Consider the following 72,089-nt stretch of genomic DNA (forward strand, 5'->3'; position numbering starts at 1 on the left):
AGTATTGTGATGAATACATGCCGGTCTGTTTTTCGGTGGAGTAGCAGACATGCAGGGGATCGAAAGAAACGGCAAAGTAGCCAGAAATCAGGGGTCAAATATAAATTCGAGAAAGGAAACGTTTATTCAACAGTCAGGCTGACATGTGGGACGTATCTTGCAGCCGCGGCCTCAACATTTATCATTCAGAGAGGATGACATGTGGGACCCATGAACCAGCATCGTTCTCGAAGTTTCTCAAAGGGGGCAGGAGATCGAAAGAAAAAGGCAAGTAGCTCGAAATCAGGTGTCCAAAAAATCCAAGAAAGGAAAGGTTTATCGCACAAAGAGGCTGACATATTGTACCCGCTTGCAAATGGCGTCATCAACGTTTCAAAGGCGGTGGAGTTCGAAAGAAAAAGGCAAATAGCCAGAAATTAGGGGTCAAAAATAAATCCAGCAAAGAAAACTTTTATCGTACAAAGAGGCTGACATGTGGGACCCAGCCAGCAGCGTCCTCAACGTTTCTAAGGTGGCAGGCAATGGAAAAAAAGCAAATAGCCAGAAATTAGGGGTCAAAAATAAATGCAACAATAGAAACTCTTATTGTTCATAGAAGCTGACATGTTGGACCCATGAGCCAGCAGGGCCCTCAACGTTTCAAAGGCATCACGGGATCAAAAGAAAAGAACCAAGTAGTCATTAATTAGGTGTCAAAAATAAATCCAAGAAAGTAAATGTTTTACTTTTCATAGAGGCTGTCATATGGGACCCATGAGCCAAGAAATGTCCTCAACGTTTCTAAGGCGGCTGGGGATCGAAAAAAAAGCGAAGTAGCCATTAATTAGGGGTCAACAATAAATCCAAGAAAAGAAATGTTTATTGTTCTTAGAGGCTGACATGTGGGAGCTATGCGCCAGCAGTGTCCTCATCGTTTCAAAGGCGGCCGGGGATCCAAAGAAAAAGGCAAATAGCCAGAAATCAGGGGTAAAAAAAATCCAAGAAAAGAAATATTATTGTTCATAGAGGCTGGCATGTGGGACCCATGAGCCAGCAGCGTCCACAATTTCAAAGGCGGCACAGGATCGAAAGAAAAAGGCAAGTGACCAAAAATCAGGGGGTAAAAAATCCAAGAAAAAAACTTTATTGTACATAGAGGATGACATGCGGGTCCCATGAGCCAACAACTTACTCGACGTTTCAGAGGGCCGAGGCGGCATGAGATCGAAAGAAAAAGGAAAGTGACCAAATATCAGGAGCAAAAAATAATCCGTGAAAAGAAACTTTCATTGTACATAGAGGATGACATAGGGTCCCATGTTGTAGCAGCGGTCTGAACGTTTCAAAGACGGCATGAGATCGAAAGAAAAAGGCAAGTGACCAAATATTAGGAGCCAAAAACAATCCAAGAAAAGAAACTTTTATTGTACCTTTGAGAGTCGGCATGAGATTGAAAGAAAAAGGCAAGTGACCAAATATCAGGAGCCAAAAACCTAGAAAAGAAACTTTTATTGTACATAGAGTATGACATGCGGGTCCCATGACGCTGCAGCATCCTCAACATTTCCAAGGCGGCAGGGGATCAAAAGAAAAAGGAAATAGCCAAAAAGCAGAGGGTGAAAAAATCGAAGAAAAGAAACTTTTATTTTACATAGAGGATGACATGTGGGTCCCATTTTGCAGCAGCGGTCTCAACGTTTCAAATGCGGCTTGAGATCAAAAGAAAACGAAAGTAGCCCGAAATTAGGGGGAATAAAACTCCAAGAAAAGAAAGTTTATTGTACATAGAGGATGACATACGGGTCTGATACGCGTACAACACGCGTCCGTTGGGAACCCCAAGAGGAAGGTGTGATGCATACAGCGGCAAGTTTTCCCTCAGTATGAAACCAAGGTTTATCGAACCAGTAGGAGCCAAGAAGCACGTTGAAGGTTGATGGCGGCGGGATGTAGTGCGGCGCAACACCGTAGATTCCGCGCCAACGTGGAACCTGCACAACACAACCAAAGTACTTTGCCCCAACGAAACAAATGAGGTTGTCAATCTCACCGGCTTGCTGTAACAAAGGATTAGATGTATAGTGTGGATGATGATTGTTTGCAAAAACAAGAGAACAAGATTGCAGATGATTGTATTTCAGTATAGAGAATTGGACCGGGGTCCACAGTTCACTAGAGGTGTCTCTCCCATAAGATAAACAGCATGTTGGGTGAACAAATTACAGTTGGGAAATTGACAAATAAAGAGGGCATGACCATGCACATACATATTATGATGAGTATAGTGAGATTTAATTGGGCATTACGACAAAGTACATAGACCGCTATCCAGCATGCATCTATGCCTAAAAAGTCCACCTTCAGGTTATCATCCGAACCCCCTCCAGTATTAAGTTGCTAACAACAGACAATTGCATTAAGTATTGCGCGTAATGTAATCAGTAACTACATCCTTGAACATAGCACCAATGTTTTATCCCTAGTGGCAACAGCACATCCATAATCTTAGAGATTTCTGTCACTTCCCCAGATTCACGGAGACATGAACCCACTATCGAGCATAAATACTCCCTCTTGGAGTTACAAGCATCAACTTGGCCAGAGCATCTCTATTCATCGGATCCCAACAAACGCAACATATAGAATTACAGATAGATGATCTTGATCATGTTAGGCAGCTCACAAGATCCGACAATTAAGCACAATGGGGAGAAGACAACCATCTAGCTACTGCTATGGACCCATAGTCCAGGGGTAGACTACTCACACATCACTCCAGAGGCGACCATGGCGGCGTAGAGTCCTCCGGGAGATGATTCCCCTCTCCGGCAGGGTGCCGGAGGCGATCTCCTGAATCCCCCGAGACGGGATTGGCGGCGGCAGCGTCTCAGTAAGGTTTTCCGTATCGTGGCTCTTGGTACTGGGGGTTTCGCGACGGAGGCTTTAAGTAGGCGGAAAGGCAGGTCAGGAGGCGGCACGAGGGGCCCACACCATAGGGCCGCGCGGCCAGGGCAGGGGCCGCGCCGCCCTAGGCTTTGGCTGCCTCGTGGCCCCACTTCGTCTCCTCTTCGGTCTTCTGGAAGCTTCGTGGCAAAATAGGACCCTGGGCGTTGATTTCGTCCAATTCCGAGAATATTTCGTTACTAGGATTTCTGAAACCAAAAACAGCAGAAAACAGCAACTGGCACTTCGGCATCTTGTTAATAGGTTAGTTCCAGAAAATGCACAAATATGACATAAAGTGTGCATAAAACATGTAGATATCATCAATAATGTGGCATGGAACACAAGAAATTATCGATACGTCGGAGACGTATCAGCATCCCCAAGCTTAGTTCTGCTCGTCCCGAGCAGGTAAAACGAAAACAAAGATAATTTCTGGAGTGACATGCCATCATAACCTTGATCATACTATTTGTAAAGCATATGTAGTGAATGCAGCGATCAAAACAATGTATATGACATGAGTAAACAAGTGAATCATATAGCAAAGACTTTTCATGAATAGTACTTCAAGACAAGCATCAATAAGTCTTGCATAAGAGTTAACTCATAAAGCAATAAATCAAAGTAAAGGTATTGAAGCAACACAAAGGAAGATTAAGTTTCAGCGGTTGCTTTCAACTTGTAACATGTATATCTCATGGATATTGTCAACATAGAGTAATATAATAAGTGCAATATGCAAGTATGTAGGAATCAATGCACAGTTCACACAAGTGTTTGCTTCTTGAGGTGGAGAGAAATAGGTGAACTGACTCAACAATGAAAGTAAAAGAATGGTCCTCCATAGAGGAAAAGCATCGATTGCTATATTTGTGCTAGATCTTTGATTTTGAAAACATGAAACAATTTTGTCAACGGTAGTAATAAAGCATATGTATCATGTAAATTATATCTTACAAGTTGCAAGCCTCATGCATAGTATACTAATAGTGCCCGCACCTTGTCCTAATTAGCTTGGACTACCGGATCATCGCAATGCACATGTTTTAACCAAGTGTCACAAAGGGGTACCTCTATGCCGCCTGTACAAAGGTCTAAGGAGAAAGCTCGCATTGGATTTCTCGCTATTGATTATTCTCAACTTAGACATCCATACCGGGACAACATAGACAACAGATAATGGACTCATCTTTTATGCATAAGCATGTGGCAACAATTAATAATTTTCTCATATGAGATTGAGGATATATGTCCAAAACTGAAACTTCCACCATGGATCATGGCTTTAGTTAGCGGCCCAATGTTCTTCTCTAACAATATGCATGCTTAACCATAAGGTGGTAGATCTCCCTTACTTCATACAAGACGAACATGCATAGCAACTCACATGAAATTCAACAAAGAATAGTTGATGGCGTCCCCAGTGAACATGGTTATCGCACAACAAGCAACTTAATAAGAGATAAAGTGCATAAGTACATATTCAATACCACAATAGTTTTTTAAGCTATTTGTCCCATGAGCTATATATTGCAAAGTGAATGATGGAATTTTAAAGGTAGCACTCAAGCAATTTACTTTGGAATGGCGGAGAAATACCATGTAGTAGGTAGGTATGGTGGACACAAATGGCATAGTGGTTGGCTCAAGGATTTTGGATGCATGAGAAGTAATCCCTCTCGATACAAGGTTTAGGCTAGCAAGGCTATTTGAAACAAACACAAGGATGAACCGGTGCAGCAAAACTCACATAAAAGACATATTGTTGTTCAAACTCAATACTAGAAATTATCTAGACCTTAGAGAGACCAAATATGCAAACCAAATTTTAGCATGCTCTATGTATTTCTTCATTAATGGGTGCAAAGTATATGATGCAAGAGCTTAAACATGAGCACAACAATTGCCAAGTATCACATTATCCAAGACATTTTAGCAATTTACTACATGTATCATTTTCCAATTCCAACCATATAACAATTTAACGAAGAAGAAACTTCGCCATGAATACTATGAGTAGAGCCTAAGGACATACTTGTCCATATGCTACAGCGGAGCGTGTCTCTCTCCCACAAAGTGAATGCTAGGATACATTTTATTCAAACAAAACAAAAAAACAAAAACAAACCGACGCTCCAAGAAAAGCACATAAGATGTGATGGAATAAAAATATAGTTTCAGGGGAGGAACCTGATAATGTTGTCGATGAAGAAGGGGATGCCTTGGGCATCCCCAAGCTTAGACGCTTGAGTCTTCTTAGAATATGCAGGGGTGAACCACCGGGGCATCCCCAAGCTTAGAGCTTTCACTCTCCTTGATCATGTTGCATCATACTCCTCTCTTGATCCTTGAAAACGTCCTCCACACCAAACTTAGAACAACTCATTAGAGGGTTAGTGGACAATAAAAATTAACATGCTCAGAGGTGACACAATCCTTCTTAACACTTCTGGACATTGCATAAAGCTACTGGACATTAATGGATCAAAGAAATTCATCCAACATAGCAAAAGAGGCAATGCGAAATAAAAGGCAGAATCTGTCAAAACAGAACAGTTCGTATTGACAAATTTTATCGAGGCACCAGACTTGCTCAAATGAAAATGCTCAAATTGAATAAAAGTTGCGTACATATCTGAGGATCACTCACGTAAATTGGCATAATTTTCTGAGTTACCTACAGAGAAAATAGCCCAGATTCGTGACAGCAAAGAAATCTGTTTCTGCGCAGTAATCCAAATCTAGTATGAACTTTACTATCAACGACTTTACTTGGCACAATAAAACACTAAACTAAGATAAGGAGAGGTTGCTACAGTAGTAAACAACTTCCAAGACACAAAATAAAAACAAAGTACTGTAGTAAAAACCATGGGTTATCTCCCATAAGCGCTTTTCTTTAACGCCTTTCAGCTAGGCGCAGAAAGTGTGTATCAAGTATTATCAAGAGACGAAGTGTCAACATCATAATTTGTTCTAATAATAGAATCAAAAGGTAACTTCATTCTCTTTCTAGGGAAGTGTTCCATACCTTTCTTGAGAGGAAATTGATATTTTATATTACCTTCCTTCATATCAATGATAGCACCAACAGTTCGAAGAAAAGGTCTTCCCAATATAATGGGACAAGATGCATTGCATTCAATATCCAAGACAACAAAATCAACGGGGACAAGGTTATTGTTAACGGTAATGCGAACATTATCAACTTTCCCCAAAGGTTTCTTTGTAGAATGATCAGCAAGATTAACATCCAAATAACAATTTTTCAAAGTGGCAAGTCAAGCATATTATAAATTTTCTTAGGCATAACGGAAATGCTTGCACCAAGATCACATAAAGCATTACAATCAAAATCTTTAACCTTCATCTTAATGATGGGCTCCCAACCATCCTCTAGCTTTCTAGGAATAGAGGCTTCGCGTTCTAGTTTCTCTTCTCTAGCTTTTATGAGAGCATTTGTAATATGTTTTGTGAAAGCCAAATTTATAGCACTAGCATTAGGACTTTTAGCAAGTTTTTGCAAGAACTTTATAACTTCAGAGATGTGGCAATCATCAAAATTCAAACCATTATAATCTAAAGCAATGGGATCATCATCCCCAATGTTGGAAAAAATTTCAGCAGTTTTATCACAAGCAATTTCAGCAGTTTTAGCAATTTCAGGCAGTTTCTCGCGCTTTGCATTAGAAGTGGAAACATTGCTAACACCAATTCTTATATTATTAATAGTAGGAGGTGCAGCAACATGTGTAGCATTAGCATTACTAGTCGTGGTAATAGTCCAAACTTTAGCTACATTTTTCTCTTTAGCTAGTTTTTCATTTTCTTCTCTATCCCACCTAGCACGCTTGAGCTTCGCCATTAATCTTATATTCTCATTAATTCTAACTTGGATGGCATTTGCTGTAGTAACAATTTTATTTTCAATATCCCTATTAGGCATAACTTTCGATTTCAAAAGATCAACATCAGAGGCAAGACTATCAACTTTAGAAGCAAGTATATCAATTTTCCCAAGCTTTTCTTCAACAGATTTGTTAAAGGCAGTTTGTGTACTAATAAATTCTTTAAGCATGGCTTCAAGTCCAGGGGGTGTGTTCCTATTATTGTTGTAAGAATTCCCATAAGAATTACCATAGCCGTTGCCATTATTATAAGGATATGGCCTATAGTTGTTACTAGAATTGTTTCGGTAAGCATTGTTGTTGAAATTATTATTTTTAATGAAGTTTACATCAACATGTTATTCTTGGGCAACCAATGAAGCTAATGGAACATTATTAGGATCAATATTAGTCCTATCATTCACAAGCATAGACATAATAGCATCAATCTTATCACTCAAGGAAGAGGTTTCTTCGACAGAATTTACCTTCTTACCTTGTGGAGCTCTTTCCGTGTGCCATTCAGAGTAATTGATCATCATATTATCAAGAAGCTTTGTTGCTTCACCAAGAGTGATGGACATAAAGGTACCTCCAGCAGGCTGAATCCAATAAATTCCGTGAAGAAAAATTTAGTCCTGCATAGAAGGTTTGGATGATCATCCAAGTAGTCAGTCCATGGGTTGGGCAATTTTTAACCAGAGATTTCATTCTTTCCCATGCTTGTGCAACATGCTCAGTATCTAATTGTTTAAAATTCATTATGCTACTCCTCAAAGATATAATTTTAGCAGGGGGATAATATCTACCAATAAAAGCATCCTTGCATTTAGTCCATGAATCAATACTATTCTTAGGCAGAGATAGCAACCAATCTTTAGCTCTTCCTCTTAATGAGAAAGGGAACAATTTTAATTTTATAATGTCACCATCTACATCTTTATATTTTTGCATTTCACATAGTTCAACAAAATTATTAAGATGGGCAGCAGCATCATCAGAACTAACACCAGAAAATTGCTCTCGCATAACAAGATTCAGTAAAGCAGGTTTAATTTCAAAGAATTCTGCTGTAGTAGCAGGTGGAGCAATAGGTGTACATAAGAAATCATTATTATTTGTGGTTGTGAAGTCACAAAACTTAGTATTTTCAGGGGTGGCCATTTTAGCAGTAGTAAATAAAGCAAACTAGATAAAGTAAATGCAAGTAACTAATTTTTTTGTGTTTTTTGATATAGCAAACAAGATAGCAAATAAAGTAAAACTAGCAACTAATTTTTTTGTATTTTGATTTAGTGCAGCAAACAAAGTAGTAAATAAAACTAAGCAAGACAAAAACAAAGTAAAGAGATTGGGAAGTGGAGACTCCCCTTGCAGCGTGTCTTGATCTCCCCGGCAGCGGCGCCAGAAAAAGAGCTTGATACGCGTACAACACGCGTCCGTTGGGAACCCCAAGAGGAAGGTGTGATGCGTACAGCGGCAAGTTTTCCCTCAGTATGAAACCAAGGTTTATCGAACTAGTAGGAGCCAAGAAGCACGTTGAAGGTTGATGGCGGCGGGATGTAGTGCGGCGCAACACCAGAGATTCCGGCGCCAACGTGGAACCTGCACAACACAACCAAAGTACTTTGCCCCAACGAAACAGCGAGGTTGTCAATCTCACCGGCTTGCTATAACAAAGGATTAGATGTATAGTGTGGATGATGATTGTTTGCAGAAAACAGTAGAACAGTATTGCAGTAGATTGTATTTCAGTATAGAGAATTGGACCGGGGTCCACAGTTCACTAGAGGTGTCTCTCCCATAAGATAAACAGCATGTTGGGTGAACAAATTACAGTTGGGCAATTGACAAATAAAGAGGGCATGACCATGCACATACATATTATGATGAGTATAGTGAGATTTAATTGGGCATTACGACAAAGTACATAGACCGCTATCCAAAGATGCATCTATGCCTAAAAAGTCCACCTTCAGGTTATCATCCGAACCCTCCGGTATTAAGTTGCTAACAACAGACAATTGCATTAAGTATTGCGCGTAATGTAATCAGTAACTACATCCTTGAACATAGCACCAATGTTTTATCCCTAGTGGCAACAGCACATCCATAATCTTAGAGATTTCTGTCACTTCCCCAGATTCACGGAGACATGAAACCACTTTCGAGCATAAATACTCCCTCTTGGAGTTACAAGCATCTACTTGGCCAGAGCATCTACTAGTAACGGAGAGCATGCAAGATCATAAACAACACATATACATAACTTTGATAATCAACATAACAAGTATTCTCTATTCATCGGATCCCAACAAACGCAACATATAGAATTACAGATAGATGGTCTTGATCATGTTAGGAAGCTCACAAGATCCGACAATTAAGCACAATGGGGAGAAGACAACCATCTAGCTACTGCTATGGACCCATAGTCCAGGGGTAGACTACTCACACATCACTTCGGAGGCGACCATGGCGGCGTAGAGTCCTCCGGGAGATGATTCCCCTCTCCGGCAGGGTGCCGGAGGCGATCTCCTGAATCCCCCGAGACGGGATTGGCGGCGGCGGCGTCTCAGTAAGGTTTTCCGTATCGTGGCTCTCGGTACTGGGGGTTTTGCGACGGAGGCTTTAAGTAGGCGGAAAGGCAGGTCAGGAGGCGGCACGAGGGGCCCACACCATAGGGCCGCGCGGCCAGGGCAGGGGCCGCACCGCCCTAGGGTTTGGCTGCCTCGTGGCCCCACTTCGTCTCCTCTTTGGTCTTCTGGAAGCTTCGTGGCAAAATAGGACCCTGGGCGTTGATTTCGTCCGATTCCGAGAATATTTCGTTACTAGGATTTCTGAAACCAAAAACAGCAGAAACAAAGAATCGGCACTTCGGCATCTTGTTAATAGGTTAGTTCCAGAAAATGCACGAATATGACATAAAATGTGCATAAAACATGTAGATATCATCAATAATGTGGCATGGAACACAAGAAATTATCGATACGTCGGAGACGTATCAGGGTCCCAAGGCGGCAGGGGAACAAAAGAAAAAGGAAATAGCCAAAAATCAGAGGGTGAAAAAAAATCCAAGAAAAAGAAACTTTTAGAGTTCATAGTTCATAGAGGATGACATGCGGGTCCCATGAGGCAGCAGCGTCCTCAACGTTTCCAAGGCGGCACACAGGACCAAAAGAAAAAGGATGTATCCCTGCTGGGCCTTTTGATCAAAAAATAATCCAAGATAAGGAAGATATAAATTGGGGCTGCCTGGCCATCTGGGCCTTCTAACCTGCTGGACGTCTTTTGACTCGTACAATTTCAGCCCACTCCAAAACAAGAAAGTCCTATGCTTCGCAAAAACAAAACAAAAACAAGGAGATTCATATTAGTTCAGAGCGAAATACACTTTTTATTGTCTGCAAAATAATCAAGATATCACATGTTTCTTGTACGGGGAGGCTGACATCGGGACCCATGAGCCAGCAGCGTCGTCAAAGTTTTAAAGGCGGAAGGGGATCGAAAGAAAAAAATAAATCAAAAATCAGTTGGTAAAAAAATCGAAGAAAAGAAACATTTATCGTTCTGAGAGGATGACATGCGGGACCCATGTGGCAGCAGCATCCTCAACGCTTCCAAGGCAGCACGGGATCCAAAAAAAAAGGCAAAATAGCCAGAAATTAGGGGTCAAAATAACTCCAAGAAAAGAAAGGTTTATCGTCCATAGAGGCTGACATGTGGGACCCATTAGCCAGCAGATTCTTCAACGTTCAAAGGCGCCAGGGGATCAAAAGAAAAAGGAAGTAGCCAGAAATTAGGGGTAAAAAATAACTCCAACAATGGAAACTTTTATTGTTCATAGAGGATGACATGCGGGACCCATGAGCCAGCAGCTTCCTCAACGTTTCAAAGGCGGCATGGGATCGAAAGAAAAAGGCAAGTGACCAAATATCAGGAGCCAAAAATAATCCAAGAAAAGAAACTTTATTGTACATAGAGGATGACATGCGGGTCCCATTTAGCAGCAGCGATATCACCTTTTGAGATGCGGCAGGAGGTCAAAAGAAAAAAGGCAAGTGACCAAATATCAGGAGCCAAAAAAATCCAAGAAAAGAAAGTTTTATAGTACATAGAGGATGACATGCGGGTCCCATTTTGCAGCAGCTGTATCACCGTTTGAGAGGCGGCAGGGGATCGAAAGAAAAAGGCAAGTGACCAAATATGAGGTGCCAAAAATAATCAAAGAAAAGAAAGTTTTCAACATTTCAAAGGCGGCAGGGGATCAAAAGAAAAAGGAAGTAGCCAGAAATTAGGGGTCAAAAATAACTCCAAGAAAGGAAACTTTTATTGTTCATAGAGGATGACATGCGGGACCCAAGCGCCAGCAGCTTCCTCAATGTTTCAAAGGCGGCATGAGATCGAAAGAAAAAGGCAGGTGACCAAATATCAGGACCCGAAAATAATCCAAGAAAAGAAATTTACTATACATAGAGGATGACATGTGGGACCCATTTTGCACAGGACCAAAAGAAAAATGAAGTAGCCAGAAATCAGGGGGTGAAAAAAATCCAAGATAAGAAAGATTTCAATTGGGCTGCATCTGGACATCTGGGCCTTCGAACTATCCTGCTGGGCCTTTTGACTCGTACAATTTCAGCCCACTCCAAAACAGGAAAGTTCGGTTTTTTCTCAAAAAAAAAACAGGAAAGTCCTATGCTTCGCAAAAACAAAAAACAAGGACACTCAACATATAAGTTTGTTTATGTAAAAATGAAGATTTAATTTATCCGTTTGCAATAGCTCAGAGCGAAATACACTGTTTATTGTCTGCAAAATAATCAAGATATCACATGTTTCTTGTACGGGGAGGCTGACATCGGGGACCCATGTGCCACCAGCTTCGTCACCGTTTCAAAGGCGGCAGGGGATCGAAAATAAAATAAAAAACTAAAAATCAGTTGGTAAAAAAATCCAAGAAAAGAAAACATTTATCGTTCTGAGAGGATGACATGCGGGACCCATGAGGCAGCAGCATCCTAACGTTTCCAAGGCGGCAGGGGATCAAAAGAAAAAAAAGGAAATAGCCAGAAATTAATTAGGGGTCAAAAATAAATCCACCAAAGGAAACTTTTATTGTTCATAGAGGATGACATGTGGGACCGACCTGCCAACAGCGTCCTCATCGTTTCAAAGGGGGCAGGGGATCAAAAGAAAAAGGCAAATAACCAGAAATTAGGGGTCAAAAATAACTCCAAGAAAGGAAACTTTTATTGTTCGTAGAGGATGACATGGGGGACCCATGAGCCAGCAGCTTACTCAACGTTTCAAAGGCGGCATGAGATCGAAAGAAAAAAACGCAAGTGACCAAATATGAGGTGCCAAAAATAATCCAAGATTTATTGTACATAGAGGATGACATGCGGGTCCCATTTTGCAGCAGCGGTCTCAATGTTTGAAATGCGGCTTGAGATCAAAAGAAAAAGAAAGTAGCTAGAAATTAGGGGGTCAAAAAAATCCAAGAAAAGAAAGTTGATGGACATAGAGGTTGACATGCGGGTCCCATGTGCCAGCAGCTTACTCAACGTTTCAAAGGGGCCAGGGGATCAAAAGTAAAAGGCAAATAGCCAAAAATCAGAGGGTGAAAAAATCCAAGAAAACAAACTTTTATAGCACATAGAGGATGACATGCGGGTCCCATGAGCCAGCAGGTTCCTCAACGTTTCAAATGTGGCATGAGATCGAAAGAAAAAGGCAAGTGACGAAATATCAGGAGCCAAAAATAATTAAAGAAAAGAAACTTGATTGTACATAGAGGATGACATGCGGGTCCCATGTGTAAGCAGCTTACTCAACGTTTCCAAGGCGGCAGGGCATCAAAAGAAAAATGAAATAGAAAAAAATCAGAGAGTGAAAAAAACCATAGAAAATAAACTTTTATAGCACATAGAGGATGACATGCGGGTCCCATGAGCCAGCAGGTTCCTCAAAGTTTCAAACGTGGCATGAGATCGAAAGAAAAAAACGCAAGTGACCAAATATCAGGAGCCAAAAATAATCCAAGAAAAGAAAGTTTTATAGTACATAGAGGATGACATGCGGGTCCCATTTAGCAGCAGCGGTATCACCGTTTGAGAGGCAGCAGGGGATCGAAAGAAAAAGTCAAGTGACCAAATATGAGGTGCCAAAAATAATCCAAGAAAAGAAAGTTTTATAGTACATAGAGTATGACATGCGGGTCCCATTTAGCAGCAGCGGTATCACTGTTTGAGAGGCAGCAGGGGATCGAAAGAAAAAGTCAAGTACCAAATATGAGGTGCCAAAAATAATCCAAGAAAAGAAAGTTTTATAGTACATAGAGGATGACATGCGGGTCCCATTTAGCAGCAGGTTCCTCAACGTTTCAAACGTGGCATGAGATTGAAAGAAAAAAAGGCAAGTGACCAAATATCAGGAGCCAAAAATAATCCAAGATTTATTGTACATAGAGGATGACACGTGGGTCCCATTTTGCAAAATGTCTCAATGTTTGAAATGCGGCTTGAGATCAAAAAGAAAAAGAAAGTAGCTAGTAATTAGGGGTCAAAAAAATCCAAGAAAAGAAAGTTGATGGACATAGAGGATGACATGCGGGTCCCTTGTGCCAGCAGCTTACTCAACGTTTCAAAGGGGGCAGGGGATCAAAAGAAAAAGGTAAGCCAAAAATCAGAGGGTGAAAAAAAATCCAACAAAGGAAACTTTTATAGCACATAGAGGATGACATGCGGGTCCCATGAGCCAGCAGGTTCCTCAACGTTTCAAACGTGGCATGAGATCGAAAGAAAAAGGCAAGTGACCAAATATGAGGTGCCAAAAAAAACTCCAAGAAAATAAAGTTGATTGCTCATAGAGGATGACATGCGGGTCCCATTTAGCTGCAGCGGTCTCACTGTTTGAGAGGCGGCAGGGGATCGAAAGAAAAAGGCAAGTGACCAAATATCAGGAGCCAAAAATAATTCAAGAAAAGAAAGTTTTATAGTACATAGAGGATGACATGCGGGTCCCATTTAGCAGCAGCGGTATCACCGTTTGAGAGGCGGCAGGGGATCGAAAGAAAAAGGCAAGTGACCAAATATGAGGTGCCAAAAAAATCCAAGAAAAGAAAGTTTTATAGTACATAGAGGATGACATGCGGGTCCCATTTAGCAGCAGCGGTATCATCGTTTGAGAGGCGGCAGGGGATCGAAAGAAAAAGGCAAGTGACCAAATATGAGGTGCCAAAAAAAATCCAAGAAAAGAAAGTTTTATAGTACATAGAGGATGACATGCGGGTCCCATTTAGCAGCAGCGGTATCACCGTTTGAGAGGCGGCAGGGGATCGAAAGAAAAAGGCAAGTGACCAAATATGAGGTGCCAAAAAAAACTCCAAGAAAAGAAAGTTGATTGCTCATAGAGGATGACATGCTGGTCCCATTTAGCTGCAGCGGTCTCAACGTTTCCAAGGCGGCATGGGATCAAAAGAAAAAGGAAGTAGCCAGAAATCAGGGGGTCAAAAAAAATCCAAGAAAAGAAAGAAATTTGGTTCATAGAGGATGACAAGCGGGACCCATGATCCTGCATCGTAAACGGCTCGATCGGAGAGCGTTGAACGAGATGGCGCGATCGAGAAAAAAACAATGCTAGAGAGGCTGCCATCTGGGCCCTACATCCCTGGGCGGTGCAGATTTGCGTTGACTCGGCCGGCGAACCCGAGAATTCGCGATGCACCACGTCCCGGGCCACCATACGCGACGTTTTGGCCGCTTTCGTCGGGCTAGGTGGCCTCAAAAACGAGAAAAAAAAGTTTTGACATGCACCACGGAGGGACCAAAAATCATCGGCCATGGTGCACCAGCAACCACGGCGCGACTTCAACTTCGTCGGCCATGGCAACTTTTCTTGTAGTGTATTGATGACTAGGAAATTTGAGATGTCCATGATGGGAGAGTTGAAGTTCTTCCTAGGCTTCCAAGTGAGGCAACTTGCAAAAGGCACCTTCATCTCTCAAGAAAAGTATGTGAAGGACATGCTCAAGAAATTCAACATGACCAATGCAAGCCCAATGAAGACACCCATGCCCGTAAAGGGGCAACTAGGCTCATGTGACGGTGAGAAGGATGTGGACATAAAGGTATACCGCTCCATGATAGGATCCTTGCTCTACCTTTGTGCCTCTAGGCCGGATATCATGCTAAGTGTAGGGATGTGTGCTCATTTTCAATCCGCTCCCAAGGAGAGCCATTTAATGGCGGTCAAACGGATTCTAAGATACCTTGTTCTCACTCCTACTCTCGGGCTATGGTATCCAAAGGGGTCAACCTTTGAACTCATTGGCTATTCGGATTCCGATTGGGCCGGTGATAAGGTTGATCGGAAGTCTACCTCTGGGGCTTGCCAATTTATTGGCCGGTCATTGGTGAGTTGGTCATCCAAGAAACAAAACTCCACCACTTTATCCACCGCCGAAGCCGAATACATATCCGCGGCATCTTGTTGCACTCAATTGTTATGGATGAAGCAAACCTTGAAAGACTATGGTGTGTCTCTTGGTACGGTGCCTCTTCTTTGTGACAATGAAAGTGCAATTAAGATCGCCAATAACCCGGTTCAACATTGTCGCACCAAACATATTGACATTCGCCATCACTTCCTACGTGATCATGTTGCCAATAAGGATATTGATCTCACTCATGTGGGAACAACCTACCAATTGGCGGATATTTTCACTAAGCCTTTGGATGATGCCCGCTTTGTTAACTTGAGAGGAGAACTTGGTATTCTTGATCCTAAAAACTTGGATTGATTAACTTCTTGCACTATATTCTTGCATTTATCTTGCTATCTAGCTTAGAGGCATAGCACATATGGGGATAGCCATCCTACCATGTCTTGGTAAGATGCATACCTATGTGTGCAACATAAATAGACCCAATGTCATCATATGGACCCAAGCATGTCTCTTCGAGGTCTCATGACATTTGCGCTTTCACATATGGGGAGTAATCCCCCGCCCCTCATTGAGCCTTCATTGCAACTTGATTTGACTATATAAGGCCAAATGATCTTATTGCAAAAATCATTTCAAAATGACTTATGATTCTTGATATATATCTCGACTCATACTCATTGTTGCTATTTACATCTTGTTTGGATTTTCTCTCCAACGGGTATGCCTAGAGAATCTTGTGTTTCCAACCCCATGTCTATGCTCATCTCATCATCATCTCTCTATCTATATGTACATGTCATCATCTGAGCATTCACACACATTTACACAAAGCATAGGGGCAAAACGAGGCGAAAAAGAGATAAAACTGGGTGGCCGGTCTCTGGCCCGGTTGGACCGGCCTCTGCGCCGGATCAGCCGGCGCCAGGTCCGGTTCGACCGGGTTCCCGACCGGGCGCGCGGCCTGTTATGTTGGGAAGAGGATACCCCTTGGGGTCTTCTTCCTCATTCTTCCCCAACTTCCACACCTCCATTGCCGCCGCCCCCATCACCTCCACCACGCCCTAGGGCCTTCCCACCACAAGAACCCCCCCCAAACTTTACCAAACCATAGATCGGGCCCCTTGGAACATCTCCACCAAAGGATTTGGTCCCTCTCAAGCTATTTTGGGAAATCTTGGAGTTCTTGGGTTTCAAGACCTACCTCGTGTTCTTCTTGCTCTCTTGATCAAGGAGGACCATGTCTTCGGGTAATGTGATCTATCTTCCTCCCTATCCTCTAGTCCCCCTCACACATTGCAAATTTTTGGACAAATTTTGGGGAAATTTTAGGGCTAGGGTTAGGGTTTGTAAGTCCTCATGCCTTTAGAGTGTCTCACAACACAATGCACTTCCTCCACTCTATTGCTATAGTCTATATCCAAGTTTATGAGTTTCTGCATGAAATTGTGGTAGAAAATCTGGGCAAAACTTCACAACTCGACAGATCCGGTCACCAGCCCGGTCGACAGGCTGCTCAACCGGCCGGCCCGGCGTACGGCCCGGTCAACCGGTCGCCAACCGGCTCGTCCGGTCTGCTGCCCGGTTGGACCGGCCTGTGCGCCGGGTTGCCCAGTTTTCGCACAAATCTCATCGATACACTTGGATATATGCTATGCTTTTTGGCTTTCCTCTTATTGATGACATGTACACTTATCCCACTGCTATTCTTGCTCTATTTTCTCATTCACAGGTAGTTGGAGTGGTGAGGGCCGTGGAAATGTTGCCAAGAGAGGAAGGACTGCTGATCCTCCCCGCCGTTCTAGTGGTCGCGTCCCTCCTCAAGCTCATCAGGGTACTGATATTGGCAGCTCAGCTGGGGGTAGATCCAAGTCCGTTGGTGGAAAGAAAAAGGATAAGCATGCCGCCCAAGAGGATGATGAAATAGTGCCAACTTTCAATGTTGGGAATGCAAACCGTGTGGAATGGCAGGAACTGAGGACGGTGAATCCGTATCGCTTTGAGCAACGGACTTACACTCGTGGGGACAAGTTCTTCTGGACCAAGACACACGCAGCCCTATGGGATGGTTACTATGATGCTCATGAGTTTATGAAGAATGGTGATATTGTCTTGCCCAAGGCCATCAATCCTGAAGAGCTTGCCTTGCATGAAGCCACAAAGTACCGCTTTGTGGTTGAAACCTTGAAGGGTATGGGTTTGTATGACCTTGTGTGCCTGAAGCCTGATGATCTTCAAGAGGAGCCTACCTTCTGTCCTCTCCTAGTTCGTCAGTTCCACTGCACCGTTTTCTTCCATGATGATGCGGACCGCACCATCACCTGGATGACTGGCAAGGAGAAGTACTCATGCACCTACTCTCAGTTCCGTGCAGCCATGGGTTGTGGTGGTGATCGTGCTCCAGGGTACAAGATTCATTCATGGTCCAAGCTCACTAAGGGTGACATCTCCTTTTGCTACCCTGCGAACCCTACACCTGGACCTCCCACTATCTCTGGGATGTATTACTCATACCTTGTCCTTGCTAAGATGTTCTGTGAAAGCCTCATCAGCAAGTCTGGCGACACAAGTGAAGTCAGGAACTATCACCTCAATCTGATGTATTATTGCCATCCTGACAGGGTAAGGAAGATTGATGGTTGTGATCTTATCCACTGTGAGCTGAAGCGTGCAGTTATGGACCGCATGACTCCCAACTATGCTCAGTATGTTCAGGGGCTCATCAACTACATTGTTCCCGCTCCTCTCAATGTTTTTGGTGAAAAAGTCATCATGGACCCATTCAGGATACCCATTCAGGAGGCTACTCGTCTGGATGTTCCCTCCATGATGCCCTCCACTGAGCGCCGTTCCAAGGAACGCCATGATCATGATGCTAGCTCCAGCTACTCTCAGCGCTCCAAGCATGGTGCTGCTCGCTTCTTCTCAAGCATGTGGCAAATGTGCAAGAACACCAATGATGTTGCACATCAGACCTTTACTATGACCCAGGAGACACGGAGGCGCCAGAATGAGTTCATGGCCTCACGGAACCACCCTGTTCCTCCTCCTGGACCTGAGATGGAGCCTGTGATAGCACCTCAGTGGGAGATGCCTCCCCTTACCGATGAGATGCTCCAGAACTTTGACTTCTCTGTATATGCTCATGGTGCCATCCCTCCTAGGACTGCTCGTGCCTCTACCCCTGCTGATGATGATGGTGATGAGGATGAGACTCATGCGGCTGCACGCGGCGATGGCGAGAGCTCCTGGTCCACCGGGGATGAGATCTACTGATGAGTGCGATAGCATCTCTCCTCTTTTCTTCGCCTTTTTGGTGTTCCGATGCCAAAGGGGGAGAAGAGAGTAGAGTCTAGGACCACGGGGTTCTTTGATTGCCACAAGCCATGGGAGTTGCTTTATTTGGATTTTATATGGTGATGACCCACAAGTATAGGGGATCGCAACAGTCTTCGAGGGAAGTAAAACCCAAATTTATTGATTCGACACAAGGGGAGGTAAAGAATACTTATAAGCCTTAACAACTGAGTTGTAAATTCAGCTGCACCTGGAAAAGCACTAGTAACAGGGGTGATGTGAAAGTAGCAGTGATATGAGAGCAATAGTAACAAGAATACAAAGCAAAGTAGCAGTAATATGAGAGCAATGGCACCAGAAAATAGTTGATACTACTTCCAATGTCATGTAGAACGAGTATATGATGATGAGAGATGGACCGGGGTTCCCAGCTATCTACACTAGTAGTAACTCTCCAATAACAAGTGTTGGGTGAACAAATTACAGTTGGGCAATTGATAGGATTGAAATAGCATTAAGACAGAATATCAAGATCATTAATCATGTAGGCATGTTTTCCATATATAGTCATACGTGCTCGCAATGAGAAACTTGTACAACATCTTTTGTCCTACTAGCCGGTGGCAGCCGGGCCTCTAGGGAATCTACTGGAAATTAAGGTACTCCTTTTAATAGAGCACCGGAGCAAAGCATTAACACTCCGTGAAAACATGTGATCCTCATATCTAAGCCTTCCCCTCCAGTTGTCCCAATTTCTATCACTTTGGGGCCTTTGGTTCCGGACATAGACATGTGCATACAACTTGTAGATACAATCTAAGCAATAAGTATAGAGCTTAAATCTAAGATCATGCCACTCGGGCCCTAGTGACAAGCATTAAACACAACAAGATTGCAGCAACAATAACTTCATAAACTTTGTAGATAGACAATCATAACGTAACAATCCATCGGATCCCGACAAACACAACACCGATTACATCAGATGAATCTCAATCATGTAAGGCAGCTCATGAGATCATTGTATTGAAGTACATGGGAGAGATGATACCAACTAGCTACAGCTAGAACCCGTAGTCCATGGGGGAACTACTCACGGAGCATGACGGAGGCGGTGGCGTTGATGGAGATGGCTTCCGGGGGCACTTCCCCGTCCCGGCAGGGTGCCGGAACAGAGACTTCTGTCCCCCGAATTGGAGTTTCGCGATGGCGGCGGCACCCCTGGAGTCTTTCTGGAGTTTCGTCAAAAGGTATCGAGTTTTTAGGTCGAAAGGGCTTATATAGGTGAAGAGGCGGCGCAGGAGGGGCAACAGGGTGCCCTCCCCATAGGCCGGTGCGGCCAGGGGCTGGCCCACACGGCCCTATGGTGTGGGGGCCCCAGGCCTCCCCTCTGGCTCCCCTTCGGTGTCCTGGTCCGTCTCGGTGAATTATGATGTTTGGTCTTCGTTTCGTCGAATTCCGAGAATATTGCCCGAACAGCCTTTCTGGAACCAAAAACAGCAGAAAATAGGAACTGGCACTGTGGCATCTTGTTAATAGGTTAGTTCCGGAAAACGCATAAAATCATCATAAAGTGCAAGCAAAAACATGTAAGTATTGTCATAAAACAAGCATGGAACATCAGAAATTATGGATACGTTGGAGACGTATCAGCATCCCCAAGCTTAGTTCCTACTCGTCCTCGAGTAGGTAAACGATAAAAAGAATAATTTCTTTAGTGACATGCTACTTACATAACCTTGATCATACTATTACAAAGCATATGAGATGAATGAAGTGACTCAAGGCAATGATCAATAGTTGCTAACAAATAGATAACATATAGCAAAATTTTCATGAAGAGTACTTTCAAGACAAGCATCAAAAGCCTTGCACAAGAGTTAACTCATAAAGCAATAAATTCAAAGTAAAGGCATTGAAGCAACACAGAGGAAGATTTAAGTTTCAGCAGTTGCTTTCAACTTTCAACATGCATATCTCATGGATAATTGTCAACATAAAGTAATATAATAAGTGCAAATAAGCAAGTATGTAAGAATCAATGCACAATTGACACAAGTGTTTGCTTCTAAGATGGAAGGAAGTAGGTAAACTGACTCAACATAAAGTAAAAGAATGGCCTTCGCAGAGGGAAGCATTGATTGCTATATTTGTGCTAGAGCTTTGGTTTTGAAAACATAAAGAGAGCATAAAAGTAAAGTTTTGAGAGGTGTTTGTTGTTGTCAACGAATGGTAGTGGGCACTCTAACCCCCTGATACGTCTCCGACGTATCGATAATTTCTTATGTTCCATGCCACATTATTGATGTTATCTACATGTTTTATGCACACTTTATGTCATATTCGTGCATTTTCTGGAACTAACCTATTAACAAGATGCCGAAGTGCCAGTTGTTGTTTTCTGCTGTTTTTGGTTTCAGAAATCCTAGTAACGAAATATTCTCGGAATTGGACGAAATCAACGCCCAGGGTCCTATTTTGCCACGAAGCTTCCAGAAGACCGGAGAGGAGACGAAGTGGGGCCACGAGGTGGCGACACCCTAGGGCGGCGCGGCCTGGCCCCTGGCCGCGCGGCCCTGTGGTGTGGGCCCCTCGTGCCGCCTCTTGACCTGCCCTTCCGCCTACTTAAAGCCTCCGTTGCGAAACCCCCAGTACCGAGAGCCACGATACGGAAAACCTTCCAGAGACGCCGCCGCCGCTGATCCCATCTCGGGGGATCCAGGAGATCACCTCCGGCACCCTGCCGGAGAGGGGAATCATCTCCCGGAGGACTCTACGCCGCCATGGTCGCCTCCGGAGTGATGTGTGAGTAGTCTACCCCTGGACTATGGGTCCATAGCAGTAGCTAGATGGTTGTCTTCTCCCCATTGTGCTTCATTGTCAGATCTTGTGAGCTGCCTAACATGATCAAGATCATCTATCTGTAATTCTATATGTTGCGTTTGTTGGGATCCGATGAATAGAGAATACTTGTTATGTTGATTATCAAAGTTATGTCTATGTGTTGTTTATGATCTTGCATGCTCTCCGTTATTAGTAGATGCTCTGGCCAAGTTGATGCTAGTAACTCCAAGAGGGAGTATTTATGCTCGATAGTGGGTTCATGTCTCCGTGAATCTGGAGGGGTGACAAGAACCTCTAAGGTTATGGATGTGCTGTTGCCACTAGGGATAAAACATTGGTGCTATGTTCAAGGATGTAGTCACTAATTACATTACACGCAATACTTAATGCAATTGTCTGTTGTTAGCAACTTAATACTGGAGGGGGTTCGGATGATAACCTGAAGGTGGACTTTTTAGGCATAGATGCATGCTGGATGGCGGTCTATGTACTTTGTCGTGATGCCCAATTAAATCTCACTATACTCATCATAATATGTATGTGCATGGTCATGCCCTCTTTATTTGTCAATTGCCCAACTGTAATTTGTTCACCCAACATGCTGTTTATCTTATGGGAGAGACACCTCTAGTGAACTATGGACCCCGGTCCAATTCTCTATACTGAAATACAATCTACTGCAATACTGTTCTACTGTTTTCTGCAAACAATCATCTTCCACACAATACGGTTAATCCTTTGTTACAGCAAGCCGGTGAGATTGACAACCTCACTGTTTCGTTGGGGCAAAGTACTTTGGTTGTGTTGTGCAGGTTCCACGTTGGCACCGGAATCTCTGGTGTTGCGCCGCACTACACCCCGCCGCCATCAACCTTCAACGTGCTTCTTGGCTCCTCCTGGTTCGATAAACCTTGGTTTCTTTCTGAGGGAAAACTTGCTGCTGTGCGCATCATACCTTCCTCTTGGGGTTCCCAACGAACGTGTGAGTTACACGCCATCAAGCTCTTTTTCTGGCGCCGTTGCCGGGGAGATCAAGACACGCTGCAAGGGGAGTCTCCACTTCTCAATCTCTTTACTTTGTTTTTGTCTTGCTTAGTTTTATTTACTACTTTGTTTGCTGCACTAAATCAAAATACAAAAAAATTAGTTGCTAGTTTTACTTTATTTGCTATCTTGTTTGCTATATCAAAAACACAAAAAAATTAGTTACTTGCATTTACTTTATCTAGTTTGCTTTATTTACTACTACTAAGATGAGTAATCCTGAAGTTGAAGTTCATACGTTTAAGCAACAAGGGGGAGAATGTTTAAGAGATGCTTGGTATAGAATTAGTAATGCCCATAATAGGTGCACTAAGAAACACTCCACCACTATTTTACTCAGGAATTTTTATGTTGGTATCTCTAGCTGGAATAGGTATGTTCTTGATTGTCTCGCAGGAGGCAACTTCTTAAGTACTCCTGCATTAGAAGCTAGCTGCATTATTGAGAGTCTATTTGGAATACCCCCTGTTGATGAAGTTAAAACTGAAATCTCTCTTGAAGATGTTATGAAAAAATTGGAAACCATAGAGAAAAATTTTCCAAGTGTTGAAACTAAATTGGAAATGTTACTTGATAAAACTGATGAACTTGATAAATCATTAGGAGGAATTGATGAAAGAATTAGTGTCCTAGGAACTTGTGTTGTCCATGATGATCAAATTAATAGGATTGACGAACTTGAAAAAGCTATGGGAACCTTGGGTTCAACATTTTCTTCTCTTAAATATAAGGAGAAAGCTTGTGTGGGTAAGGAGCAAAAGTTTATGTATGTCTCTAAAGTGCCGAAACCAAAGAAATATTACTATAGGCCTAAAATTGATAAATCCCTTAGTACCACCACGGATGGGGGAGCTTGTGATAACGATACACCATCTCTTGATAATACTTGATACACACTTTCTGCGCCTAGCTGAAAGGCGTTAAAGAAAAGCGCTTATGGGAGACAACCCATGGTTTTTACCTACAGTACTTTGTTTTTATTTTGAGTCTTGGAAGTTGTTTACTACTGTAGCAACCTCTCCTTATCTTAGTTTAGTGTTTTGTTGTGCCAAGTAAAGTCGTTGATAGAAAAGTTCATACTAGATTTGGATTACTGCGCAGAAACAGATTTCTTTGCTGTCACGAATCTGGGCTGTTTTACCTGTAGGTAACTCAGAAAATTATGCCAATTTACGTGAGTGATCCTAAGATATGTATGCAACTTTCATTCAATTTGAGCATTTTCATTTGAGCAAGTCTGGTGCCTCGATAAAATTCGTCAATACGAACTGTTCTGTTTTGACAGATTCTGCCTTTTATTTCGCATTGCCTCTTTTGCTATGTTGGATGAATTTCTTTGATCCATTAATGTCCAGTAGCTTTATGCAATGTCCAGAAGTGTTAAGAATGATTGTGTCACCTCTGAACATGTTAATTTTTATTGTCGCTAACCCTCTAATGAGTTGTTCTAAGTTTGGTGTGGAGGAAGTTTTCAAGGATCAAGAGAGGAGTATGATGCAACATGATCAAGGAGAGTGAAAGCTCTAAGCTTGGGGATGCCCCGGTGGTTCACCCCTGCATATATCAAGAAGACGCAAGCGTCTAAGCTTGGGGATGCCCAAGGCATCCCCTTCTTCATCGACAACATTATCAGGTTCCTCCCCTGAAACTATATTTTTATTCCATCACATCTTATGTGCTTTTCTTGGAGCGTCGGTTTGTTTTTGTTTTTGTTTTGTTTGAATAAAATGGATCCTAGCATTCACTTTGTGGGAGAGAGACACGCTCCGCTGTAGCATATGGACAAGTATGTCCTTGGTTTCTACTCATAGTATTCATGGCGAAGTTTCTTCTTCGTTAAATTGTTATATGGTTGGAATTGGAAAATGATACATGTAGTAATTGCTATAAATGTCTTGGGTAATGTGATACTTGGAAATTGTTGTGCTCATGTTTAAGCTCTTGCATCATATGCTTTGCACCCATTAATGAAGAAATACATAGAGCATGCTAAAATTTGGTTTTCATATTTGGTCTCTCTAAGGTCTAGATAATTTCTAGTATTGAGTTTGAACAACAAGGAAGACGGTGTAGAGTCTTATAATGTTTTCAATATGTCTTTTATGTGAGTTTTGCTGCACCGGTTCATCCTTGTGTTTGTTTCAAATAAGCCTTGCTAGCCTAAACCTTGTATCGAGAGGGAATACTTCTCATGCATCCAAAATACTTGAGCCAACCACTATGCCATTTGTGTCCACCATACCTACCTACTACATGGTATTTTCCGCCATTCCAAAGTAAATTGCTTGAGTGCTACCTTTAAAATTCCATCATTCACCTTTGCAATATATAGCTCATGGGACAAATAGCTTAAAAACTATTGTGGTATTGAATATGTAATTATGCACATTATCTCTTATTAAGTTGCTTGTTGTGCGATAACCATGTTTACTGGGGACGCCATCAACTACTCTTTGTTGAATTTCATGTGAGTTGCTATGCATGTTCGTCTTGTCTGAAGTAAGAGCGATCTACCACCTTATGGTTAAGCATGCATATTGTTAGAGAAGAACATTGGGCCGCTAACTAAAGCCATGATCCATGGTGGAAGTTTCAGTTTTGGACATGTATCCTCAATCTCATATGAGAAAATTATTAATTGTTGTTACATGCTTATGCATAAAAGAGGAGTCCATTATCTGTTGTCTATGTTGTCCCGGTATGGATGTCTAAGTTGAGAATAATCAATAGCGAGAAATCCAATGCGAGCTTTCTCCTTAGACCTTTGTACAGGCGGCATAGAGGTACCCCTTTGTGACACTTGGTTAAAACATGTGCATTGTGATGATCCGGTAGTCCAAGCTAATTAGGACAAGGTGCGGGCACTATTAGTACACTATGCATGAGGCTTGCAACTTGTAAGATATAATTTACATGATACATATGCTTTATTACTACCGTTGACAAAATTGTTTCATGTTTTCAAAATCAAAGCTCTAGCACAAATATAGCAATCGATGCTTTTCCTCTATGGAGGACAATTCTTTTACTTTCATTGTTGAGTCAGTTCACCTATTTCTCTCCACCTCAAGAAGCAAACACTTGTGTGAACTGTGCATTGATCCCTACATACTTGCTTATTGCACTTATTATACTACTCTATGTTGACAATATCCATGAGATATACATGTTACAAGTTGAAAGCAACTGATGACCCACAAGTATAGGGGATCGCGATAGTCTTCGAGGGTAGTATAACCCAAATTTATTGATTCGACACAAGGGGAGGTAAAGAATACTTATAAGCCTTAACAACTGAGTTGTCAATTCAGCTGCACCTGGAAAAGCACTAGCAACAGGGGTGATGTGAAAGTAGCAGTAATATGAGAGCAATAGTAACAGTAACACGGCAGCGGTAATAGCAATATGAGAGCAATGGCACCGGAAGATAGTTGATACTACTTCCAATGACATGTAGAACAAGTATATAATGATGAGAGATGGACCGGGGTTCCCAGCGATCTACACTAGTGGTAACTCTCCAATAACAAGTGACAAGTGTTGGGTGAACAAATTACAGTTGGGCAATTGACAGGATTGATAAAGCATTAAGATAGAACATCAGGCTTATTAATCATGTAGGCATGTTTTCCAATTATAGTCGTACGTGCTCGCAATGAGAAACTTGCACAACATCTTTTGTCCTACCAGCCGGTGGCAGCCGGGCCTCAAGGGAAACTACTGGATATTAAGGTACTCCTTTTAATAGAGTACCGGAGCAAAGCATTAACACACGGTGAAAACATGTGATCCTCACATCACTACCATCCCCTCCGGTTGTCCCGATTGGTCACTTGGGGCCATTGGTTCCGGACAGTGACATGTGCATACAACTTGTAGATACAATCTAAGCAACAATATAGAGCTCAAATCTAAGATCATGCCACTCGGGCCCTAGTGACAAGCATTAAGCATAACAAGATTGCAGCAACAATAACTTCACAAACTTTGTAGATAGACAATCATAATGTATCATCCATCGGATCCCAACAAACACAACACCGATTACATCAGATGAATCTCAATCATGTAGGGCAGCTCATGAGACCATTGTATTGAAGTACATGGGGGAGAGTATACCGACATAGCTACTGCTAGAACCCGTAGTCCATGGGGGAACTACTCACGGAGCATGGCGGAGGTGGTGGCGTTGATGGAGATGGCTTCCGGGGGCACTTCCCCGTTCCGGCAGGGTGCCGGAACAGAGTTCTGTCCCACGAATTGGAGTTTCGCGATGGCGGCGGCGCCCCTGGAGTCTTTCTAGAGTTTCGTCCTTTGGTACGGTGTTTTTAGGTCGAAAGGGCTTTTATAGGCGAAGAGGCGGCGCAGGGGGGCACCTGGGGGCGCCACACCCTAGGCCGGCGCGGCCAAGGCCTGGCCCGCGCCGCCATAGGGTGTGGTGGCCCCCTGGCCCCTCTCCGACTCTTCTTCGGTGTTCTGGAGCCTTCCGGGAAAAATAGGAGGTTTGGCGTTGATTTCGTCCAATTCCGAGAATATTGCCCGAACAGCCTTTCTGGAACCAAAAACAGCAGAAAACAGGAACTGGCACTGTGGCATCTTGTTAATAGGTTAGTTCCGGAAAACGCATAAAAACATCATAAAGTGCAAGCAAAACATGTAAGTATTGTCATAAAACAAGCATGGAACAACAGAAATTATGGATACGTCGGGGACGTATCAGCATCCCCAAGCTTAGTTCCTGCTCGTCCCAGGTGTAAACGATAAAAAGAATAATTTCTGTAGTGACATGCTACTTACATAACCTTGATCATACTATTACAAAGCATATGAAATGAATGAAGTGACTCAAGGCAATGATCTATAGTTGCTAACAAATAGATAACATATAGCAAAACTTTTCATGAATAGTACTTTCAAGACAAGCATCAAAAGATTGCACAAGAGTTAACTCATAAAGCAATAGATTCAAAGTAAAGGCATCAAAGCAACACAAAGGAAGATTTAAGTTTCAGCGGTTGCTTTCAACTTTCAACATGCATATCTCATGGATAATTGTCAACATAAAGTAATATGATGAATGCAAATATGCAAGTATGTAAGAATCAATGCACAGTTGACACAAGTGTTCGCTTCTAAGATGGAAGGAAGTAGGTAGACTGACTCAACATAAAGTAAAAGAATGGTCCTTCAAAGAGGAAAGCATCGATTGCTATATTTGTGCTAGAGCTTTGGTTTTGAAAACATAAAGAGAGCATAAAAAGTAAAATTTTGAGAGGTGTATGTTGTTGTCAACGAATGGTAATGGGTACACTAACTACCTCGCCAACCGGACTTTCAAGAGCGGCTCCCATGAATTTTTATTTTTGTTTGGCACTCCTTCCAACCTTTCTTTCACAAACCATGGCTAACCGAATCCTCGGGTGCCTGCCAACAATCTCATACCATGAAGGAGTGCCTTTTTATTTTAGTTTTATTATGATGATGACACTCCCCCCAACCTTTGCTTTCACAAGCCATGGCTAACCGAATCCTTTGGGTGCCTTCCAACAATCACATACCATGGAGGAGTGTCTATTTAAGTTAATTAATTCAGGACTGGGAATCCCATTGCCAGCTCTTTTTGCAAAATTATTGGATAAGCGGATGAAGCCACTAGTCCATGTGAGAGTCCGTCAAAAGTAAATGACAAGGTTGAAAGCTAAACACCACATACTTCCTCATGAGCTATAAAACATTAACACAAATTGAGAAACATTTTGAATTGTTTAAAGGTAGCACTCAAGCAATTTACTTTGGAATGGCAGGAAATACCACATAGTAGGTAGGTATGGTGGACACAAATGGCATAGGTTTTGGCTCAAGGTTTTGGATGCACGAGAAGCATTTCCTCTCAGTACAAGGCTTAGGCTAGCAAGGTTATTTGAAGCAAACACAAGTATGAACCTAAGCACAAAGAAAACTTACATAAGAACATATTGCAAGCATTATAATACTCTACACTGTCTTCCTTGTTGCTCAAACACTTTTACCAGAAAATATCTAGACCTTAAGAGAGATCAATTATGCAAACCAATTTTAACAAGCTCTACAGTAGTTCTCCACTAATAGGTTTAAACTACATGAAAAAAAACTTAATCATACTTGAGAGCTCAAAACAATTGCCAAGTGTCAAATTATCCAAGACATATGAGGCATTTTCTTTTCCCAACCAAATAAAGATAAATATTGTAGCTTCCAACTTTTATCATTGAACATTAAAAGTAAAACGAAGAACAAGTGTTCATATGAAAAAGCGGAGCGTGTCTCTCTCCCAAACAAGGATTGCTAGGATCCGAATTTATTCAAACACAAACAAAAATAAAAGCACACATACGCTCCAAGTAAAGCACATATGATGTGACCGAATAAAAATATAGTTTCAGGGGAGGAACCTGATAAGTTGATGAAGAAGGGGATGCCTTGGGCATCCCCAAGCTTAGACGCTTGAGTCTTCTTGAAATATGCAGGGATGAACCACGGGGGCATCCCCAAGCTTAGACTTTTCACTCTTCTTGATCATGTATCATCCTCCTCTCTTGACCCTTGAAAACTTCCTTCACACCAAACTTCTCATAAACTTCATTAGTGGGGTTAGTACTCAAAAAATTTGAATCCACCTTGGTCCTGTAGTGGCACATTGCAAGAACTCAATATAACATTAGCTACAGCCCTCTACGTCTAGAAAGCCTTGCTTAAAGTCCACAAGAGACAATGCAAAAAAACAGAGACAGAATCTACCAATACAGAACAGCCAGTAAAGACGAATTTTAAACAAACACTTCCGTTGCTCAAATCAGAAAACTCAAAACTAATGAAAGTTGCGTACATATCTGAGGAATACGCACGTAAATTGGCATATTTTTCTGATTTTTCTACAGAGAAAACAGCCCAGATTCGTGACAGATAGAAATCTGTTTCTGCGCAGAAATCCAAATCTAGTATCAACCTTCGATTAGAGGCTTCACTTGGCACAACAAGACACAAAACTATGATAAGGAGAGGTTGCTACAGTAGTAAACAACTTCCAAGACACAAATATAAAATAAAGTACTGTAGCAAAATAACACATGGGTTATCTCCCAAGAAGTTGCTTTCTTTATAGCCATTAAGATGGGCTCAGCAGTTTTAATGATGCACTCGCAAGAAATAGTATTTGAAGCAAAAGAGAGCATCAAGAGGCAAATCCAAAACACATTTAAGCCTAACATGCTTCCTATGCAAAGGAATCTTGTACATAAACAAGTTCATGAAAAGCAAAGTAACAAGCATAGGAAGATAGCACAAGTGTAATTTCAACAATTTCAGCACATAGAGAGGTGTTTTAGTAACATGAAAATTTCTACAACCATATTTTCCTCTCTCATAATAATTTTCAGTAGCTTCATTAACAAACTCAACAATATAACTATCACATGCAGCATACTTTTCATGATTTCCAAACACATAATTTTTATCAAGTTCAAGAATAGTGGAATTAAAACTTTCAAACTTTCTTTTATTAATAATATAACAAGGTAGTTGATCAATCTCAAGAGATATGGGACTCATAGAATAAGTCAAGAACTCTCCAATCCCATTTTCATTAGTAGTACAATTAATAGTATCAAGTAACATAGGACCATCATCTAGAGCTTTATCATAAACATTTGCTAAGCAAAATTCTTTAGTACCATGCATTTCGACATCAGGCACAAACAAAGCATTATCATAAGATTTATCAAAGTAGCATGGATTATCATATATAATAGTAGCATAATTATTCTCACAAGTATTACTCATAGGTACTATTTCAAGAGAATCCACAGGAACATAACATTCAACCTCTTTCGGTAAGCATGGAGGACAATCAAATAGTGTAAGAGATAAAGAGTTACTCTCATTAGAAGGTTGGCATGGGTAGCTAATCCATTCTTCCCCCTTTTGTTCGTCGCTCTCCTCTTCTTTTTCATCCAATGAGCTTTCAGGTTCATCAATTTCCTCCTCTTTTTCATCCAATGAGCTTTCAGGTTCATCAGTTTCTTCTTCCACCGGTTCCTGCAAATTGCGAGTGCATTCTTGTGCATTAATGTGTCTCTCTTTATAATCAATGATATAAGGATTATTACCGAAGCATTCTATGCAACAATTAAGGATAGAAGAGACATAATCTTTAAGGTCCTTACAAACAACACAAGTTTCATAATTCTCAACCATGAAGGATTCGATCTCAGAGGCTCCCATAAACACGACAAATTGTTCTACCTCTTCGAACCCATAATGAATATAGCAATTCCGATTATAGTTCTTAATTAAAAATTCCTCACTAAAGCCACATTGAAATTTAAGATGTTTAGTATCCTGTTGAGAGCAACAGTTTATATCATGGCATTTAAGCAAGATTTTAGCAATTGTATTCACTTTTTCTATCATAGCACTCATTACTTCACCAGCTCTTGATTTCCTAATATTATTATAACATTCTATGAGCTCCAAGTAGGTTGTTGGTTCTCCCATAACAGCAGTTTTTTAATTTTTTGGTTTTTCAAATTTTTATGGATTTTTGGGTATATGAGGAAAAGTAAAACAAGACAGAAATAAACTAGACAAAAGTAAACTACGCAAAATAATACTAGACAGAAATAAACTAAGCACAAATAAACTAGACAAAAGTAAACTAAGCAAAACAAAATAAAATAAAACAGAGAGAGAGGTAGAGTGTACTCCCCAGGTGAACTTATGAGTAGAGCTATGCCTCCCCGGCAACGGCGCCAGAAAACAGTCTTGATGACCCACAAGTATAGGGGATCACGATAGTCTTCGAGGGTAGTATAACCCAAATTTATTGATTCGACACAAGGGGAGGTAAAGAATACTTATAAGCCTTAACAACTGAGTTGTCAATTCAGCTGCACCTGAAAAAGCACTAGCAACAGGGGTGATGTGAAAGTAGCAGTAATATGAGAGCAATAGTAACAGTAGCACGGCAGCGGTAATAGCAATATGAGAGCAATGGCACCGGAAGATAGTTGATACTACTTCCAATGACATGTAGAACAAGTATATAATGATGAGAGATGGACCGGGGTTTCCAGCGATCTACACTAGTGGTAACTCTCCAATAACAAGTGACAAGTGTTGGGTGAACAAATTACAGTTGGGCAATTGACAGGATTGATAAAGCATTAAGATAGAACATCAGGCTTATTAATCATGTAGGCATGTTTTCCAATTATAGTCGTACGTGCTCGCAATGAGAAACTTGCACAACATCTTTTGTCCTACCAGCCGGTGGCAGCCGGGCCTCAAAGGAAACTACTGGATATTAAGGTACTCCTTTTAATAGAGTACCGGAGCAAAGCATTAACACACGGTGAAAACATGTGATCCTCACATCACTACCATCCCCTCCGGTTGTCCCGATTTCTGTCACTTCGGGGCCATTGGTTCCGGACAGTGACATGTGCATACAACTTGTAGATACAATCTAAGCAACAATATAGAGCTCAAATCTAAGATCATGCCACTCGGGCCCTAGTGACAAGCATTAAGTATAACAAGATTGCAGCAACAATAACTTCACAAACTTTGTAGATAGACAATCATAATGTATCATCCATCGGATCCCAACAAACACAACACCGATTACATTAGATGAATCTCAATCATGTAGGGCAGCTCATGAGACCATTGTATTGAAGTACATGGGGGAGAGTATACCGACATAGCTACTGCTAGAACCCGTAGTCCATGGGGGAACTACTCACGGAGCATGGCGGAGGCGGTGGCGTTGATGGAGATGGCTTCCGGGGGCACTTCCCCGTTCCGGCAGGGTGCCGGAACAGAGTTCTGTCCCCCGAATTGGAGTTTCGCGATGGCGGCGGCGCCCCTGGAGTCTTTCTAGAGTTTCATCCTTTGGTACGGTGTTTTTAGGTCGAAAGGGCTTTTATAGGCGAAGAGGCGGCGCAGGGGGGCACCTGGGGGCGCCACACCCTAGGCCGGCGCGGCCAAGGCCTGGCCCGCGCCGCCATAGGGTGTGGTGGCCCCCTGGCCCCTCTCCGACTCTTCTTCGGTGTTCTGGAGCCTTCCGGGAAAAATAGGAGGTTTGGCGTTGATTTCGTCCAATTCCGAGAATATTGCCCGAACAGCCTTTCTGGAACCAAAAACAGCAGAAAACAGGAACTGGCACTGTGGCATCTTGTTAATAGGTTAGTTCTGGAAAACGCATAAAAACATCATAAAGTGCAAGCAAAACATGTAAGTATTGTCATAAAACAAGCATGGAACAACAGAAATTATGGATACGTCGGGGACGTATCAGCAACCGCTGAAACTTAATCTTCCTTTGTGTTGCTTCAATGCTTTTACTTTGAATTATTGCTTTATGAGTTAACTCTTATGCAAGACTTATTGATGCTTGTCTTGAAGTGCTATTCATGAAAAGTCTTTGCTTTATGATTCACTTGTTTACTCATGTCATTTACATTGTTTTGATCGCTGCATTCACTACATATGCTTTACAAATAGTATGATCAAGGTTATGATGGCATGTCACTCCAGAAATTATCTGTGTTATCGTTTTACCTGCTCGGGACGAGCAGAACTAAGCTTGGGGATGCTGATACGTCTCCGACGTATCGATAATTTCTTATGTTCCATGCCACATTATTGATGTTATCTACATGTTTTATGCACACTTTATGTCATATTCGTGCATTTTCTGGAACTAACCTATTAACAAGATGCCGAAGTGCCGATTCTTTGTTTTCTGCTGTTTTTGGTTTCAGAAATCCTAGTAACGAAATATTCTCGGAATTGGACGAAATCAACGCCCAGGGTCCTATTTTGCCACGAAGCTTCCAGAAGACCGAAGAGGAGACGAAGTGGGGCCACAAGGTGGCGACACCCTAGGGCGGCGCGGCCTGGCCCCTGGCCGCGCGGCCCTGTGGTGTGGGCCCCTCGTGCCGCCTCTTGACCTGCCCTTCCGCCTACTTAAAGCCTCCGTTGCGAAACCCCCAGTACCGAGAGCCACGATACGGAAAACCTTCCAGAGATGCCGCCGCCGCCGATCCCATCTCGGGGGATCCAGGAGATCGCCTCCGGCACCCTGCCGGAGAGGGGAATCATCTCCCGGAGGACTCTATGCCGCCATGGTCACCTCCGGAGTGATGTGTGAGTAGTCTACCCCTGGACTATGGGTCCATAGCAGTAGCTAGATGGTTGTCTTCTCCCCATTGTGCTTCATTGTCAGATCTTGTGAGCTGCCTAACATGATCAAGATCATCTATCTGTAATTCTATATGTTGCGTTTGTTGGGATCCGATGAATAGAGAATACTTGTTATGTTGATTATCAAAGTTATGTCTATGTGTTGTTTATGATCTTGCATGCTCTCCGTTATTAGTAGATGCTCTGGCCAAGTTGATGCTAGTAACTCCAAGAGGGAGTATTTATGCTCGATAGTGGGTTCATGTCTCCGTGAATCTGGAGGGGTGACAAGAACCTCTAAGGTTATGGATGTGCTGTTGCCACTAGGGATAAAACATTGGTGCTATGTTCAAGGATGTAGTCACTAATTACATTACGCGCAATACTTAATGCAATTGTCTGTTGTTAGCAACTTAATACTGGAGGGGGTTCGGATGATAACCTGAAGGTGGACTTTTTAGGCATAGATGCATGCTGGATGGCGGTCTATGTACTTTGTCGTGATGCCCAATTAAATCTCACTATACTCATCATAATATGTATGTGCATGGTCATGCCCTCTTTATTTGTCAATTGCCCAACTGTAATTTGTTCACCCAACATGCTGTTTATCTTATGGGAGAGACACCTCTAGTGAACTGTGGACCCCGGTCCAATTCTCTATACTGAAATACAATCTCTTGCAATCTTTGTTCTCTGTTTTCTGCAAACAATCATCTTCCACACAATACGGTTAATCCTTTGTTACAGCAAGCCGGTGAGATTGACAACCTCACTGTTTCGTTGGGGCAAAGTACTTTGGTTGTGTTGTGCAGGTTCCACGTTGGCGCCGGAATCTCTGGTGTTGCGCCGCACTACATCCCGCCGCCATCAACCTTCAACGTGCTTCTTGGCTCCTCCTGGTTCGATAAACCTTGGTTTCTTTCTGAGGGAAAACTTGCTACTCTGCGCATCATACCTTCCTCTTGGGGTTCCCAACGAACGTGTGAGTTACACGCCATCACCCCCTTGCCAGACAAACCTTCAAAGACCGGCTCCCATTTTATTTTTATTTTTGTGTGGCACTCTGATACGTCTCCAACGTATCTATAATTTCCGATGTTCCATGCTTGTTTTATGACAATACCAACATGTTTTGTTCACACTTTATATCATTTTTATGCGTTTTCCGGAACTAACCTATTGACGAGATGCCGAGAGGCCAGTTGCTGTTTTCTGCTATTTTTGGTTTCAGAAATCCTAGTAAGGAAATATTTTCGGAATCGGACGAAATCAACACCGAAAGTCTTAGAAATACGCGAAGCTTCCAGAGCACCGGAGAAAGGCCAGAGGGGTGCCAGGGGGGCCCCACACCCTAGGGCGGCGCGGCCCAAGGGGGGGGCATGCCCCCCTATGGTTTGGGCAGACCGTGGCCCCTCCGACTCCGACTCTTCGCCTATTTAAGCCGTCGTGACCTAAAACTTCGACACCGCTTGACGAAACTCCAGAAAGACTCCAGGGACGCCGCCACATCGCGAAACTCCAATTCGGGGGACAGAAGTCTCTGTTCCGGCACCCTGCCGGGACGGGGAATTGCCCCCGGAGCCATCTCCACCGCCATCTCCACCGCCATCTTCACCGCCATCGCTGCCTCCATGATGAGGAGGGAGTAATTCACCCCCGAGGCTGAGGGCTCCGCTGTAGCTATGTGGTTCATCTCTCTCCCATGTACCTCAATACAATAATCTCATGAGCTGCTTTACGTGATTGAGATTCATATGAGTTTTGTATCACTACTATCTATGTGCTACTCTAGCAATGTTATTAAAGTAGTTCTATTCCTCCTGCACGATGTAATGGTGATAGTGTGTGCATCTGTGTTAGTACTTGGTTTATGCTATGATTATGATCTCTTGTAGATTATGAAGTTAACTATTGCTATGATAGTATTGATGTGATCTATTCCTCCTACATATGCATGAAGGTGACAGTGTGCATGCTATGTTAGTACTTGGTTTAGTCTTTTGATCTATCTTACACTATAAGGTTACTAAAATATGAACATTAATTGTGGAGCTTGTTAACTCCGGCATTGAGGGTTCGTGTAATCCTACGCAATGTGTTCATCATCCAACAAGAGTGTAGAGTATGCATTTATCTATTCTGTTATGTGATCAATGTTGAGAGTGTCCACTAGTGAAAGTATGATCCCTAGGCCTTGTTCCTAAATACTGCTATCGCTGCTTGTTTCTTGTTTCTTGTGTTACTACTGCTGCAATACTACCACCATCAACTACACGCCAGCAAGCTATTTTCTGGCACCGTTGCTACTGCTCATACTTATTCATACCACCTGTATTTCACTATCTCTTCGCCGAACTAGTGCACCTATTAGGTGTGTTGGGGACACAAGAGACTTCTTGCTTTGTGGTTGCAGGGTTGCATGAGAGGGATATCTTTGACCTCTTCCTCCCTGAGTTCAATAAACCTTGGGTGATCCACTTAAGGGAAAACTTGCTGCTGTTCTACAAACCTCTGCTCTTGGAGGCCCAACACTGTCTACAGGAAAAGGAGGGGGAAGTAGACATCAAGCTATTTTCTGGCGCCGTTGCCGGGGAGGAAAGGTAAAAGGTACTCACACTCCGGACCTCGGCTACCAAGCTATTTCCGCCATTGTAAATACTCGAAGCTATTTCCTTTAGATCCTGCAATTGCAACTTTTTGTTTCTTGTTTACACTAGTTAGGCATAATGGAAAACAACAAAAAAATTGGTGAGCTTTTTAGTCTTTTTCCTGATTTAGAATTGTTTGATGCAAAAATTAAAAAACCTATGGAACCTTATTTGCATGCTAGTAGTGATGTTATTAGTATGAATGCAATTACTGCTAATACTATGGATAAGTCTAAGCTTGGGGAAGCTAGTTTATATAAAAATAATCTTTTTTGCTCCTCAGCTTTGGAAGAAATATTTTGCTCTGATAATGCTTTATCTCCCATATGCGATAACTCTAATGATGCTTCTGATATTTTAAATCCACCTGCCGAAAGTATTTCGTATAAAATACCTATGCAAATTATTGAACGCGTTATGGATAACCGTTATACAGGGGATGGAACTGTCCACCCTGGAGATCATTTATTGTTCTTGCATGAATTATGCGGTTTATTCAAGTGTGCAGGTATTGCTATGGATGAAGTGAGGAAGAAACTATTCTCTATATCGCTGTCTGGTAAAGCGGCACATTGGTATAAATTACTGGATAATGGGGATTCTCTTGAATGGAATGATATTGTGCCCCGGTTTTATTCTAAATTTTATCCTCCTCATGAAGTGCATATTGATAGGAATTATATTTATAACTTTTATCCTCGTGATGGAGAGAGTATTTCTCAAGCGTGGGGGAGACTAAAGTCACTAATGCTCAAATGTCCCATTCATGAGCTTCCCCGTAATGTTATTGTTAATAATTTTTATGCGAGGCTTTCAGGACAACACAAGGACTATCTGGACGCGTGTTCGGAGGGATCTTTCACAAGCAAGGAGGTTGAAGCTTGGTGGGACCTCCTTGATCGGATTGAGGACAACACTGAAGGATGGGAGAACGACAAAGGTAAAGAGTCAGGTATAAATTATGATTATGAATGCATTGAAGCTTTTATGGATACCGATAAATTTCGAAATATGAGTGCTACTTATGGTCTTGACTCTCAAGTTGCTGCAAATCTTTATAAAGCCTTTGCTTCTCATTTTGAATTGCCTAGGAAGAATTTTGATAAGTATCATGAACCTTTTAAAGAGGCTTGCATGAAGAATGAAATTGTTGTTAATTATTGCCATAAGCATGCTCAAACTCCTAAGAGTGCTATTTCCTATAAGCATGTTAATTTTTGTGTAATGCATAGACCTTGTGGAATTAATCAAGTCAAAGATGAATATTGCATCCATCACATTAATGAAAAAACTAGAAAGTGGTTTAGGGCTCTAGATGATCTTGGTAAAAAGGTTTGTGCCCTCTATCCTTTTATTTGTGAAGTTTGCCATGAAGTGGGTCATTTTAATTTTCAATGTTCCTCCAATGATAATTTGAACCCAATGAGTGCTGCAAATTTGTATTATGATGATGAAATTACTCCTAATCAGCATGATGAACTTACTCTATTCTTGGGGTGTGAAGAACTGTCGAGAAAAATCTCTTTGTTACATATGAGTGATCTTGATATTGATGATGTCCTGCATGGGTGTTTTTCTTATTGCATTGATAATAGCCATACAAATACTTACATACAAAATATTTTAGAAGATGACACCTTGCCAAAATATGATAGGACCGCCATGTGTTTTGAACTAATTAATGAAAAGGAGGAATCCTCCCAAGTTTCTTCTATTGTTTCTAAAAGTAAATCAGGTTATGCGGACAAGCCACCCTTCAAGCCTCTTCCCCCTAAAGAAGGAAATGAGGAGAAGGAAGAGAAGAAGAAGAAGAAGAAGAAGAAGGGAACGAAGAAGAAGAAGAAGAAGAATAAAAAGAAAAAGGTAACGGCGTATCCCCGCGTGAATGAGATAACGCTAAGTAACCGTAAGTATGTTGCTCCTAATGATTATTGTGATAATGAATCTAAACATGATGATCTTCCTATGCCCTTTACATACATTAGCGATCATGATTTGAATGAGCACGCTACTTTTGATATTGCAAATCTCTGGGAAACTAATTCTGAAAATGATGATGATAGTAATTGCCATAGTGTCAGTGCTATCCATGCTTCCTCCCATAATAATATAGAAAGCTGTAAGCTTGGGGAAGAGGTGTTTGAAAATCCTTTTGCTACTGATCATTATGTGTTTGATACATATCCTTCTAATAGCAATGATGGTATGGTCATAGATAAACCGACTGTGAAAGATAACTATTCTATTTCTTATGATGACACTGTGCCTCCGATCTTTGATGATTATTATAAAGAATGCTATGATATAGGTTATAATTATCCTTATGAAACTTGTCATAGTCATGATTGGATTACCAAAAACAATTCTTTTAATATGCAACTTTTTTACCATGTTCAAATTCTTGATAATAATCTTGCTCCAATTACTATTAATGAGAATAACTCTTCTTATGCCAAAATTTCTATGCATATGAACCATGATAAGAATGTTTTAAGTGATGGGTATATTGTGGATTTCATCAATGATGCTACTGAAATTTATTATGAGAGAGGGAAATATGGTTATATGCATCTTAATAATATTAAGTTTCCCCTCTTTATGTTGAGAAATTTGAAGTTACTCGTGTTTTATCCTCTTATGCTTGTCACTTTGTTCTTCATGAATTCATTTGTGTACAAGATTCCTCTTCATAGGAAGCATGTTAGACTTAAATTTGTTTTGAATTTGCCTCTTGAAGCTCTCTTTTGCTTCAAATACTATTTCCCGCGAATGGATTATTAAAACTGCTGAGCCCATCTTAATGGCTATAAAGAAAAGAACTTCTTGGGAGATAACCCATGTGTTATTTTGCTACAGTACTTTGTTTTATATTTGTGTCTTGGAAGTTGTTTACTACTGTAGCAACCTCTCCTTATCTTAGTTTTGTGTTTTGTTGTGCCAAGTGAAGCCTCTAATCGAAGGTTGATACTAGATTTGGATTTCTACGCAGAAACAGATTTCTATCTGTCACGAATCTGGGCTGTTTTCTCTGTAGCAAAATCAGAAAAATATGCCAATTTACGTGTGTGTTCCTCAGATATGTACGCAACTTTCATTAGTTTTGAGTTTTCTGATCTAAGCAACGGAAGTATTTATTAGAAATTCATCTTTACGGACTGTTCTGTTTTGACAGATTCTGCCTTTTATTTCGCATTGCTTCTTTCGCTGTGTTGGGTGGATTTCTTTGTTCCATTACCTTCCAGTAGCTTTGAGCAATGTCCAGAAGTGTTAAGAATGATTGTGTCACCTCTGAACATGTGATTTTTTGATTATGTACTAACCCCTCTAATGAAGTTTATGAGAAGTTTGGTGTGAAGGAAGTTTTCAAGGGTCAAGAGAGGAGGATGATATACTATGATCAAGAAGAGTGAAAGCTCTAAGCTTGGGGATGCCCCGGTGGTTCACCCCTGCATATTCTAAGAAGACCCTTCTTCATCGACAAATTATCAGGTTCCTTCTCTTGAAACTATATTTTTATTCGGTCACATCTTATGTGCTTTACTAGGAGCGTCTGTATGTTTTTTGTTTTTGTTTTTGTTTGAATAAATTCTTGTGTGGGAGAGAGACACGCTCCGCTGGTTCGTATGAACACATGTGTTCTTAGCTCATAATATTCATGGCGAAGGTTGAAACTGCTTCGTTAATTATTATATGGTTGGAATTGGAAAATGCTACATGTAGTAATTGGTATGATGTCTTGAATAACTTGATACTTGGCAATTGTTGTGCTCTTGTTTAAGCTCTTGCATCATATACCTTGCACCTATTAGTGAAGAAATACATAGAGCTTGTTAAAATTTGGTTTGCATGAGTGGTTTCTCTAGAGTCTAGATATTTTCTAGTGAGGTGTTTGAACAACAAGGAAGACGATGTATAGTCTTATAATGCTTGTAATATGTCTTTTATGTGAGTTTTGCTGTACTAGTTCGTGCTTGTATTTGCTTCAAACAACCTTGCTAGCCTAAACCTTGTATCGAGAGGGAATACTTCTCATGCATCCAAATCCTTGAGCCAAACAACACTATGCCATTTGTGTCCACCATACCTACCTACTACATGGTATTTCCTGCCATTCCAAAGTAAATTGCTTGAGTGCTACCTTTAAACAATTCAAAATTTATCACCTCTGATTTGTGTCAATGTTTTATAGCTCATGAGGAAGTATGTGGTGTTTATCTTTCAATCTTGTTGGGCAACTTTCACCAATGGACTAGTGGCTTCATCCGCTTATCCAATAATTTTGCAAAAAGAGCTGGCAATGGGATTCCCAGTCCCAAATTAATTAACAAAAATAGACACTCCTCCATGGTATGTGATTGTTGGACGGCACCCGAAGGATTCGGTTAGCCATGGCTTGTGTAAGCAAAGGGGGGAGGAGTGTCATCATAATAAAACTAAAATAAAAAGGCACTCCTTCATGGTATGAGATTGTTGGCAGGCACCCGAGGATTCGGTTAGCCATGGTTTGTGAAAGAAAGGTTGGAAGGAGTGCCACCCAAAATAAAATAAAATGGGAGCCGCTCTTCGAAGGTTTGTCTGGCAAGGGGGTTAGAGTACCCGCTACCATTCGTTGACAACAACATACACCTCTCAAAACTTTATTTTTTATGCTCTCTTTATGTTTTCAAAATCAAAGCTCTAGCACAAATATAGCAATCGATGCTTTCCTCTTTGAAGGACCATTCTTTTACTTTTATTGTTGAGTCAGTTCACCTATTTCTCTCCACCTCAAGATGCAAACACTTGTGTGAACTGTGCATTGATTCTTATATACTTGCATATTGCACTTGTTATATTGCTCTGCATTGACAACTATCCATGAGATATATATGTTACAAGTTGAAAGCAACCGCTGAAACTTAATCTTCCATTGTGTTGCTTCAATGTCTCTACTATGAATTTATTGCTTTATGAGTAACTCTTATGCAAGACTTATTGATGCTTGTCTCGAAAGTACTATTCATGAAAAGTCTTTGCTATATGATTCAATTGTTTACTCATTGCATTTACATTGTTTCGAATCGCTGCATTCATCTCATATGCTTTACAATGGTATGATTAAGATTATGTTGGTAGCATGTCACCTCAGAAATTATCTTTTATCGTTTACCTACTCGAGGACGAGTAGGAACTAAGCTTGGGGATGCTGATACGTCTCCAACGTATCTATAATTTCCGATGTTCCATGCTTGTTTTATGACAATACCAACATGTTTTGTTCACACTTTATATCATTTTTATGCGTTTTCCGGAACTAACCTATTGACGAGATGCCGAGAGGCCAGTTGCTGTTTTCTGCTGTTTTTGGTTTCAGAAATCCTAGTAAGGAAATATTTTCGGAATCGGGCGAAATCAACACCGAAAGTCTTAGAAATACGTGAAGCTTCCAGAGCACCGGAGAAAGGCCAGAGGGGTGCCAGGGGGGCCCCACACCCTAGGGCGGCGCGGCCCAAGGGGGGGCGCGCCCCCCTATGGTTTGGGCAGCCCGTGGCCCCTCCGACTCCGACTCTTCGCCTATTTAAGCCGTCGTGACCTAAAACTTCGACACCGCTTGACGAAACTCCAGAAAGACTCCAGGGACGCCGCCACATCGCGAAACTCCAATTCGGGGGACAGAAGTCTCTGTTCCGGCACCCTGCCGGGACGGGGAATTGCCCCCGGAGCCATCTCCACCACCGTCTCCACCGCCATCTTCACCGCCATCGCTGCCTCCATGATGAGGAGGGAGTAATTCACCCCCGAGGCTGAGGGCTCCGCTGTAGCTATGTGGTTCATCTCTCCCCCATGTACCTCAATACAATAATCTCATGAGCTGCTTTACATGATTGAGATTCATATGAGTTTTGTATCACTACTATCTATGTGCTACTCTAGCAATGTTATTAAAGTAGTTCTATTCCTCCTGCACGATGTAATGGTGACAGTGTGTGCATTGATGGCGTGTAACTCACACGTTCGTTGGGAACCCCAAGAGGAAGGTATGATGCGCACAGCAGCAAGTTTTCCCTCAGAAAGAAACCAAGGTTTATCGAACCAGGAGGAGCCAAGAAGCACGTTGAAGGTTGATGGCGGCGGGATGTAGTGCGGCGCAACACCAGGGATTCCGGCGCCAACGTGGAACCTGCACAACACAACCAAAGTACTTTGTCCCAACGAAACAGTGAGGTTGTCAATCTCACCGGCTTGCTGTAACAAAGGATTAACCGTATTGTGTGGAAGATGATTGTTTGCAGAAAACAATAGAACAAGTATTGCAGTAGATTGTATTTCAGTAAAGAGAATTGGACCGGGGTCCACAGTTCACTAGAGGTGTCTCTCCCATAAGACAAACAGCATGTTGGGTGAACAAATTACAGTTGGGCAATTGACAAATAAAGAGGGCATGACCATGCACATACATATCATGATGAGTATAGTGAGATTTAATTGGGCATTACGACAAAGTACATAGACCGCCATCCAACTGCATCTATGCCTAAAAAGTCCACCTTCAGGTTATCATCCGAACCCCTTCCAGTATTAAGTTGCAAAGCAACAGACAATTGCATTAAGTATGGTGCGTAATGTAATCAACAACTACATCCTTAGACATAGCATCAATGTTTTATCCCTAGTGGCAACAGCACAACACAACCTTAGAACTTTCTGTCACTGTCCCAGGTGTCAATGCAGGCATGAACCCACTATCGAGCATAAGTACTCCCTCTTGGAGTTACAAGCATCTACTTGGCCAGAGCATCTACTAGTAACGGAAAGCATGCAAGATCATAAACAACACATAGATATAACTTTGATAATCAACATAACAAGTATTCTCTATTCATCGGATCCCAACAAACGCAACATATAGAATTACAGATAGATGATCTTGATCATGTTAGGCAGCTCACAAGATCCGACAATGATAGCACAATGGGGAGAAGACAACCATCTAGCTACTGCTATGGACCCATAGTCCAGGGGTAGACTACTCACACATCACACCGGAGGCGACCATGGCGGCGTAGAGTCCTCCGGGAGATGATTCCCCTCTCCGGCAGGGTGCCGGAGGCGATCTCCTGGATCCCCCGAGATGGGATCAGCGTTGGCGGCGTCTCTGGAAGGTTTTCCGTATCGTGGCTCTCGGTACTGGGGGTTTCGTCACGGAGGCTTTAAGTAGGCGGAAGGGCAAGTCAGGAGGGGGCACAGGGGCCCCAGACCACAGGCCGGCGCGGCCAGGGGGTGGGCCGCGCCGCCCTAGGGTTTGGGCACCCTGTGGCCCCACTTCGTTTCGTCTTCGGACTTCTGGAAGCTTCGTGGAAAAATAGGCCCCTGGGCTTTGATTTCGTCCAATTCCGAGAATATTTCCTTACTAGGATTTCTGAAACCAAAAACAGCAGAAAACAAAGAATCGGCACTTCGGCATCTTGTTAATAGGTTAGTTCCAGAAAATGCACGAATATGACATAAAGTGTGCATAAAACATGTAGATAACATCAATAATGTGGCATGGAACATAAGAAATTATCGATACGTCGGAGACGTATCAGCATCCCCAAGCTTAGTTCTGCTCGTCCCGAGCAGGTAAAACGATAACACAGATAATTTCTGGAGTGACATGCCATCATAATCTTGATCATACTATTTGTAAAGCATATGTAGTGAATGCAGCGATCAAAATAATGTATATGACATGAGTAAACAAGTGAATCATAAAGCAAATACTTTTCATGAATAGCACTTCAAGACAAGCATCAATTAAGTCTTGCATAAGAGTTAACTCATAAAGCAATAATTCAAAGTAAAGGTATTGAAGCAACACAAAAAAAAGATTAAGTTTCAGCAGTTGCTTTCAACTTGTAACATGTATATCTCATGGATATTGTCAACATAGAGTAATATAATAAATGCAATAAGCAAGTATGTAGGAATCAATGCACAGTTCACACAAGTGTTTGCTTCTTGAGGTGGAAAGAAATAGGTGAACTGACTCAACATTGAAAGTAAAAGAATGGTCCTCCATAGAGGAAAAGCATCGATTGCTATATTTGTGCTAGAGCTTTGATTTTGAAAACATGAAACAATTTTGTCAACGGTAGTAATAAAGCATATGCATCATGTAAATTATATCTTATAAGTTGCAAGCCTCATGCATAGTGTACTAATAGTGCCCGCACCTTGTCCTAATTAGCTTGGACTACCGGATCATCACAATGCACTGTTTTAACCAAGTGTCACAAAGGGGTACCTCTATGCCGCCTGTACAAAGGTCTAAGGAGAAAGCTCGCATTGGATTTCTCGCTATTGATTATTCTTCAACTTAGACATCCATACCGGGACAACATAGACAACAGATAATGGACTCCTCTTTTATGCATAAGCATGTAACAACAATTAATAATTTTCTCATATGAGATTGAGGATATATGTCCAAAACTGAAACTTCCACCATGGATCATGGCTTTAGTTAGCGGCCCAATGTTCTTCTCTAACAATATGCATGCTTAACCATAAGGTGGTAGATCTCTCTTACTTCAGACAAGACGGACATGCATAGCAACTCACATGAAATTCAACAATGAATAGTTGATGGCGTCCCCAGTGAACATGGTTATCGCACAACAAGCAACTTAATAAGAGATAAAGTGCATAATTACATATTCAATACCACAATAGTTTTTAAGATATTTGTCCCATGAGCTATATATTGCAAAGGTGAATGATGGAATTTTAAAGGTAGCACTCAAGCAATTTACTTTGGAATGGCGGAAAATACCATGTAGTAGGTAGGTATGGTGGACACAAATGGCATAGTGGTTGGCTCAAGTATTTTGGATGCATGAGAAGTATTCCCTCTCGATACAAGGTTTAGGCTAGCAAGGCTTATTTGAAACAAACACAAGGATGAACCGGTGCAGCAAAACTCACATAAAAGACATATTGAAAACATTATAAGACTCTACACCGTCTTCCTTGTTGTTCAAACTCAATACTAGAAATTATCTAGACCTTAGAGAAACCAAATATGCAAACCAAATTTTAGCATGCTCTATGTATTTCTTCATTAATGGGTGCAAAGCATATGATGCAAGAGCTTAATCATGAGCACAACAATTGCCAAGTATCACATTACCCAAGACATTTATAGCAATTACTACATGTATCATTTTCCAATTCCAACCATATAACAATTTAACGAAGAAGAAACTTCGCCATGAATACTATGAGTAGAAACCAAGGACATACTTGTCCATATGCTACAGCGGAGCATGTCTCTCTCCCATAAAGTGAATGCTAGGATCCATTTTATTCAAACAAAACAAAAAACAAAAACAAACCGACGCTCCAAGCAAAGCACATAAGATGTGATGGAATAAAAATATAGTTTCAGGGGAGGAACCTGATAATGTTGTCGATAAAGAAGGGGATGCCTTGGGCATCCCCAAGCTTAGACGCTTGAGTCTTCTTAATATATGCAGGGGTGAACCACCGGGGCATCCCCAAGCTTAGAGCTTTCACTCTCCTTGATCATGTTGCATCATACTCCTCTCTTGATCCTTGAAAACTTCCTCCACACCAAACTCGAAACAACTCATTAGAGGGTTAGTGCACAATAAAAATTAACATATTCAGAGGTGACACAATCATTCTTAACACTTCTGGACATTGCATAATGCTACTGGATATTAGTGGATCAAAGAAATTCATCCAACATAGCAAAAGAGGCAATGCGAAATAAAAGGCAGAATCTGTCAAAACAGAACAGTTCGTATTGACGAATTTTAAAATGGCACCAGACTTGCTCAAATGAAAATGCTCAAATTGAATGAAAGTTGCGTACATATCTGAGGATCATGCACGTAAATTGGCTTAATTTTCTGAGCTACCTACAGGGAGGTGGACCCAGATTCGTGACAGCAAAGAAATCTGGAACTGCGCAGTAATCCAAATCTAATACTTACTTTACTATCAAAGGCTTAACTTGGCACAACAAAACACAAAACTAAGATAAGGAGAGGTTGCTACAGTAGTAAACAACTTCCAAGACACAAAATAAAAACAAAGTACTGTAGGTAAAAACATGGGTTGTCTCCCATAAGCGCTTTTCTTTAACGCCTTTCAGCTAGGCGCAGAAAGTGTGTATCAAGTATTATCGAGAGATGGTGTGTCAACCTTACCTTGGGCTTTACCCTTACCTTTCTTATTGTTTTTCTTTCCCTTGGGTTTAGGAAATATATGATTTCCCCCCCGGTATAGATGTGAATTTCAGAGTGCCTTCTCCAACATCAATGACTGCTCCCAATAGTTTCAGCAGGGATCTTCCGAGTGTGAGTTTTCCTGTTTCAATAACAAGATAATCAATGGATATTGTCCTTCCAAGAATGGTTGTATGCACACCTGCGGCTATTCCTTTAGGAATTATAGTAGAGTTATCTATGAGAGTTATTTCTTCTCCTCCTTCATCAACTCCCCAAAGTTTCAAAGATTTATAAATACTTTCAGGCATAAGGCAAAATTCATACATAATATCACAGTAGGCATGGAGAGTTCGATCACCGATAACAATTTTAACAGCAGGATCCCACAATGAGAGTTTAGAGTTCACTAAAACTTGTTCAAGACGATTACGAATGTGGCAATAGTTATCATTCAAGCGAGATGTACTTATCTCGAGATTATTTAATCTACTATATATGCTAGTGAGGGCTGAATCAAAGTTATTAGCTGAATCATGTGATGCAACCAACTTCTTTATGGCATTAAAAGCTTGATCCCCATTGCAATGAAGGAAATCTCCTCCCACTAAAGTATCTAAAGCATATCTATAGCGAACCATAAGACCAAAATAAAAATTACTAAGGAGCAAACTTAGAGTCATTTGAGGTTCAGTTTTACGATAAGAAGTAAAAATTCTAGACCAAGCATCCTTAAAACTCTCCTCATCCCCTTGTTTAAAAGTGAAGACTAATTCTTGGCGAAGAAGTAACAGGTTCAGAGCTAGACATGGTAACAAAAATAACTATTTTTTTGTATTTTTAATATAGAGTGCAAGACAATAAAGCAAACTAGATAAAGTAAATGCAACTAATTTTTTTGTGTTTTTGATAGCAAACAAGATAGCAAGTAAAGTAAAACTAGCAACTAATTTTTTTGTATTTTGATTTAGTGCAGCAATTAAAGTAGTAAATAAAACTAAGCAAGACAAAAACAAAGTAAAGAGATTGAGAAGTGGAGACTCCCCTTGCAGCGTGTCTTGATCTCCCCGGCAACGGCGCCAGAAAATATGCTTGATGGCGTGTAACTCACACGTTCGTTGGGAACCCCAAGAGGAAGGTATGATGCGCACAGCAGCAAGTTTTCCCTCAGAAAGAAACCAAGGTTTATCGAACCAGGAGGAGCCAAGAAGCACGTTGAAGGTTGATGGCGGCGGGATGTAGTGCGGCGCAACACCAGGGATTCCGGCGCCAACGTGGAACCTGCACAACACAATCAAAGTACTTTGCCCCAATGAAACAGTGAGGTTGTCAATCTCACCGGCTTGCTGTAACAAAGGATTAACCGTATTGTGTGGAAGATGATTGTTTGCAGAAAACAGTAGAACAAGTATTGCAGTAGATTGTATTTCAGTAAAGAGAATTGGACCGGGGTCCACAGTTCACTAGAGGTGTCTCTCCCATAAGACAAACAACATGTTGGGTGAACAAATTACAGTTGGGCAATTGACAAATAAAGAGGGCATGACCATGCACATACATATCATGATGAGTATAGTGAGATTTAATTGGGCATTACGACAAAGTACATAGACCGCCATCCAACTGCATCTATGCCTAAAAGTCCACCTTCAAAGTTATCATCCGAACCCCTTCCGGTATTAAGTTGCAAAGCAACAGACAATTGCATTAAGTATGGTGCGTAATGTAATCAACAACTACATCCTTAGACATAGCATCAATGTTTTATCCCTAGTGGCAACAACACAACACAACCTTAGAACTTTCTGTCACTGTCCCAGGTGTCAATGCAGGCATGAACCCACTATCGAGCATAAGTACTCCCTCTTGGAGTTACAAGCATCTACTTGGCCAGAGCATCTACTAGTAACGGAAAGCATGCAAGATCATAAACAACACATAGATATAACTTTGATAATCAACATAACAAGTATTCTCTATTCATCGGATCCCAACAAACGCAACATATAGAATTACAGATAGATGATCTTGATCATGTTAGGCAGCTCACAAGATCCGACAATGATAGCACAATGGGGAGAAGACAACCATCTAGCTACTGCTATGGACCCATAGTCCAGGGGTAGACTACTCACACATCACACCGGAGGCGACCATGGCGGCGTAGAGTCCTCCGGAGATGATTCCCCTCTCCGGCAGGGTGCCGGAGGCGATCTCCTGGATCCCCCGAGATGGGATCGGCGTTGGCGGCGTCTCTGGAAGGTTTTCCGTATCGTGGCTCTCGGTACTGGGGGTTTCGTCACGGAGGCTTTAAGTAGGCGGAAGGGCAAGTCAGGAGGGGGCACAGGGGCCCCAGACCACAGGCCGGCGCGGCCAGGGGGTGGGCCGCGCCGCCCTAGGGTTTGGGCACCCTGTGGCCCCACTTCGTTTCGTCTTCGGACTTCTGGAAGCTTCGTGGAAAAATAGGCCCCTGGGCTTTGATTTCGTCCAATTCCGAGAATATTTCCTTACTAGGATTTCTGAAACCAAAAACAGCAGAAAACAGCAACTGGCACTTCGGCATCTTGTTAATAGGTTAGTTCCAGAAAATGCACGAATATGACATAAAGTGTGCATAAAACATGTAGATAACATCAATAATGTGGCATGGAACATAAGAAATTATCGATACGTCGGAGACGTATCATGCATCCGTGTTAGTACTTGGTTTATGCTATGATTATGATCTCTTGTAGATTATGAAGTTAACTATTGCTATGATAGTATTGATGTGATCTATTCCTCCTACATATGCATGAAGGTGACAGTGTGCATGCTATGTTAGTACTTGGTTTAGTCTTTTGATCTATCTTACACTATAAGGTTACTAAAATATGAACATTAATTGTGGAGCTTGTTAACTCCGGCATTGAGGGTTCGTGTAATCCTACGCAATGTGTTCATCATCCAACAAGAGTGTAGAATATGCATTTATCTATTCTGTTATGTGATCAATGTTGAGAGTGTCCACTAGTGAAAGTATGATCCCTAGGCCTTGTTCCTAAATACTGCTATCGCTGCTTGTTTACTGTTTTACTGTGTTACTACTGCTGCAATACTACCACCATCAACTACACGCCAGCAAGCTATTTTCTGGCACCGTTGCTACTGCTCATACTTATTCATACCACCTGTATTTCACTATCTCTTCGCCGAACTAGTGCACCTATTAGGTGTGTTGGGGACACAAGAGACTTCTTGCTTTGTGGTTGCAGGGTTGCATGAGAGGGATATCTTTGACCTCTTCCTCCCTGAGTTCGATAAACCTTGGGTGATCCACTTAAGGGAAAACTTGCTGCTGTTCTACAAACCTCTGCTCTTGGAGGCCCAACACTGTCTACAGGAAAAGGAGGGGGAAGTAGACATCACACTCCTTCCAACCTTTCTTTCACAAACCATGGCTAACCGAATCCTCGGGTGCCTGCCAACAATCTCATACCATGAAGGAGTGCCTTTTTATTTTAGTTTTATTATGATGACACTCCTCCCACCTTTGCTTTCTCAAGCCATGGCTAACCGAATCCTTCGGGTGCCGTCCAACAATCACATACCATGGAGGAGTGTCTATTTTTGTTAATTAATTTGGGACTGGGAATCCCATTGCCAGCTCTTTTTGCAAAGTTATTGGATAAGCGGATGAAGCCACTAGTCCATTGGTGAAAGTTGCCCAACAAGATTGAAAGATAAACACCACATACTTCCTCATGAGCTATTAAACATTGACACAACTCAGAGGTGATAAATTTTGAATTGTTTAAAGGTAGCACTCAAGCAATTTACTTTGGAATGGCGGAGAAATACCATCTAGTAGGTAGGTATGGTGGACACAAATGGCATAGTGGTTGGCTCAAGGTTTTGGATGCACGAGAAACATTCCCTCTCAGTACAAGGCTTTGGGCTAGCAAGGTTATTTGAAGCAAACACAAGTATGAACCGGTACAGCAAAACTTACATAAGAACATATTGCAAGCATTATAATACTCTACACTGTCTTCCTTGTTGCTTAAACACTTTTACCAGAAAATATCTAGACCTTAAGAGAGACCAATCATGCAAACCAATTTCAACAAGCTCTACAGTAGTTCTCCACTAATAGGTTTAAACTACATGAAAAAAAATTAATCATGATCTACTTGAGAGCTCAAAACAATTGCCAAGTGTCAAATTATTCAAGACAATATGAGGCATTTTCTGTTTCCAACCAAATAACCATGAGTGATGTAGCTTCCAACTTTTATCATTGAACATTAAAAGTAAAACGAAGAACAAGTGTTCATATGAAAAAGCGGAGCGTGTCTCTCTCCCAAACAAGGATTGCTAGGATCCGATCTTATTCAAACAAAAACAAAAATAAAAACACATAGACGCTCCAAGTAAAGCACATATGATGTGACCGAATAAAAATATAGTTTCAATAGAAGAAACCTGATAAGTTGATGAAGAAGGGGATGCCCAAGGCATCCCCAAGCTTAGACGCTTGAGTCTTCTTGAAATATGCAGGGATGAACCACGGGGGCATCCCCAAGCTTAGACTTTTCACTCTTCTTGATCATATATCATCCTCCTCTTTTGATCCTTGAAAATTTCCTTCACACCAAACTTCTCATAAACTTCATTAGAGGGGTTAGTACTCAAAAAACTTGAATTCACATTGGTCCTGTAGTGACACATTGCAAGTACTCAATAAAACATTAGCTACAGCTCTCCACGTCTAGAAAGCCTCACTTAAAGTCCACAAGAGACAATGCAAAAAACAGAGACAGAATCTGTCAAAACAGAACAGCCAGTAAACACGAATTTTTAAACGGTACTTCCGTCGCTCAAATCAGAAAACTCAAAACTAACGAAAATTGCGTACATATCTGAGGAACGCGCACGTAAATTGGCAGATTTTTCTGAGTTACCTGCAGAGAGCCCTGCCCAGATTCGTGACAGATAGAAATCTGTTTCTGCGCAGAAATCCAAATCTAGCATCAACCTTCTATTAGAGACTTTACTTGGCACAACATTGCAATAAAATAAAGATAAGGAGAGGTTGCTACAGTAGTAACAACTTCCAAGACACAACAAAACAGTAGCAAAATAAAGACATGGGTTATCTCCCAAGAAGTTCTTTCTTTATAGCCATTAAGATGGGCTCAGGAATTTTAATGATGCACTCGCAAGAAATAAGAGTTGAAGAAAAAGAGAGCATCAAGAAGCAAATTCAAAACACATTTAAGTCTAACCCACTTCCTATGCATAGGAATCGTGTACACAAATAAATTCATGAAGAACAAAGTGACAAGCATAAGAAGATAAAACAAGAGTAACTCAAAAAGTTTCAACATATAGAGAGGTGTTTTAGTACCATGCAAATTTCTACAACCATATTTTCCTCTCTCATAATAATTTTCAGTAGCTTCATGAACAAACTCAATAATATAACTATCACATAAAGCATGCTTTTCATGATCCATAAACACATAATTTTTATCAAGCTCAAAAATAATGGGATTAAAACTTTCAAACCCACTTTTATCAATACTATAACAAGATGATTGATCATTCTCAAGAGATATGGGACTCATAGATAAAGTCAAGAACTCTCCAGTCCTATTTTCATTAGTAGTACAATTAATATTATCAAGTAACATAGGACCATCATCAAGAGCTTTATCATAAACATTTGCTACGCAAAATTCTTTAGTACCATGCATTTCGACATCAGGCACAAACAAAGCATTATCATAAGATTTATCAAAGTAGCATGGATTATCATAAATAACAGTAGCATAATTATTCTCACAAGTTTTACTCATAGGGAGTATTTCAAGAGAATCCACAGGAACATAACATTCAACCTCTTTCGGTAAGCATGGAGGACAATCAAATAGTGTAAGAGATAAAGAGTTACTCTCATTAGAAGGTTGGCATGGGTAGCTAATCCATTCTTCCTCCTTTTGTTCATCACTCTCCTCTTCTTTTTCATCCAATGAGCTTTCAGGTTCATCAATTTCCTCCTCTTTTTCATCCAATGAGCTTTCAGGTTCATCAATTTCTTCTTCCACAGGTCCCTGCAAATTGTGAGTGCATTCTTGTGCATTAATGAGTCTCTCTTTATAATCAATGATATAAGGATTATCAGTGTAACTTTCATTGCAAAAATTAAGGATAGAAGAGACATAATCTTTAAGGTCCTTACAAACAACACAAGTTTCATAATTTTTAACCATGAAGGATTCTATCTCAGAGGCTCCCATAAATATGACAAATTGTTCTACCTCTTCAAACCCAGAATGAATATAGCTATTCCGATTATAGTTCTTAATTAAAAATTCCTCACTAAAGCCACATTGAAATTTAAGATGTTTAGTGTCTTGTTGAGAGCAACAGTTTATATCATGGCATTTAAGCAAGATTTTAGCAATTGTATTCAATTTTTCTATCACATCACTCATCGCTTTTCCCGCTCTTGATTCTCTATAATTATTATAATATTCTATAAGCTCCAAGTAGGTTGTAGGTTCTCCCATAGCAACAGTTTTTAATTTTTTGGTTTTTCAAATTTTTATGGATTTTCGGGTATATAAGGAAAATAAAACAAAACAAAAACAAACTAGACAAAAGTAAACTAAGCAAAGTAATACTAGACAGAAATAAACTAAGCACAAATAAACTAGACAAAAGTAAACTAAGCAAAACAAAATAAAATAAAACAGAGAGAGAGGTAGAGTGTACTCCCCAGGTGAACTTATGAGTAGAGCTATGCCTCCCCGGCAACGGCGCCAGAAAATAGTCTTGATGACCCACAAGTATAGGGGATCGCAACAGTCTTCGAGGGAAGTAAAACCCAAATTTATTGATTCGACACAAGGGGAGGTAAAGAATACTTATAAGCCTTAACAACTGAGTTGTCAATTCAGCTGCACCTGGAAAAGCACTAGTAACAGGGGTGATGTGAAAGTAGCAGTGATATGAGAGCAATAGTAACAAGAATACACAGCAAAGCGATAATATGAGAGCAATGGCACCAGAAAATAGTTGATACTACTTCCAATGTCATGTAGAACGAGTATATGATGATGAGAGATGGACCGGGGTTCCCAGCTATCTACACTAGTAGTAACTCTCCAATAACAAGTGTTGGGTGAACAAATTAAAGTTGGGCAATTGATAGGATTGAAATAGCATTAAGACAGAATATCAAGATCATTAATCATGTAGGCATGTTTTCCATATATAGTCGTACGTGCTCGCAAGGAGAAACTTGTACAACATCTTTTGTCCTACCAGTCGGTGGCAGCCGGGCCTCTAGGGAATCTACTGGAAATTAAGGTACTCCTTTTAATAGAGCACCGGAGCAAAGCATTAACACTCCGTGAAAACATGTGATCCTCATATCTAAGCCTTCCCCTCCAGTTGTCCCAATTTCTGTCACTTTGGGGCCTTTGGTTCCGGACATAGACATGTGCATACAACTTGTAGATATAATCTAAGCAATAAGTATAGAGCTTAAATCTAAGATCATGCCACTCGGGCCCTAGTGACAAGCATTAAACACAACAAGATTGCAGCAACAATAACTTCATAAACTTTGTAGATAGACAATCATAACGTAACAATAACTTCGTCAAAAGGTATCGAGTTTTTAGGTCGAAAGGGCTTATATAGGCGAAGAGGCGGCGCAGGAGGGGCAACAGGGTGCCCTCCCCATAGGCCGGCGCGGCCAGGGGCTGGCCCACGCAGCCCTATGGTGTGGGGGCCCCAGGCCTCCCCTCTGACTCCCCTTCGGTGTCCTGGTCCGTCTCGGTGAATTATGATGTTTGGTCTTCGTTTCTTCGAATTCCGAGAATATTGCCCGAACAGCCTTTCTGGAACCAAAAACAGCAGAAAACAGGAACTGGCACTGTGGCATCTTGTTAATAGGTTAGTTCCGGAAAACGCATAAAATCATCATAAAGTGCAAGCAAAACATGTAAGTATTGTCATAAAACAAGCATGGAACATCAGAAATTATGGATACGTTGGAGACGTATCATATGGCTTGTGCTTATTTGCTTTGAGTTTTTCAAGAACCATTTGCTACTTCCAATAATTCGTGTATGGATGTGTATGGACGACTATTATGTGTGCTACTCTATGTTAGGATGATTATGTGTGCTATGCTTATATATCTTGATATGCACATCTCCATACCATGCTTGTTTCCTAAAGATATTGGGGGAGCTTCTCATGTTCCACAAATGTTGCACTTTGCATTCAAACGCAAATTCTCCAAGTGCACACATTATGGGGGAGCTGTCGTAATATCTTATATGGAATCAAGGTTTAGAGCTTATCATAATATCTATTTGTGACTCTAGCTCGGTTTGTCATCGTATACCAAAAAGGGGGAGATTGTAAGGGTATTTTACCCTTATCCATTATTTTGGTAACAATGACACCGTGCTAGAGTATTTGGCCTAATATGTTTATAAGGATAATCTCAGGTATTAGGCAATGAGGCATAAATGGTGTATCAAAGGAACAAGAAGGCTAAAGGAGACCCCCCACTTCAACAGCAATCAAAAAGGGGTCTACAGCAGAAATCCGGTCTGCTGTCCGGTCCAACCGGGCCAGCAACCGGCCTCTCCGGCGCACAGCTCGGTCAACCGGTCGCCAACCGGGAAGTCCGGCGCACAACCCGGTCAATCGGCCGCCAACTGGGTTCTTCACCAGAACACAAGAAATCCAGTTGCCGACCGGTCAACCGGCCTACAGACCGGCGGGTCCGGCGCACGGTCCGGTCGACCGGTCGCCAACCGGGCGCCAACCGGCCGCCAACCGGAGGAGCTCCAGGACCAGCAAAGGGCGTCCGGTCACTGGTCCGGTCTGACCGGCCTCTCCACCGGGCTGTCCGGTCTGTGGCCCGGTCAACCGGGTTTCTCGAGGAAAATGCTGAGGTGGCAAAAGACCAACGGCCATATTTCGAAGAACACTATAAATAGGCCTTCTCCTACCTCTGAACAGTTAGGCACTACACTACAAGCTGTTCTTGAGCTCTCTCTCTCTCTTACTCCATTGCTAGAAACACCAAAAGCCTCAGATCTCCCTCCTCCTCCACCCAAACTCAAATCCCTCCGGGGAATCATTAGAGGAGGACCCGATCTACCGTTCTACCAAGCCAAATCTCATTCCCCCTTGTATTCAGTGAGAAGCTTGCTTCCTAGGGTTCCTTGGAAACCCTAGGTAGGCAAGAGGAGTCCGGAAGCATCCGGGCTGTGGATTTGCTCCGGGCAAGATTGTGAAGGTTTGGAGGCTACCTCAAAGTCTACCACAAGTGAGTGAGCTATTCCTTCGTGGGATAGGCTCCGGAGAATAGGGTGAGCCTTCGTGGCGCGGGGAATCCTTCGTGGGACCTCCACTCCTCCAAACGTGACGTACCTTGTTGCAAAGCAAGGGAACAGGGGAATACATCCTCGTCTCCGCGTGCTATCGGTTATCTCTAACCGAACTCCTTACTTGTGATTTAACTGCCTGTGAGAGCCTTCGTGCTCGAGTTAGTTGTATCCTCATATAGGTTGCTTCACCTAGTTTGCATTAGGCTCACCTTTATATTCCACAAAGCCTAATATTGCAAAGAAAGAATTAAAATCTGTAGAAACCTATTCACCCCCCTCTAGGTTTACCATCTCTATACTTTCAGAAGGTAATATTAAATATCAATTTCCTCTCAAGAAAGGTATGGAACACTTCCCTAGAAAGAGAATGAGGTTACCTTTTGATTATATTATGAGAACAAATTATGATGTTGATGCTTCATCTCTCGATAACACTTGATATACACTTTCTGCGCCTAGCTGAAAGGCGTTAAAGAAAAGCGCTTATGGGAGACAACCCATATTTTTACTACAGTACATTTATTTTATATTTGAGTCTTGGAAGTTGTTTACTACTGTAGCAACCTCTCCTTATCTTAGTTTTGTGCATTGTTGTGCCAAGTAAAGTCGTTGATAGTAAGGTTCATACTAGATTTGGATTACTGCGCAGAAACAGATTTCTTTGTTGTCACGAATCTGGGCCTAATTCTCTGTAGGTAACTCAGAAAATTATGCCAATTTACGTGAGTGATTCTCAGATATGTACGCAACTTTCATTCAATTTGGGCATTTTCATCTGAGCAAGTCTGGTGCCACTTTAAATTCGTCTTTACGAACTGTTCTGTTTTGACAGATTCTGCCTTTTATTTCGCATTGCCTCTTTTGCTATGTTGGATGAATTTCTTTGTTCCATTAATGTCCAGTAGCTTTGTGCAATGTCCAGAAGTGTTAAGAATGATTATGTCACCTCTGAACATGTAAATTTTTATTGTGCACTAACCCTCTAATGAGTTGTTTCGAGTTTGGTGTGGAGGAAGTTTTCAAGGATCAAGAGAGGGAGATGATACAATATGATCAAGGAGAGTGAAAGCTCTAAGCTTGGGGATGCCCCGGTGGTTCACCCCTGCATATTTTAAGAAGACTCAAGCGTCTAAGCTTGGGGATGCCCAAGGCATCCCCTTCTTCATCGACAACATTATCAGGTTCCTCCCCTGAAACTATATTTTTATTCCATCACATCTTATGTGCTTTGCTTGGAGCGTCGGTTTGTTTTTGTTTTTGTTTTTGTTTGAATGAAGTGGATCCTAGCATTCATTGTGTGGGAGAGAGACACGCTCCGCTGTTGCATATGGACAAATATGTCATTAGGCTTTACTCATAGTATTCATGGCGAAGGTTGAATCTTCTTCGTTAAATTGTTATATGGTTGGAATCGGGAAATGCTACATATAGTAATTCTAAAATGTCTTGAATAATTTGATACTTGGCAATTGTTGTGCTCATGTTTAAGCTCTTGCATCATATACTTTGCACCCATTAATGAAGAAATACATAGAGCTTGCTAAAATTTGGTTTGCATATTTGGTCTCTCTAAAGTCTAGATAATTTCTAGTATTGAGTTTTGAACAACAAGGAAGACGGTGTAGAGTCTTATAATGTTTACAATATGTCTTTTATGTGAGTTTTGCTGCACCGGTTTATCCTTGTGTTTGTTTCAAATAACCTTGCTAGCCTAAACCTTGTATCGAGAGGGAATACTTCTCATGCATCCAAAATCCTTGAGCCAACCACTATGCCATTTGTGTCCACCATACCTACCTACTACATGGTATTTCTCCGCCATTCCAAAGTAAATTGCTTGAGTGCTACCTTTAAATTTCCATCATCCACCTTTGCAATATATAGCTCATGGGACAAAATAGCCTTAAAAACTATTGTGGTATTGAATATGTACTTATGCACTTTATCTCTTATTAAGTTGCTTGTTGTGCGATAACCATGCTCCTGGGGACGCCATCAACTCTTTGTTGAATATCATGTGAGTTGCTATGCATGTTCGTCTTGTCTGAAGTAAGGGAGATTTACCACTCATTAAATGGTTAGAGCATGCATAATGTTAGAGAAGAACATTGGGCCGCTAACTAAAGCCATGAATCATGGTTGAAGTTTCAGTTTTGGACATATATCCTCAATCTCATATGAGAACATTAATTGTTGCTACATGCTTATGCATTAAAGAGGAGTCCATTATCTGTTGTCTATGTTGTCCCGGTATGGATGTCTAAGTTGAGAATAATCAAAAGCGAGAAATCCAAATGCGAGCTTTCTCCTTAGACCTTTGTACAGACGGTATAGAGGTACCCCTTTGTGACACTTGGTTAAAACATGTGTATTGCGATGATAATCCTGGTAATCCGAGCTAATCTTTACTATTAAATTGCTAGAGGTCTGGTACGTCTTACTTCGCGAAAAAAAAGAAAACCGAACCGCGTTGCTTCTCCCGCGACGTGAAAAAAGCGCCGAGGAGAAAAGGAAATCTCCGGTGCGGGTACGACACCATCCTTCCGACTGGTCCACTGTCCACACGTCTTATCGTTCCTCTGCCGCCGCCGACCTTGGCCCCTATCTAGGCGAGAAACCACATCATCGCGCCGCCCACTCGGCATTGGCGGCTAGGAAGAGGAGATGCCGGCGGCAGAGAAAGATAGAGGAGGTGCGGCAAAGTACACAAAAAATCCCCTTCATCCAGCGGTCCAGCCCATTGGCCGCCCTCCAATCCTCTTCACGGTGGAGAAGCTGCAGGTCGTCGGGCGGCTCCACCCAAGAGACGGCGTCGTGGACCACAAGGACTCCATTATTCTCCTCCTAGCGCTCAGCTGCCTCGACCGTGGCGTCCCCTTCCTGGCTTCCTGGGCTTCTGAACCACGAGCAGCTTCTGCTCTGTATCTTCTACGACGATGCCGGCTCGCGGGAAGTGTGATGGTGAGCTAGCTCTGATTGTTTAGTACAATTACTGACAGAAAAGCCAAAAGCGGCAGCTCAAAGGAGGCGGGAGAGGAGAATCAGCATCCTCCCAGCGGGCCGATGAGGAGAATCAGCATCCTCCCAGCGGGCCGATGTCCTTCGGTCGGTGAGGACCTGGCGAGCGGCAGCTCAAAGGAGGCGGGAGAGGAGATCAGGGGTCCGCGTTCACGGCCACCATGGCCGAGCTCCACGGGCTACCCGCACGCCGCCGCGCCTGTTAGCCTCAGATGCGTGGACTCTCCAATTTCCCCAATTTTTTTTTTTTTTTTTTTTGAGGAGAGCAATCACGTGAGCTAAATCAATTTTGCTGCTGATGCAATGTCGCATTGAGCAATGCTCACTTAAAAAAGCTAACTCAATACTGCCGATTGATTTTTCTGGGAGGCTAGATGTACGGCTGCCAATACATAGCTGGATTTGCTCGATTTCTTCAGGTGGCAATGACGCAGGGTCCCACGCGACACCAATGCGAGCTGAGGAAGAGGAGCAATCCTCATAAATTCAGTGATTTGATTAACGATCTTCAGAATTCGACTGTACACTTTTAATTCCTACCTCTCTCAAGCCATCTAGCCTCGTGAAGTCAGGACTGCCTTATCTCGATGCTACTCTTGTGGCTGCAGCTGCTGCCCGAGGTATGTATGGCGTAAGAAGCAGCTTCGCAATGTGGAGCAGCGGAGTGATTGGTTAACTAGGAGTAGTAGTGATTAATAGGTTTTTTCAGGGTGTGATTCTGTGGACCTTTTATTCTAGAGGAATTCTTTATTTAACTAATACCCAAGTTTCGGAACTTGCCATCTACTGATTGCATATTTCCTTTTTAGAACATCAATTTAACGAATAAACTTTTTTTGGTGTTTTTTTGTACAAACTAAAGTTTCGTTTTTAGTTGGATCAACAAATCAATATTTATTAAGGTCACCTCATATAAACATTGTTAGAAGAAAGCACATGAGTTATATGTTCATTTAGTTCTTTCAACCCATTGTTCTTGTTTGATATTCTTATGAATCTAGACTCTTGATAAGTTTGGTCAGATTGTGCAAAATATTCTGCGAAGGATAGCGAGAGATTGAAGAAAAAGAAACATCAATGAGCAATCTAATGATGAGAAAAACGTGTGGGGAAAGCTCCGAGTTTGCGAGCCGCCGGCCGGAATTCGTAGCGGACTGCTTTCTGTAGCTGTTGCCGGCTGCCTCGCCCTCATCTAGCAGAGGCGTTGAATACAGCCACGGCGCCCGCCTTCTGTAGCTGCTGCCGGCTGCCTCATGGCTCATACCAAGGCGGGTGGAGAATTGGTCTGTGTGATTACACGTTTTTTTTTATTTCTACTATTGCGTATTGGTTATTCGTGCAAAATTCAGTTACACATGGGATAAACGAATACATTTTGAAGAAAAATATGCTTGGGGTCAACGGTGGTACGAAGTTGCAGGTTTAGTACTAGCTCAAAGATCATATGAAGGAAACACAGTTGCTTCACACATCCTGTGTATGTCATGTTACACTAACATATGGAGGGGTTTTTCCATTAAAAAACATATGGAGGTTTTTGGTTTGGAAAGTCCTCAAACTATTTGCCTCGATCACAATTCTAATCAAATTTCCACATTAAATAGTGGTGTTTCTGCAGGGTGATCTTCACGTTCTATAAGTCGAAAGGAAGGATGAATTCATGTCGAAGATGTCAAAGCTGGTGTGCTGATAGCTCTCTCTCATGTCGCGCACGTGGAAGAACCTTGCGAGGATTTTAGCGCACTGGCAGTATGATTGTAGTTGGTGGTGGCAATGTATAGAGAGAGTGAGTAGTGTAACAATCTTGTCACGAGGAAGGATGCTAAGGGTTTTTCCATGAAACAATGTAATTTACATTTATTTCATATAAGACAATTCGAAGTGCTTGATTCGGGTCGGTAAATTTGACTTCTTGATCTGTTTTATACAACTTCGAGAGACCAAATTATTAGTCGCGTAGCTAGGTTTAAATTTATTTTGCCGTGGCAACGCACGGGTATTGTCCTATCTTCCTTTGTCTATGCACCCTCACACCTCCAATCTTGCCCGTAGTGCCCACCTTTCATCTTTCCTTGTGGATAGTTGTGGTATCCTAATCCAATGCTTAAAGGAATTGATAGACTGCTACTACTAACAAGGTGCATCTACTAGTTAGGACAAGGTGCGGGCACTATTAGTATACTATGCATAAGGCTTGCAACTTGTAAGATATAATTTACATGATACATATACTTTATTACTACCGTTGACAAAATTATTTCATGTTTCAAAATAAAAGCTCTAGCACAAATATAGCAATCGATGCTTTCCTCTTTGAAGGACCTTTCTTTTACTTTTATGTTGAGTTAGTTCACCTATTTCTCTCCACCTCAAGAAGCAAACACTTGTGTGAACTGTGCATTGATTCCTACATACTTGCATATTGCACTTGTTATATTACTTTACATTGACACTATCCATGAGATATACATGTTATAAGTTGAAAGCAACCGCTGAAACTTAATCTTCCTTTGTGTTGCTTCAATACCTTTACTTTGATTTATTGCTTTATGAGTTAACTCTTATGCAAGACTTATTGATGCTTGTCTTGAAGTACTATTCATGAAAAGTCTTTGCTTTATGATTCATTTGTTTACTCATGACATTACCATTGTTTTGATCGCTGCATTCATTACATATGCTTACAATAGTATGATCAAGGTTATGATGGCATGTCACTCCAGAAATTATCTTTGTTATCGTTTACCTGCTCGGGACGAGCAGGAACTAAGCTTGGGGATGCTGATACGTCTCCGACGTATCGATAATTTCTTATGTTCCATGCCACATTATTGATGATATCTACATGTTTTATGCATACTTTATGTCGTATTTATGCATTTTCCGGCACTAACCTATTAACGAGATGCCGAACAGCCAGTTGTTGTTTTCTGCTGTTTTTGGTTTCAGAAATCCTACAAAGGAAATATTCTCGGAATTGGACGAAATCAACGCCCAGGGTCCTATTTTGCCACGAAGCTTCCAGAAGACCGAAGAGAAGACGAAGTGGGGCCACGGGGCGACGACACGCCAGGGCGGCGCGGCCTGGGCCCTGGCCGCGCGACCCTGTTGTGTGGGGCCCCCGTGACGCCCTTTGACCTGCCCTTCTGCCTACTTAAAGCCTCCGTCGCGAAACCCCCAGTACCGAGAGCCACGATACGGAAAACCTTACTGAGACGCCGCCGCCGCCAATCCCATCTCGAGGGATTCAGCAGATCGCCTCCGGCACCCTACCGGAGAGGGGAATCATCTCCCGGAGGACTCTTCACCGCCATGGTCGCCTCCGGAGTGATGAGTGAGTAGTTCACCCCTGGACTATGGGTCCATAGCAGTAGCTAGATGGTCGTCTTCTCCTTATGTGCTTCATTGTTGGATCTTGTGAGCTGCCTAACATGATCAAGATCATCTATCTGTAATGCTATATGTTGTGTTTGTCGGGATCCGATGGATAGAGAATACTATGTTATGTTGATTGTCAATCTATTACCTATGTGTTGTTTATGATCTTGCATGCTCTCCGTTATTAGTAGAGGCTCTGGCCAAGTTTTTACTCTTAACTCCAAGAGGGAGTATTTATGCTCGATAGTGGGTTCATGCCTCCATTAAATGCAGGACAGTGATGAAAGTTCTAAGGTTGTGGATGTGCTGTTGCCACTAGGGATAAAACATTGATGCTATGTCCGAGGATGTAGTTATTGATTACATTACGCACCATACTTAATGCAATTGTCTGTTGTTTGCAACTTAATACTGGAAGGGGTTCGGATGATAACCTGAAGGTGGACTTTTTAGGCATAGATGCATGCTGGATAGCGGTCTATGTACTTTGTCGTAATGCCCAATTAAATCTCACTATACTTATCATATCATGTATGTGCATTGTCATGCTCTCTCTATTTGTCAATTGCCCGACTGTAATTTGTTCACCCAACATGTTATTTATCTTATGGGAGAGACACCTCTAGTGAACTGTGGACCCCGGTCCATTCTTTTACATTAAATACAATCTACTGCAATACTTGTTCTACTGTTTTCTGCAAACAATCATCATCCACACTATACATCTAATCCTTTGTTACAGCAAGCCGGTGAGATTGACAACCTCACTGTTTCGTTGGGGCAAAGTACTTTGGTTGTGTTGTGCAGGTTCCACGTTGGCACCGGAATCCCTGGTGTTGCGCCGCACTATACTTCGCCGCCATCAACCTTCAACGTGCTTCTTGGCTCCTCCTGGTTCGATAAACCTTGGTTTCTTTCTGAGGGAAAACTTGCTACTGTCTGCATCACACCTTCCTCTTGGGGTTCCCAACGGACGTGTGTTAATTGCACGCATCACCCTCCTCCTCCCCACCTCATTTCCTCCACTGTCTCGCAACTCCTTGATCTACTACTCCTATCCATATACATGCCACTCAAATGGATGTATTTGTAGATACATCCATTTTAGTGGCAGTTAATATGGACCGGTGGAAGTACTAATAATATGAGGCATGTTTTTGAGTTGGCCCTGTTTAGTAGAGTTTACATTTAAGAGTTTACATCTTTCTACCACCATTATTTTTGATTTAGCTTGTCTTTTGTGCCCACCATTTTATCGAGCAGGGTTAATGCAAGATCCATAGCAAACTACCTTGTCATGACATTTTTTTGGCGGAGTGCATCTTCTCATGGCGAGCTAGCGACTTTGCCTACTAGAGTTTTTTTTTGTTGAACTACATTTTTTGGATTTTCCCATTTTATTTGTGCACAAGCTATGAGCCGCCCGCAATTCAGCACCATATATTCGAGTAGGATATTAGCAGGATGCTATCTTCTAGTGCTTTCTTTTCCCCTATATCCAGCCCCACCCACGGACAAGCAAGGACCTCTCTCCCTACCTCGCTCCCTCTCAGTCCTCCACCCGTAGCCGACATCCACCGCGCCAGAGCCAGCTCAGCGACGCCGTCAACCACACTCCGTCCGCTTCGTCGGATCTGCTTCCCGACTCACTGGTTCATCGTACCGGCCGGCGAGATCGGTACACAAAGCGCCACCATGATCCACCGAACCAAACCGAACGGCCAACGCGCCACCTCCCCAGTCGACCAAGGTTGAACACTTTGTCCGGCAGCTTTTGTTATGTATTTGATTTCTGAGACTAGTTTATTGCTTGCTTCCACTGCTTGTTATTAGCATCTGTTTTTTTTGTAATGCCTGCTAGATATTCCACTCGAGAATGCCTACGAAGAATCTCGGAGGCAAAATATCTTGCAGAATAAGATAATTGCAGCCTCGATCGGCATACTGTGGAATGGGACAAAATCACCGCACCCCAAGTTGTTGCCGAGATTTTTCACCCGTGTGATGTGCCGCCAAAAGGACGATCCCGTGGGGCTGCTGCTGAAGAAGGTATTTAGCCGCACTGCTCAAATTTCATATGTGTTGTTTGCTGATTGATTTGATGAACTTTGATTTGCAGCAGCTAGCCACTGCTCATGTTCCTAACAAAGACAGTGAGCGCGCCAGTATGCAGACATTGGTAGAAAGGAGGCGGGATTTGGTCCTATTGTTCTAGCAAGCAATCATTTGAGGGGCCACCTAGGATCAGCACATCTGGATCCTCCTGAGCTCAACATTAAGGAGGTAATTTTATAATAGTGTTTTAAACATGACATAATCTAATGTACTGAAAGAGATCAACTGTCAACAGGAGTGGAGTGGTATAGATGGTAGAGATATAGATATAGATTTCAGATTTCCTAATTTTTTCTTCAAAATAGGGTAGCCCCGGCCTCTGCATCCAAATGATGCACCCACCCTTTTATTGCAATGTTTTAGACTCCATTTAAGGTTTAGAAACTCATGGGTTGCTCAAAGTGGTGACATGAATCAACCAACATATTTCCTTTTAATCTGCTGATTGATTTAATGCATGGCAAATCGCAGAAGCAAGTGACTGCTCATGTCCCTACCAAGCAGCATTGTAGCACAGATGTCCAGAGTTCTAGTGATGCAAACATTTGTAGGAACAAAACAGAAGGATGTGGCACTGTGGAAGCTAAGATTAGGCGTCTTCAAAAGGACTTGGATGTGGCCACTTGGCGGAACAAAGAAATGAACCGAGGATGGAATTCTACAATTCAAGATGGCCTACATCTTTGTTCTTTGATCTCGTTAAGCTAGTGGTGGCAATTTGGTTACCGCTTTGGCTGATGCAGATGTCCATGAGATCAACTGGACGATCTTGGAACAGGTGAAAGCACGAGCAGAAACTCTGCACTCATCTTTGCAGGTAGATGATTTTCAAAGGGTGATGCAAGAGCCGCTATATGAATAGATTGTTGTTTCAGTTGATGATGTCCCTGGTTCTTTTGTTTACTTATGTGCTGGTAGTACTTAGGGGAACTAGCTTGTACAAGTATTTTTTTCTGATAAAGTTGTACAAGTAAATGGCACATGCTTCGTATGTTTGACCAATTAAGTTAAAAAGCTTCACAAAATCCTGCTATCATGTAGGCGGGCTTGCATTCGCTTTCAACCCAAGTGACTATTGACTGCAATCTGTAATATGTACCCCTCTGTTGCACTTAATGGTATCCAAGCCCTGGGGCCCCCCTCCTTTGTTAAAAAAAGATCGAATTCTTATTGCATCGAAGTTGTTTCACTAAAAAAAAGAGCTCTCACGTGCAAGGCACGTGCAATTTACTAGTATATACTACTAGTAGAGATGGTACACCTAGACATTAGAGATTTGTTTGTTTTAAAGATATTTTTAATTGTGTACAAGATGGAAAATATAACTTTAGCAAATTCCTAGTATTTTTCATGGTCGATGTAAAAAAAGTATTTTCATGGTTGATGTAAAAAAAACAAGTTTTTTTCATGGTCGATGTAAAAAAAGAGAGAAAACATGTCTCATAAAAAGCCTTATGGTTAGCACAATTTTTTTACGGAGTAACTCTTTTTTACATAGCCCAAATTACTATTCGATTTTCCATTGAAATATTTTATGTGTATATAGCAAGCGAAGAAGTACACATGCATTTTTCGTTTTATTCTTTTTTGACATTCCAAAATGTATAGAAGATGAATTTCGAAATAAAGAGATCATATGCACCCAAGAACCAACAAGCATATCCCCTTGACCCCGAACCTACTCAGGGCCCTTTTGTTGTGCCTTTTTTTTTGCCTTTTTGGCTTTTGGATTTTGGAAGCCAAAAGAAAAGATCCTTTTGTTTTTGGCTTCCAAAATCAAAAGCCAAAAAAGCACCTATTTAGGTGCTTTTTTTGGCTTTTGCCAAAGCCAAAAAGCCAAAAAAAAAGCCACAACAAAAGGGCCCTCAGCTTCAGACCTGGGATTTCGTAGGCTAGGGTTCCACAGTTTTCCACCAACCAGTAATAATAATTTCAACTCTGCCCCAAAATTCCCGCCGAAATCCCCCCCGCTTCCAAAATTCAAAGCGATGTGAAATAAGTACAGTGCCGATCTTATCCCCCCGGACCGCTCAATTCAGACCTATCACCGGCGGCGCCGAACCCCGCATCTCTCTCTCACGCTTCCACCTTGCATGACCCACCGGATCATCTCACACGCCGGCGCCGGCGCCGGCGCCGGCCCACTGTCCCACTCCCACACTAGCACTACTGCCTTCTCATCGGCCACCGTAGTGACCGACGATGTTCCACCGTCTCCCTTGCTTTTTAGCAAGCTGGAGTAGCTTCCACCTCCCCCCACCCCCACCGACGACCACTGTACCATACGAGCTCCTCCGTAGCCGACTTCCACCGCCGCCTTGTCAGCGACATTCACCATCGCCGGGTTCTCGTATCTTAATCCCCGACTCCTTCCGTCCACCGGACTGGAGAGATGGGTACACAAAGCGACTCCATGGTCCACGGCAGGAAACCAAAGCGTACACGCGCCCACTCCCAAGAAGGTTGATATGGCCGCTTTCGTTATGCAGGTGCTTTCGAAAAGTATTTTTTTGCTTACTTGCACCGCCATCTCATTAGCATTTTTTTTGTAATGCATGCTAGATATTATTGCACTACAGAATGAATTAAAAGAGGAACGGAGATGGAAGATATGTAGGAGATTTGCAAGCCGTGTGGGCACAAACATCTGTAACGCTATTGCCTCTAGTGCAAACCTGAACAAAATCGGAGAAGAACCCTTTCCCCTCCCCAAAGATAAAGAACAATGTTATGATTCACAATTTGATCCTGCTGAGCCTCTTGGAGAGCTGACTCAGGAAGATGCCTTGCCTGACCATTCTTCTCAACCCCACCAGGTGATTTCTATTTTTTTACTTTGAGATATCTGTTGCAACTTCCATGTGTTGTATACTTGTATCCTGAATCCCACCAAACATGTTCACATGCCACCTCTAGGTCTCCTTAACGCATCATATATATGTTTCAGCATGCACGTCATCCTTTACTGTTCTTCATTCTATTCCATTTGCATATCATCATATATGGCACTTCTGTAGACTGAAATATCGTTTATGTGTGCTAGAAATCTGCAGCTTCAAGTAAGAATTTCGCAGGAACCACCAATGAGAGGAAGACCTTTCAACAGGCAACTGAATCGGTGATAGAACAACTGCAACCAAAAAAGAAATCTGCTTCTGCTACTAGACAGTCTCAGCGATTCATGGCACTAGTTGAAGAAAATAACGCAAATGCTAAGAGTACTGAAATAAAAAAAACGTGGTGAACACCCCAAGCGGTTGAATCAGCCACCTGTTACCAATCCAGTCAACCAGCGACAATCGGCAGCAGAACCATTTTCCACAACAACTTCTCAGCCACAATTGGCAGCGAGAACCGCTTCACAAAGCAACTTCTCAGCCACAATTGGCAGCAGAACTAGTTTCCACAGCAACTTCTCAACCACAATTGGCAGCAGAACCAGTTTCCACGGCAACTTCTCAGCCACAATTGGGATCACAAGTAGTTGTGGTAGGAAATACTGCCCAAGGACACACTGTACCAGTCCCAGCTGACACAACCACAACTGGCCAAACACTGCTAGCACAACATCAACAAACTGTTGATGATCTCCCACTGACCCATATTAGTCCCGCCAATCCTGCCATAGACAACTCCAATGAGGATGAGCCCCACACCGAAGAAGGTATATTTTCCAATGCTTATAGTTTCATTCTCCGTTATAAAGTTATACTTTATAGATAAATATGTATATATAAAAATATATATATCTACCTTGATAGCTTGATGTAATGCTTAACTTTGTAGTTGCACCACGATCAAGAAAAACGAGGGGCCCAACAGTAGGGAAAATGTTCGTAGCTAAGCTTGCTGGGATGGAATCAAGATTTCGCCTTTCATCTATCGTAGGTGGCAGAAGGCCACTTTGGACCCGAAAGAATCTTGTAAATTAGCATCGGATGTAGGAATTTTCGTCAGGAATGAAATTCCTATCTTCCCAACATGGAAAGAGCACGTAGACACCTCTGCGCATTTTGAAAAATTAGTGCACAGGTTACACGTAAGTCATCTTTCTCTTGGTAATGTTACTCATACTAGTATACCACATTGGCACGTCCCGTTCCTTCTAGCTTGTTGTTGGCTCTATGCATATCGCACCAACGGTTTATATTGTTGTGAATAGTTAAGGTTCGAGTTCGATGATGACCAAGAGGAAGTAAAGCATGTTCTCAACAGTCTATTCTCGCATGCGCAAGATATCAAAGAGGCTAAAGAAGAAATACTTCACTGGAAAGATTACTGGGAGTGTTCCAACTAGATCTCCTCTTAAGCAAATGACTAACAAACAGTGGGGAGATCTTGTGAAGCACTGGTCTGATCCAAAGAATATGGTATGATTTATAAGACTGATACCAGATCACATCTTGGATTCTTATTTATAGCAGTGTCTCACTAGTCTCCTTTTTGCAGAATTTGGCTAAACAGAATCAGAAAAACCGCGGTAAACTACTTTTACCTAGCCGTACGGGATCTCGTAACCTTATAGTGCACATTCGGCAAAAAGTAAGGACATGTTGTTTTATACTGCTATTTAGAAATATTTTAGTAAAAGATCATGCAGAGTATATACACCAGTGTGCAGCTTATATTATGATCCTCCATTTCAACTGCGTTATTCGATTTATAAATGGTAGTACTAAAATGCAGATGTTACATAATGCAAGTAAAAGGGAACCAAACAAAGAGATGACTCTGCCAGAGATTTTTGAAGCATGCTAGAAGAACAAACTTGAAGTGATTGGAGAAGTCGCACAGAGTGTTCTTGTAAGTCTTCTCTAAGATTGAAATTTTGTGACGACTCACATCCCAACTTGTAGGAGTAGTAAAGTACATGTCAATATGATATTATAGATGTTTATTAAAATTCATGTGATGTGAATCAGACATGCCAAACTGTAGGAATAAAAGTAGGTCATACACATGATAAATCTACTATCAGCAAGTTTCTCTGTAGTAACTATCATGTTTACACATGTGTACGAACTGAATTTTTTGCAGGAAGATATGAAATTAGAGATGGCAAAACCCGGTAAAAACGGTCTGGAAAAAACCGATGAAGAATGTGTGAAGGCATTTTCCATGGCAATAAAAAAGAAAGGCATTGCCAAAAACACTTTCTTACGGAATGCTGGACTGGTGAAGTGCAAGTCCATGTCCAAGTCAAAGTATTTGCATGCTCAAGTTCTAGAGGAGCAACTCCAAGTAGAACGAGCTGCATCAGCTGCGCTAAGACTAGAAGTCGACAATTTTAGAACGATAGCAGCACAGAAGGAGCCCTACTGGAGCAGGTTAGGAATGCTAGTAAGTAGTAAGAAGAGTATCTGCTAGATAATTGGAGATGAACGGGGACAGTGACAGGTCAGTATCTTGGTCTTGTAAAATGGTTCCTTAGTCTGAGCATATTTCGTAGGTGCATTTTGTTATCACCAGAATTTGACCGAGTCAGAGGTGGGCCGCGATCAGGATGGGCTTGAAGAATATACATGGAAGAAATACGCGAATCGGCCTTATATGCAAAGTTTGGGCTAGTTTGCCCGTGTATCTGTAATATAGTAGGATACGTGTCGGTTAGATAGAGTTTGGCTCGTGCCCGGTTGGGATTATTCCCACGATTAGAAAGTCTACGGACTATAAATATGTATCTAGGGTTTATGAAATAAACAACAATCACGTTCACCACAAACCAATCTAGGCGCATCGCCAACTCCCTTGTCTCGAGGGTTTCTTCCGGGTAAGCATCATGCTGCCTAGATCGCATCTTGCGATCTAGGCAGTACACGTTTATTCGCTGTTCATGCGTTGCTCGTACTGAAGCCTTTTTGATGGCGAGCAACGTAGTTATCTTAGACGTGTTAGGGTTAGCATTGTTCATCATATCATATGATGTCGTTGTGCAACCCTGAGACGTCTAGCCGCCCTTACACCTATCTTAGGTGTAAGGGCGGCACCCCGCTTGATCATTATTTAGTAGATCCGATCCGTCACGGTTGCTCCTTGTTCTCCAAGGATTAGTTTGATATCTGCATAGTTAGGCCTTACAAACGGGTTGAAGGATCCAGTGGCGCGTAGGGTGTAGTTTGCTAGCCCTAGACAGGATGTTCCGGGGATCAACCTCATGTTGGTTTTTAGGCCTTGTCTAGGGACGGTTTACGATCACCGTACGTGGCCGCCAGGCTCAATCACGAGTAGGATGTTCCGATTATGTGGTGAAAACCCTAAATCGTAGTAGGTCGTTTTAGCTTTATTTTAATCAAGCATGACCACCATATATTCGTACACCCCGTACGGATCATGGGTGGATCGGCTCTTTGAGCCGATTCACAGGACAACCTGAGAGCCGATCGAGGCTCGTATTTAATGTTTACGTGTATGCCATGCAGGAAACTAAGCGAGGCACATCCATCACCTTCCTGACCAGGTATAGGTCAGGTGGCACGCCCTTGCACCAGCATCAGACGTGCGTGTCGAGTCTTTGCGGGCCATCGCTCGGAGGGACCAGGGCCAGCCGCAGTCCTGGGAGCCTCCCGGCTCTACTGTGTTGCCCGTCGCTGCTCGCCGGTGGGTTTCTGACCGCAACACATTCTGGCACGCCCGGTGGGACAATCTTCGACATCGACCGCATCGCCATCTACATCTGAGATGGCGGAAGGCACTCCAGTCACGTACGAGGATTTGACCGAGGAGCTCAAGAAGAAGTATGACGAGGTCAAAGCGATCCTCGAAGCCGACCTCATCGCCTCTTTTCACAGAACCCGCTCACATGGCGTGGACCTGTCCGCCCCGTCAGAAGAACGCACCAGGTCTCTGCGTCAGGAGATTAACTTCATGGTAGCTCATTCGCTACACCGCCATTCTGAGAGCCTGGCGAACACTTTGGAGCGTGTCGCTCTTCGGGTGATCCAGGAAATCATGAGGCATCAGTACTCTCCGTCAGGACCAGCTCTCGGGACTTACCAAGGAGAGATGCCACTCCAGTCCCGTCCGCCGCTGCCATTCGCGTTGGCAGCACCAGAAGTGTCGAATTCACCGGCATACGTCGTCTACAAGATCGGTGGTGACCCTAGCGACTACCAGTTCTTGCATGAGGCGCCTAAGGAGATCCCTCACGGATACACGTGCACATACGTGCCGCATCGCGAATCGGGCACTCACAAACCAGATCGCAACAAAGGGACTTACGGAACAACAGGAGGAACTTCGGGAACAGATCTTGAGAAGCAGACGTGGCTAGCTAAGTATGCCACTCCGACAAACCTCCAGAGCTCAGCTCCTGCAGTTGGCTCAGAGCTGGAAAAGCAAGCATGGCTGGCTAAGTATGCCACTCCGGCGAATCTTCAGAATTCGACTCCTGCAGCCAGCACCGCGGACCAGATCAGTACAATCCTGAGAGACCAGTTCGGCATGGTGCCGAAAAGGAGGACAATCGGCTATTCCAAGCCGTACCCCAACGGGTACGAGTTGATCCCGCTACCACCCAAATATCGGCTCCCTGATTTCTCCAAGTTTAATGGATCAGATGGTTCCAGCTCCATCGAGCATGTGAGCCGATATTTGGCACAGCTGGGCACGATCTCAGCATCAGATGAGCTGCGTGTGAGGTTCTTTGC

Source organism: Lolium perenne, chromosome 6 (assembly GCF_019359855.2).
Source record: "Lolium perenne isolate Kyuss_39 chromosome 6, Kyuss_2.0, whole genome shotgun sequence".
Taxonomy (NCBI): Eukaryota; Viridiplantae; Streptophyta; class Magnoliopsida; order Poales; family Poaceae; genus Lolium; species Lolium perenne.